This window comes from Thalassophryne amazonica, chromosome 9 (genome assembly GCF_902500255.1).
Source record: "Thalassophryne amazonica chromosome 9, fThaAma1.1, whole genome shotgun sequence".
Taxonomy (NCBI): Eukaryota; Metazoa; Chordata; class Actinopteri; order Batrachoidiformes; family Batrachoididae; genus Thalassophryne; species Thalassophryne amazonica.
The window spans coordinates 84140572-84212660 of record NC_047111.1 but is presented as its reverse complement, the minus strand read 5'-3'; the positions used below and the strand labels follow the sequence as shown (position 1 = coordinate 84212660).

The window sequence follows — 72089 nt, the reverse complement described above, 5'->3', positions numbered from 1 at the left end:
TAGCAGGGCATGTTCATTTAAATTTGCAATTCATGGATGTTTAACAGTTATATTGTAGCCTGAGGTCTTTTGATGTCACTTTCAATTGCAATTTCATGGGTACTTCTAAAATATCCATAATAATAAAATAATAAAAAATGGCTGTTTGTCCCAAAAATGGGGTGGGCGCTCGGAAGGGGGGGTCTCGCCCGGGGAGTAATTCAGTGTAGAACTGCCGCTGATCTGTGTGCAAACCTATCTAGTCCATTCTATCATCTTTATGCAGATGACACTGTAATGTATTGTTGTTCAAACTCAATTACACAGGCATTTGAATTCTTGCAGTCCGCCTTTGATGTAGTGCAGAGTGTCTCGAAAAAGTCAAACTGGTCTTAAATGCTGAAAAATCCAAAATAATGTTTTTCTCAAAGTCACCTGTTTCCTCGGCGAATATACCGTTAATTAAAACTGCTCGAGGTAAAACTCTTGAGCTAGTCACCAGCTACAAGTAACCGGGACTAATTATTGATACAGAGCTTTCTTTTAAAGTTCATCTTAAACACTTGATCTCCAAATTATGGGTGAAGCTTGGGTTCGTTTATCAAAACAAGTCATTTTTCTCCCTTGGACCTTGGAAGCTCCTGATAACTATTACTTTTTTGCCTGTACTTGATTATGGTGATGTTGAATGACATGTGCTTTCGTGTACCTCGTATTCAGACTGAAACGGGAAAGAAGGCTTTTAGAATTTCCTCTCCATCTGCTTGGAATGTCCTCCAAACTGAATTGCAACTGTCAGCGTTGATTGCGCTGAACGCTTTCCGATCTATTTTAAGAAACCGAGATTGGAAATCTTTGGAACAGTGCCTTTGTTTTTAAAATTTTATACCATTTTTTAACTTACATATTGATACTGTGGCAGAAATGATTGTTTTTTTTATTGATTGCTTGTATCTTATATATTTTAAATCATTACATTGATATTGCTTATTTTGTCTGACGTGTGCTACTGCCTTTCTTGGCCAGGTCACCCTTGTAAATGAGGTCTCCATCTCAAGTTTTTATTTTATCTGGTTAAATAAAAGTTTAATAATAATACAATTCAGTGTTTTTTATTTATTTATATATTGTGGAGCAGAAAGATTGTACATGTGAATGCAAAAGAAAAAGAATGTCCATGAATTATTGACATCTTGAGGTTTTAATTTGTTTTAGATATCTGAAATCATTAGGGTCAAAAGTAAGCATACAGGGTCAAAAATATACCCGCTGTTGTGGTTATGTTCTGTGTGTGGGTTTTAGTTGGTTTCATCTCCTGTCTCCTTATTCTTAGCTGCTGTTTCACATTTGTTTTCATCTCTTTATGTTCTCACAGTATTTTCCCAGCTTCTTATCTTGTCTTTTCACCTGTCATCTTGTCTATTATTCTCAGCATTTCCCAGATTCTTATCTAGTATCACATCTTGGCATTTTTACTCTTCTCTGGTTTTTTCATTATTTTCTGCATGTGCATAATCATCTTCTATTCCAAGTATTATCTTCAGTTCATGTTGTGTCTGTATGTTTGCTGCCCTCTGGCATTTTCTTACATCCATTACATCTCCTTAGCTTCTGATTGATTCCACCTGTTTGGGTCAACACCTGCAACTGATGAGGGTGCCAATATATAGTGACTCCTGTCCACCTTTAGCTGCTGGTTCATTGTAGGTATGTTTGTTTGTACATTGTTGGTATATGGCTTCATGTCCTTGGTGTTTCCTGTGGCCACTTTGGGTTGTGAGTATATAATTTTTTATTTATTTATTTGCATTCTGGAATTGTCCTTTTCTGTAAGAAGGGAAGACTTTTTGAGTTAACTCCTGTTTCTGGTTTTTGAACCCTTTTGGGTAAGAAGAAAAGACTTATTTTGCGTGAATCCTGTCTTTGGGTTGAAATTCCACTTTTAAGAAGACATTCCTTATGGTCCCTTCACACATAACATGATGTTGGGTGAATGAAGCAGAAACCAGAAGAAAATCCACAAACAAAAAACCAAAATGGAGAACAGCGAAACATTCCACCTGCTGTCAGGAGGGACACACCATCAGACAGGTGTGCACGATACAGCAGCGAAGGTTTCATGCATGCTTGTGCACATGCAAAAACAGTGAGCAAATGGAGCATGTGGTGCCGCACTGCTACTGTGGAGAAAAAAAAAAAAACCACACACTATAAAAAAACACCACAATTTCTAATATTTCCATGTGAGGACAGCAAGCACATGCCACACAGCGTAGAGTTGTCAAGTCCTTCCGAACACAGTATGTGTGCTAGCTGTGACAAGTGGGTCCAGAGATATTATCAGCTCCTGCTGTTTGCGGCCATACCAACCTGTCCGTTCAGCCCACAGAACAAAGTGTCACTCTGTTTGTGTTCTGAGATTTTATTTATGTACAACCCCAATTCCAATGAAGTTGGGACATGGTGTAAAATGTAAAAAAAAAAAAAAAAAAACCCACAATACAATAACTTGCCAATCCTCTTCAACCAATATTCAATTGAATGCACCACAAAGACAAGATATTTAATGCTCAAACTGGTAATCTTGTTTTTTGAGCCAATATTTGCTAATTTTGAAATGGATGCTTGCAACACATTTCAAAAAGCTGGGAAGCTTTGTAGGTGGAAGTTTTTCCCATTCTTGCTTGATGTACGACTTCAATTATTCAACAGTCTGGGGTCTCCGTTGCTGTATTTTGCGATTCATAATGCGCCACGCATTTTCAACGTGCGACAGGTCTGGACTGCAGGCAGACCAGTCTAGTACCCGTACGCTTTTACTACGAAGCCACGCTGTTGTAACACATGCAGAATGTGGCTTGGCATTGTCTTGCTGAAACAGGGAGGTCCCTGAAAATGACATTGCTTGCATGGCAGCATGTTTCTCCAAAACCTGGATGTACCTTTCAGCATTGATGGAACTTTGCATTGGTAACAGTCTGGATGGTCTTTTTCCTCTTGTCTGAAGGATATCCATGATTTACCAAAAACTTGAAATGTGGACTCATCAGACCACAGCACACTTTCAGACTTTGTGTCTGTCCACTTCAAATGTGCTCGGTCCCAGAGAAGGTGGCGGCATTTCTGGATGTTGTTGATGTATGGTTTTCACTTTGCATGGTAGAGTTTTAACTTGCACTTGTAGATGTAATGACAAACTGTTAACTGACAATGGTTTTCTGAAGTGTTCCCAAGCCCCCGCAGTAAGATCCTTTACACAATGTCAGTTTTTAACGTAGCGTCGCCTGAGGGATTGAAAGTCACAGGCATTCAATGTTGGTTTTCAGCCTTGCTGCTGACGTGTAGAAAGTTCTCCAGATTTTCTGAATCTTCTGATTATATTATGGACTGTAGATGATGGAATTGCTAAATTCCTTGCAATTGAACATTGAAAAACATTGTTCTTAAACTGTTGGACTATGTCTTTGCGCAGTTCACAAAGTTGTGATCCTCGCCCCATCTTTGCTTGTGAACGGCCGAGCCTTTTGCGGATGCTCCATTTATACCCAATCATGACACTCCTGATTCCAGTTAACCTGTTCACCTGTGGAATGTTTCAAACAGGTGTTCTTTTTTAGCATTCATCAACTTTCCCAGTCTTTTGTTGCTCCTGTCCCAGCTTTTTTGAAATGTGTTGCAGGCATCCATTTCAAAATGAGAAGATATTTGCACAAACAAAATTCTATGAGTTTGAACATTAAATATCTTGTCTTTGTGGTGTATTCAATTGAATATTTGTTGAAGATTTGCAAATCATTGTATTCTGTTTTTATTCACATTTCACACAGCATCCCAATTTAATTGAAATTGGGGTTGTAATTGTGTATGCAATTGTAGTATTTATATACTTGTCCTGGCTGTGTTCTCTGTGGTTTTTAATGTAACACATCATGTGCACTGAGCTGTCATTTCCAGCTGTCAGTCAATGGCTGACCAGCAACCAGCTGAGAGGCTCCTTGCTGTGCTGTGTGCACTCTCACATGGGTGGCTGGTCCCCTTGTGATCTTGTCTGCACATAAATATCAGCATGTCATGCAAGTGTGCTCCCCCGCACGCCACATGTGTTGAGGGGGAGCCAACACACTGGCACGCCACGTGTTTGGGGGGGATTTTGGCACAGCCACACCCATGTGTTGCTTGGTAATGCCACACTCGTGTAGCACTTGGACAATTTTCAGACAGCTCAAATGTGGTCAGCTGCTCTCTACTATCGTGCCAGGAGTGTGAACAGACCCGCCTTTTCTAAGTGTCCAGCAAACCATGTTGGATGTTCATGTGTGGCACCTGGAATTTGGCCGACACCTGCCCAAAGAGGGGTTGAATGGGCACTCGCTGTCTTTCGGCTGCTGGTGTGCACGAATGGATGTAGTGACAGCTGTATCAGGCATTTGAGGCAGCTCTGATTTTTCACAAGTGGCATTTGACTCCTCCTTGCACCGTTCTGCCTCAATCGTGTTATGTGTGAAGAGGCCCTTAGTTGTATAACTCCAAGAAGGGAGTTTTCTCAGTTTGTACTCTTTTTATGAAGATAATCCTCAGTTTTTTCCTGCCACTGAGTTTGTGTGCACCTTAAGGTGATTCTGCAGTTTATTCTCCTTTAAGACAAAGGGGTGTTCAGTTAATTCTTTTCTGCACTTTAACGCTGGGTTTGTGTGAAACTCACCTGTATCAAACTGTTTCCTTCCTCTGTGTCTGGTTTGCCCTGCATCCTGGGGTTCTACTCGGCTTAAGTCCTGGTTCCAGTTTAGCCGTCATAACTCCCAACTGTGACACTCTGACTAATTTAGATTATTAAGCCAGTGTGGTGCTTAAAGTTGCAAAATGTTTAACTTCTGTTGGCGAACATGCTTGGCTATAGCTGGTACGTGTTTCTGTGTAAACATAAAAAGTGTTTGACAGATCTCACTGGATTGTCCAACACACTGAGAAAGTCCAAAGAGGTCTGTGCAGGTCTGAGAATTGTAGACTAAAGCAAATTTTATACTTGCTTGAGCTTGGCGCTGAGTTTTCTTGAACAGCGTCTAGGGATGGCTCTTGTTTCCCGCTGGGAAGTTGGCATGCTGCTTGGCACACATCCTCACAAGCTGGAAAAGGTCAGTTAAATCTGTGCTGAGTTTGAATATCTTAGTCTCCATAACATTCTTTACTTAATCCTTACTAATGTGTTGTGCTGATGCCATCTTTCCACATCACTAAATTTTAATTTCCTCAAAATACTCCTGCCACCTTCTCAACATGCTGTCTTAATCACCCTTACCTGTTTCAGAGCCTTTCCAACTTAGTCTGTCTGGCAAATCACTTTCCACAGCATCTGTGTACTCCTGTATGCATGCTTCATTTCTCACTATTCCACTTTTTCACTTTCCTCTCATTATGCATTCATGTACTTCCTCATTTTGCGACCAACTCTCCTCGTCTTCCTTCCTCTGTCCAGATGTGACACTAAGTGGAACAGTACACAAGGATGAACGACGTTATTACAGGAATTCATATTAAACCTCGATCCTACGCACGGGCGGTGTCAGAAGACAGCGGAGGGGAGGCCAGTGAGCAGGAGGCCAGCTCAGTGGAACAACAGGTGGCTGACTTCCTGCAATCTAAAGGTATTCAAATGGACTGTAATAACATTGAAGCGTGCAACCCCCTGCCCAGGAGAGAGGATGGAGACAAGCGAGCAGTTATGAGGTTTGTCAACAGAAAACATAAAATGGCATTGTTAAAACAGGGACGGAAACTCAAAGGAACAAACGTATTTATCAATGAACATCTGACCAAAAGAAACGCAGACATCGCCAGGAAAGCTCGTTTCTTAAAAAAGCAGGGAAAAATTCAACAGACATGGACATCCAACTGCAAAACATTTATCAAATTGAATGGAACACCAGAACAAGCAAAGGTTATGGTAATCAGGAACATCGAGGATCTGGACAAATATGACCAATACGGTATGACGACACAAACACATCACAACACCATGACACAGACCAGAGGAACCTATTCATCTACATCTGGAGACAAGGATATAACTCAAAGGATTGCTGATCATGGAAAAGTAGAACTGAGAACATTTAAATACACAGACCACAATGTACTGGACTTGGAGCACGATATAGACCCGGACAATAATTTCTTCTCAAATATCAATGACAGTTGTTGCTATTATACAGATGAACAGTTTAATCGGATCATTAGAACGGATAACAAATGAACAGTTTAATCGGATCATTAGAACGGATAACAAATTATCAATAATCCATTTCAACAGCAGAAGTCTATATGCAAACTTTAACAACATTAAAGAATATTTAAGTCAGTTTAAAAAAAAATATTTAACATAATTGCTATATCAGAAACATGGATCAATGAAGATAAAGGAATGGATTTTGAACTGGATGGATATGAATTTAATTGTGTAAACAGAAAGAATAAGAGTGGAGGAGGAGTGGCTGTGTATGTGGATAAGAACATGGATTATAAAATAGTAGACAATATGACAACTGTGACTGATAACTTATTAGAATGTATAACTATTGAAATATGTGAAGAAAAAAGCAAAAATGTATTAGTCAGCTGTATATATAGAGCACCAGGATCTAGTATTGAAACATTCACTGACTGTATGGGAAAAATGTTCTCAAACTAATCAAAAAACTGTGTTCATTTGTGGTGACTTAAATATTGATCTGCTCAATCCAAATAAGCATAAAATAACTGAATTTATCAGTATAATGTACAGTATGAGTTTATATCCAAAAATCACCAGGCCAAGCAGAATTACATCCCATAGTGCTACCTTAATTGATAATATATTCAGCAATGATATTGAGAATAACAGTGGATTATTAATCAATGACATTAGTGATCATCTACCAGTTTTCATTGTTTATAATAGAAACCATCGGCGGAATCAGCCAGAGGAGAAAATAAAATACAGGCGAGTGCGGACAGAGGAAAACATGAACACACTAAAGAAGGATTTACAGGAGCAAAACTGGGAAAAGGTATACAGTGAAAGTGATGTTGATAGTGCATATGAAACTTTTTACAATATTTACATCATTATATGATAAAAATTGTCCAATAAACAAGACTACAGAAAACAAAAAATCCAAGCTCGACCATGGATGACGAAAGGGTTACGAAATGCATGTAATAAGAAAAATACACTGTATAGAGAATTCATAAAACTAAAGACTAAAGAGGCAGAAAATAGATATAAGAAATACAAAAATAGATTAACTAATATTATACGGGTATGTAGGAAGGAATATTATAGTAACATATTATATAATAACAAACAATATTAAAGGAATATGGGATATATTAAATAGCATTATCAAAAATGGTAATAAAAGAGTTACCCTCAGTATTTCATTGATAATAATGTCAAGAAGGAAAATAAGGATGAGGTAGTCAACGGTTTTAATAATTGTTTTGTAAATATTGGACCAAGCTTGGCAGAAAAAATTCCCGATTCCCAACCTGAGGATTGGGATAATAATCTCATAGAAAGAAATCCCTGTTCAATGTTCCTCACAGCAGTGGATGGAAATGAAATTATAGACATTGTGAATAATTGTAAATATAAAACATCTACCGATTTAAATGAAATTGATATGGTGGTGGTAAAACAGGTCATTGAATGGATTGTAGAACCATTAACATACATCTGTAACTTATCATTTCAAACCGGTAAATTTCCCAATCAAATGAAAATAGTTAAGGTTGTGCCGCTGTATAAGACTGGGGATAGACACCACTTCACAAAAAAAAGACCTGTTTCTTTGCTTCCACAATTTTCCAAATTATTAGAAAAGTTATTCAATAATAGATTAGACAAATTCATAAATAAACATAAATTACTTACTGATAGTCAATATGGATTCAGAGCACATAGTTCAACATCACTTGCATTAATAGAATCAGTTGAGGAGATTACAAACGCCATAGATCACAAATTACATTCAGTTGGAATATTTATAGACCTTAAAAAGGCTTTTGATATAATCAATCATGACATATTAATCAATAAACTTGAACAGTATGGGATTAGGGGGTTGGTGTTGCACTGGTTGAGAAGCTACTTAAGTAACAGAAAACAGTTTGTGAAGTTGGGGGAATATACATCATGCTTGGACAATGCTTGTGGCGTCCCACAGGGGTCAGTATTGGGTCCAAAACTGTTTCTAATTTATATAAATTGTCAATGTTTCCAAAATATTAAAATTAGTATTTGCAGATGACACAAGCATTTTTTGTTCAGGGGGGGATTTGCAGGAGTTACTGAGGAGGATCAGTATAGAAATGGGAAAATTGAAAATATGGTTTGACAAACAAATTATCATTAAACTTAAGTAAAACAAAATACATGTTATTTGGCTATTGTAATACAGACATACAGGTTCAGTTACAAGTCGAGGGGGTAGATATTGAAAGGGTACATGAAAATAAGTTTCTGGGGGTGATAATAGATGAGATAAACTGGAAGACTCATATAAAACATATACAAAGTAAACTGTCAAGAAGCATTTCAGTTCTAAACAAAGCGAAACATATTCTGGACCACAACTCACGCCGCATTCTTTACTGCTCACTGGTTTTACCATATTTACAGTACTGTGCAGAGGTATGGGGTAATACTTATAAAGGTACAACACAATCACTATCAGTAATGCAGAAAAGAGCTATAAGAATTATTCATAATACTGGCTATAGAGATCATACAAATCCACTATTTTTACAATCCAAATTCTTAAAATTCACAGACTTGGTTCATTTTCAAACAGTACAAATTGTGTATAAAGCAAACAATTTACTTCCAGCAAATATTAAAAATATGTTTAACAGATCAGGGGATTACAGTCTGAGGGGGAAATTTAATTTAAAGCATCAGTGGGCACGAACAACATTAAAAGGTTTCTGTATTTCTGTCTGTGGGGTGAGGATGTGGAACAGATTGGGAGTGGGGCTCAAGCAATGTCCAAGCATGAACCAGTTCAAACAGCGGTACAAAAAATGTTTTTTTTCTAGGTATAGGGAGGAGGAAGGGTAATGAGGGTTAGGGTGTTTTTGTTTTTTGCTTCAGCTTGTAAATATATAGTATTTTGTGTATATATATATATATATATATATATATATATATATATATATATATATATATGAGAGAGATTTAGGTGTGTAGGAATCTGTGTATATGTGGCAAAGGGTATTACTGGTTGTGGGGAAGAAGGGGTAGGGATAAATAAGCTGATGCTTCACCCTACCCCTTTTCGGACATGTTGGGTACACAGTAGGAACTTTTTTGTTGTTGTCTTTACTGATCTATCTTGTAATTGTTGTTGTATCAAATGTTTGAAATAAACAGTTTTCATTCATTCAAGTTCCTTCATTTTCTGCAGCATCTGCCCAATTGTTCGTTCATTTCCTGCCACTTATGCGGGTCCAGGTCAAGGTGGCAGCAGACCAAGCAGCTCATCCCACACTACCCTATCCTTGGCCAAGTCCTGTAACTCTTTCTGGGGGATCCCAAGGCATTTCCAAGGGAGGTGGAAAACATAATCCAACTAGCATGTGACTAAACAATAGCTCTAATTAGCACCTATTGTGCTCTAGTTAGCACCCTCCTAATGACAGGGCAGCTGTCCCTCCTAATGATGGGACAGAAGCCTTACCTGATGGCTCCCTTGACGACTCTCCTGATGACATGAATGACTCATTACCATGAACAAGACTGAAACTGCTTAGACCTGAGTACCCCATTGTAAACAGGGGACAAAGCGTGTCTGAGACCCCATCCCCGGTTAAGGCTGGGTTTCAACTCTTTTACAAAGAATGCCTCCTTGACACCTCTCAAACCATTTCTTCTCTCTGGCTAAGATTTTAACTTCCTTGTCCTCAAACGTGTGGTTCGTGTCTTTCAGGTGGAGATGAACTGCAGACTGAGGTCCACTGGCGCCCTCTGCAGTGCTGGTATAGCCTTTTGTGTAAAAGTTGCTGAGTCTCACCTATGTAGTGTTCATTACAGTTATCCTGACATCTGATAGAATACACTACATTGTTCTGTTTGTAACTAGGGATCCTGTCCTTAGGGTGAACTAATTTCTGTCTCAAGGTGTTAACCGGTTTAAAGTAAACTGGGATGTTGTGCTGTCTGAAGATCCTCAGTTTTGTTTCCCCTACTCCTGCTAAATAAGGGAGACATTCCTCTCCTTCTTGTCTATCTGGTCTTTGTTTTCTGGGACTTCTGCACTTTGTACAGGGACCATCGTGGGTACCCACATACTGTGAGGGCTTTCCGGACAAGCTGTTCTTTAGCCCTTCCCTCTGCAGTTGTGGGCACCTGTAGGGCTCTGTGTTGAAGAGTCCTGATCACCCCGAGCTTGTGTTCAAGGGGGTGGTTTCAGCCAAAGAGCAGATATTGGTCAGTGTGAGTGGGTTTTCTGTAAACCCTTGTCTGGAGCTGCCCGTTCTCTCCAATCATAACATCACAGTCCAAGAAGGCTAAATGGTTGTTTCTGGCATCTTCACGTGTGAACTTGATATTGGAGTCCACTGAGTTGATGTGTTCTGTAAAGTCCTCGACCTCCTGTTGCTTGATTTTAACCCATGTGTCATGGACATATCTGAACCAGTGACTGGGAGAGATGCCCGTGAAAGACATCAAGGCTGTCTTCTCCACTCGCTCCATGTACAGATTGGCCACAATGGGGGATACCGGAGACCCCATCGCACAACCATGGCTCTGCCTATAGCAATTCCCCCTAAACAGGAAATGCGTGGTGTTAAGACAGCTCTCCAAGAGTTGGCAGATGTGGTCTCGTGTGAGTTTGGTCCTTTCAAGTAGAGACACATCCTCCAGCAGTCTCTGCCTCACAGCTGAGATGGCCTCAGTGGTGGGGATGCAGGTGAACAACGATGTCACATCAAATGACACCATAGTTTCATCTGCCTCCAGCTGCAGGTCCATGATCTTGTTCTCCACATGGTGGTCTGAGTTATCCACTTGAGGTGCTTGGCCAAATTGTATGTGATGGAATCTGTGCTACATACAATATGCCTGAGTGGCATGTCCTGTTTGTGGATTTTGGGCAGTCCATAGATGCATGGAGTGGCATCCCCCAGGTACAGTCTGTAGTATGTCTACCTGTCTGAGTCCTTTCTCCAGGTTTTTAGAGGTAGCTAATGATTTTCTTCTTATAGCCGCTTGTGGGGTCTCTTCAGATGTTTGTATGTACTGGAGTCACTGAGCAAGTTGTTGATCTTGGCCTCGTAGTCCGATGTGTTCAGGACCACCGTGCATCTGCCTTTATCCTCTGGCAGGATAAGGATGCTTTGGTCCTTCTGCGGTGCTGACAAAGCTTTCTGTTCTCCTGTGATGTTGGACGGAGGAGGCTTAGCACTGTTAAGCACTGCTCTGACTCTTAGTCAGAGGTCCCCAGCTTCTGACAAACTGTTATGTTTAATGGCTGACTCTACTGCAGTGATGTAATCTACTGTCTGTATATGTTTAGGGGTCACTGAGAAATTTAGTCCTTTAGCAAGCACATCCTTTTCTGTCTGTGTAAGAACCCGGTCAGACAGATTCTTTACCCAATTTTCCCTGTTGTCACTAATTTATCTGGGTGTATCTTTAAAACTACTCCCACTGAAAATACGCCTTTTCTGCACTAAAAGGTTGTGAAACTTCCTGATTTGCTGCTCCTTACTTTTTAAATGCTCAGCCATTTGAATTTTAACTATGAACTTACTGATCTTAATATGGGTCTCTTCCCCACTAAGGTTTCTAACCTTTTGTGAAGACTATCAAGATTAATTTGGAGGTCTAATATTTTAAAATGAAGCCTTCTAATTCTAAGGTAACTGTGCTGGCTCTTTTCTGCTGTCTGGCCTGCTTCTAGTGCCTTTTGCTTCATGCATTTGGGAATAACATTGTTTTGTTTGCATCTCAGGTTAAATCTTAAGTGGCTTCTAAAGTTAGCTATCTTTTTAGCAGTCCTTTCAAGCAACCCAGTCGAAGATTCAAGCTTCTCTACTATGGAAACCACCTGGACAACTGAGAGCCTTAACCGAAACAGTTTGTATTATTTTACAGATCACAGCTCAATTGTAACCTTCAGAAAAAAAGTATTACTCATGATTATATAAGACAAGCAGCTGTACATCTGATACTTTTGATTTAAGAAATACTGAGTAAGTGTGGAACCAAAACTATAACTGGAAAGCAGGTAAGTAGAAAGAACAGTGAAGAATAGCTGAGGTCTGGATGGATTTCGAATGCCTCCACAGAGGAAACATTACCTGTAACTACTAATCAGGGAGCTAATGGTGGTGCTAATGTTGGAAAGAAGTGAGAACACTGTCTATACTGAACTTGGAATGTCAGTTTTCTTCTCAGTGGGCATCATGTCTTCTGACCCCTTACTGAAAGCGCACCAGTCTTGTATCAGAACTTTAAGTTTAATGGTGCATTTTGAAGCAGATCCATGCATTTTCATAGTTCTCTCATTCAGAGAGCTGGATCAATCTCTGATGGCCAGAGAGGCAATCCATACAATGGAAATACACCAACTCACCCCCTCCATAGGAAGCTAAGAATGTTTTGTCTGGTTACTGTATAACTGTGTACAATATCTTAAAGTATGTAGAGATGCTGCATTTATCAAACTTTGGCCATTTGTATTGCCATTTCATTCCAATATTTAAATTTTGATAAATCAAATGACTGTTCTCATTGTTCATGATCTGCTAAAAGGAAGGTTACATATGTAACCAAGGTTCTATGAATCCCAACTGAGCACTACAGGGCTGAAAGCACTGAATAATCCCTTCACGCATGCGCTGTTCAAGTAATACCAAAATAGTCACACCTGTGACACCACGGATGAGCAATGACAGTGAATACAAGCATACGTCATCCAAGGCTCTGTCCCTAGAGAACCTTCTCGTGCAACACAGATTCCGAGACAGAGAATCTCTGGCGGTCAGTCAGGATTCATATAACTGTGGTTAAATACATAACCTTCGTTCCATTTCATCCCTGACTGCCAGAGGGCGGTGCTGAAAGCACTGACTAATTCCAACAATGTCATGAGGAATCCCGTGCACCTACGTGACAGAGGAGACCCAGAGGACCCTGACAGGAGCACACAACCCAAAGGATGAGGGTCGGCCACATTGACATTGTAGAAACGAGTGAAGGTACTCGGGAAGCCCATGATGCCGCAGCGCAGATAGTATCCAGCGGAACCCCTCTCATAGCCACCCAGGAAGCAGAGACACTCCTGGTAGAATGACCTTCACGCCAACTGGCCGGGAACAGCCCCCTGCACAATAGGCATGGCAGATGACATCAACGATCCAATGAGACCTTTTTTAGATAAAGGAAAGCCCAACTTAGGACCCCCATGACACAAACAGCTGGTCAGTGTCTCAGACTCTCAGAAGCTGCAATATAAGCCTCCAGTGCTCTCATTCGACACAAGTCAGACCCATCCCCGGCCACCGATGACTGGGGTCAAAACTGCGGCAATCGCAACGGCTGGTTACTATGAGCATGGGACAACACCTTAGGCAAAAATGCCGTGTTCGGCTACAGGGTAACATCAGCCCGATCGGGACCCCATCTGAGACATGAGGGGCTGAGAGGGCATATAACTCACCCGCTCTTCTAGCAGAGATGATGGCCAACAAAAACAGTCTTACCTGAGAGCCACTTGAGGTCCACCTCTGCCAAAGGCTCAAATGGAGGACGATAAAGCGCTGCGAGAACCAGGGTCAGATCCCAGGCAGGTTCACATGGGGCAGCCAGTGGATGCAACCTACGAGCACCACGCAGAAAAAGAGAAACGAGATGATGGCTCCCAACTGAACAACCATCCACTCTCGTATGGTAACATGAAATAGCTGCAACATATACCTTCAGTGCCAAGGGAGAGCGGCCCTCATCAAGGACAGATAAGGAGAAAATCCAGAACAGTGGAAATGGAACAGGTGCCCGGATCCTCACTTCAGGCAGAACACAATGACAAAACAGTTGCCACCTGTTGTCATACTGCCGTTGGGTAGAAGGTGCCCTGGTAGACAAAATGGTATGCTTGACAGGATCAGTGAGCCCAGTCAGGCTTGACCCCCAGTGGCCACACCCACTGGTTCAGGCATTGAGGATCGGGCTGCATACTCAACCCCCCAACTGAGAAGATCCCTCTGGGTGGAAGACACCAGGGGTTGCCCTCAACATAAACTCCAAAGCAACAGGAACCATGGACGCGCAGGCCAGAATGGAGCCACCAGCAACAGTCTGTAGCCCTCCCTGAGAACCCTCTGTAGAGTGGGCCAAAGCAACAGAAGAGGAAAAGCATACAGGAGCACCCTGGGCCACAGATAAGCAAACGCGTCCCGATCCACCGTGCCCTACACCCCTGTAAGGAAAAACCACCGAGGGCAATGAGTCAACAGTTCCATTGAGAACAGATCCACTTCCACACGACCATAGAGGTCCCACATCATGCTCACCACATCGGCATGAAGACGCCACTCCCCTGGAGCAGGCGCCTGGCGAGAGTGCATCCGCAGCTTGGTTCCGCTCTCCCTGCAGATATTCTGCCCGCAAAGTGGACAGAAGAGGAAAGGCCCATTCCATCAGATCCCTGGAGACTCTTAAAAGACGAGCCAACCTGGTGCCCCCCTGATGGTTGATGTGGTAGACAATTGAGGTGTTGTCCGATCGCACCAGAACGTCTCCCCTGCAGGTGGGGAAGAAAGTGCCTCAGAGCTAGATGCACTGCCCGTAGCTCCAGCACATTGATATGATCCCTTCAGCTCCAGAGCCCCTGAACGGCTTTGTGCTGCCAGACAGCACTCCATCCCGTGGAACTGGCATCCGTGGCAACCACCTCTCTGTGATACACCACTAGCCCCATTGTGATGCCCCTGGACAAATAAGCCCTGTTCCTCCAGGTAGCTAGGGCCTGGAAGCACAACCTTGTCACTGTGAGCCTGTGATCTCTGTGCAGTCGGGGGTCCACATGAAAGCTGTTGAGCCACCTCTGCATAGGGCATATTGAAAGCAAGCCCAATGGCATGACACAAGTGACTGTCAGTTTGCCGAGAAGTCACAGGAAGGCGATGTACGGAAACCGCCTGCCTAGTCGGAACCGACTGACCAACCGGAGGACATCGTTTATCCTGTGGGCAGATGGACAAGCCTCCATGGAAGTTGAATCCAAGCCCACCCCAAGAAAAACAGTGGTCTGAAAAGGAGCAAGGCAACTCTTCTCCAGGTTGACCCTGAGACCCAACTGGGATGCGTATCCCAAGATGCATGCGCTTGAGACAGGGGGCACAGAAGCCAATCAGAGATGGCAGAATCTGCATTCCACATGTTTGCAACATGGCGAGAGCTGCCTTTACACACACCAAGTAAACACCCTCGGCGAAAGGGAGAGGCCAAACGGGAGTACCCGAAACTGCCAATGAAGACCCTGATAGGCAAACCTCAGAAAGCGGTAGTGGTCTGCCGCAATAGGCACATGAAAATAGGCATGGCTCAAATCTATTGACGTAAACCATGCCCCCTGTGCCACGGTTCAAATGACCTCCGCCGTGGTCAACATGTGAAACAGCAGCACCTTCAAGTAACAATTGAGTCCCCGCAGATGTAAAATAGGACAAAACCCACCAGTCTTTCAGAATGAGGAAATATGTGGAATAGTAGCCTCTGGGTTCCTGCAGAGGATCCACCTCCTCGATAGCACCCTTGGCCAAGAGGGCGGAGAGCTCCTAGTCCAGTGCTCGAGCTTTCACTGGGTCGGAAATCAAAGTCACCTTGACCCAGACCAAGAGGTGTGGCTGGTGTTGGAATTGAAACCTGTAGCCATGGGCCAAAGTAGCAACCACCCACGTATCCAGTGTGAGCAGCCCAGTAGTTGAGCTGCAGATGGGAAAACCATCCGACTGCCAGCCTGGTGGCCTCCCCTCCACACGACCCCAAGGGGCCCTGGGGGTTGGCGGTGACCATCCAAAACTTGAGTCTGCCTGGTGGGGTGGTGGACTGGCTCACAAAAACCACCCACCGCTGTGAGCCCTGCTGATAACCCTCAGAGCGGTATCGAGGCGGGGGTGGCTGCACATCATGGCCAACAGACGAATGCCTCAAATGCTGCAGGGGCACAGGTGTGAGGCCAGAGAGACGCTGCCTAGTCTGCTGCGCCTGGATGGACTGCTTCAGTGTCTCCAGGGAAACGGGGCCAAATAGCACACCTGGCTCCACGGGAACACCACGGATGGTCCTCCGACATGCCTCAGTCAGGGTAGACTGCGCCAGCCAAACCTGCTGATGAGCCTGAACAAGGAAAGGCATAACCTGGCCAAGCTCCCTTGATGTCGGGGGCAAAAGCCTGCAATGCAGTATCACTAAATCCCCCACCTTTGCCACAACACCAGTATCCTGCAGAGATGCAGAAACTGCAAACAGGAGGTGCACCGGGGAATTACCCAACCGGCCAGCACGTGCTCCTGCATTATAAGCCCTGCAAAGGAGGTTGTCGTCACACGGCACTGAGTCAGTGGCCACTGAGCCTCGCTGCGTAGAGCCTCCTTCGGAGACACAACCAGCAAGGCCACCGCAGGGTCAACCACTGGCATGCGGTCCAAACTGGCCATGGTGGACTCATGCATAGAGGCCAACGCCCGACCGTCTGCTGAGAGCCATGAGAAGGCACGAGGATCCCGCCAACAGGCGTGCAATTCCCTCAAATAGTCCACCGAAGGGGGAACAGAAAAGGCAGTGGGCGCACGCCCATGTCTGAAAAAGCATTCCCAGAGGCAGGCCCCTTTCCCACGGGAACATCTAACTGCAGCAGAGTTGAGGCCCTACACATAACATCCTGCACAGCGGCATCGCTCGACTCACTGACCACACTGAGAGGAGCCGAACAAACCCATATCAGAAGCAAGAGGGGGCTAAGACTACGCCTCAAAATGAGAGGCCGAGGCAGCGACAGACGATGCATCCACCTCCAATTCAGGCACAGGTGGAGAAGCCCCTGTCCCAGGCAAGGGAGGGTCCATCTTCTGGGCATGAAACGACTGCATCTCAGCCAATTCAGCAGACAGCTGCTGCTCTACCCTTGTGCCAAGGCCTTGATCGGCTGCGACCCGCTTCCTAGGAGCCACGGTAGCAGTGACCTCACTCCAATGCTTTGAAGGCCTGGGCGCAGTCACCCACACCAGAGGCGGGAGCTGGTCGGTCTCTTGAGGGCGCACCTGTGCCAGTCGAGCCACTCTCACAGCACGAGGCATGTAACTGCAGTTCATACAGGGATGGTCTGACAGTGCCTCCGTCAGGTGGTCAACCCCTAGACAAGCTGGGCACAGGTCATGACTGTCATCTGCTCAGAGTGCGAGCCCACAAGCAGCACAGCAGTGGGAGCCATCCATAAGCCCAACCAACAGGCTAGCACACGACTAGCAGTCGTCAGAACAAACGCCAGCATCGGGAGAGGAGGCACAAATGCTGCCTTCACCAGTAATAGCGAAACCGGAGACCAACTCCGTTAGCTCGGACAAAACGTCGGCCAAAAAAAAGGCTAACACAGTTAGCTGTCAACGTAGACAGGCCCAAAATAGGGAGAGAGGGCGATCACGCTGCTGTCACCGATAGTAGAAGAAAAACAAAACAAAAGGAGGCCAACACCGTCAGCTATAAACACAAATAGGCCCAAAACCCGGAGAAGGGGCGCTCACGATGCCATCACTGGTAATAGTAAAAACAAAACAATATATGTATGTCCGTATACCTGCGCAATACCGGGAGAGGGGGCAAACTCGCTGCTGTCACCGGTAATGGTGAAGAAAAGACGCTTACGTAACAAGAACCGTCGCAGCCCCAGGAGGGTGAAAAACGCTGCTCCTGCCAAAAGGAAAGATGAAAGGGTGTCCAACCAAAATGGCAAAACCACACGAAACATCCAGCACAAATGTCGGCCGCAACAGTAGCAACCGTGTGCGAGAAGAAAAAGGACAGAGCCTCGGATGACGTATGCTTATACACTGTGATTGGTCATCCGTGGTGTCACAGGTGACTATTTTGGTATTATTACTCAAACTGCGCATGCACGAAGGGATTATTCAGTGCTTCCAGCACCGCCCTCTGGCGGTCAGGAGGGATGAAATGGAACAACATACAGTAGTGTTCAGAATAAATACTAGTACTGTGACTAAAGATTAATCCAGGTTTTGAGTATTCTTGTTACATGGGAAACAAGGTACCAGTAGATTCTCACAAATCCAACAAGACCAAGCATTCATGAGATGCACACTCTTAAGGCTATGAAATTGGGCTATTAGTAAAAAAAAAAAAGTAGAAAAGGGGTGTTCACAATAATAGTAGCATCTGCTGTTGATGCTACAAACTCAAAACTATTGTTCAAACTGCTTTTTTAGCAATCCTATGAATCACTAAACTAGTATTTAGTTGAATAACCAGTTTTTCATTTCTTCACATCTGCAAGGCATTAATTTTGTTGGTTTGCAACCAAGATTTTGCTAGTGTGCTTGGGGTCATTGTCTTGTTGAAACACCCATTTCAAGGGCATGTCCTCTTCAGCATAAGGCAACATGACCTCTTCAAGTATTTTGACATGTCCAAACTGATCCATGATACCTGGTATGCGATATATAGGCCAAACACCACAGTAGGAGAAACATGGCCATATCATGATGCTTGCACCACCATGCTTCACTGTGAACTGTGGTTTGAATTCAGAGTTTGGGGGTCGTCTTACAAACTGTCTGCGGCCCTTGGACCCAAAAAACAATTTTACTCTAATCAGTCCACAAAATATTCCTCCATTTCTCTTTAGGCCAGTTGATGTGTTCTTTGGCAAATTGTAATCTCTTCTGCACATGTCTTTTATTTAACAGAGGGACTTTGCGGGGGATTCTTGCAAATAAATTAGCTTCACACAGGTGTCTTCTAACTGTCACAGCACTTACAGGTAACTCCAGACTGTCGTTGATCATCCTGGAGCTGATCAATGGTTGAGCCTTTGCCATTCTGGTTATTCTTCTATCCATTTTGATGGTTGTTTTCCGTTTTCTTCCACATGTCTCTTTTTTTTTTGTGTCCATTTTAAAGCATTGGAGATCATTGTAGATCAACAGCCTATAATTTTTTGCACCTGCATATAAGTTTTCCCTTCTCCAATCAACTTTTTAATCAAACGACGCTGTTCTTCTGAACAATGTCTTGAACGTCCCATTTTCCTCAGGCTTTCAAAGAGAAAAACATGTTCAACAGGTGCTGCCTTCATCCTTAAATAGGGGACACCTGATTAACACCTGTTTGTTCCACAAAACTGAAACTCACTGACTGAATGCCACACTATTATTGTGAACACCCCCTTTTCTGCTTTTTTTTTTTTTTTTTTTCTAATAGCCCAATTTCATAGCCTTAAGAGTGCGTGCATATCATGAATGCTTGGTCTTGTTGGGTGTGTGAGAATCTACTGGTACCTTGTTTCCCATGTAACAATAAGAAATGTACTCAAAACCTGGATTAATCTTTTTAGTCACATAACACTACTGTAAATCCCTTTGATCAGGATGTAAGCTCCACTTTTGAAACTGGTGTTAATGTGCCTGAACCCAAAGTTAACAGCTGACCTCAGTGACCTGACGCAGATTGAACACAGCACACATTAGGTGTCTGACACTGGGAACCGAACGCGGGTCTAGGGCTTCAATACAACCTCATTCACTGCTGAGCTACCTCACTGGGCACGTGTTATAGACATACATTTTTGTATTTATCTATGCGAATCATGAGGGTACACACCTCCGACAGCACTGTTCCACTGAAAACATGTTGAAGTGTCAAACCATTCATATATATCTATCATTTAAAACCTGGTGTCACAGATGGAACAGTCTGCCCCTAAAAATCGGTCCACCTTTTGCATCTGCGCATGCGTCATTTTCGACCACAGCACATCTGAGACGGAGTCTCTTCACCCAAAGCAATCAACTGGATTAATGAGATTATTAAACATCAGATGATAAAGTTAAAACCTCTTAACTCGTTCTAAAGTCAGTTTTAAGCAAAAACTCGACAAAATTCCGTGATGCTTTGAAATGACTGACACGCTGTGAACACATTAGCTAGTAGCTCATTTAGCCGCAACACTCTGATCACTTTGTCTGTCTTTTATGATGAAATAATGCTGAATTTATGTGGAAATGACTGTTGTACAAAAGCTTCAGATATCTGTCGCTGAGATAGGTGATGATGATGACTGGAGTGCAATTTGAACTGCATCACTGGGGGGCTGTTAAGTCGGAGACACTGGTAATGCAAATCCATGTGAATAGTGTAAAATGTCTAATGGTTGAAAAGTAAACCTGAAATGTTGCTGCTGCAATAGACGGGACAGATGTCCATATAGGGACATCTGTCTTGCTGACCCACATTTTGCTATAAGCAGTGAATAAAATATCCCACAAAGCGTCAACACAGGTCTCACAAAATGTAAGTCTCAAAACGTGAGTATCATTCATGATATTTTCTTTCAGTTTAAGTGGTTTATGGATCAATTACTTCAGGAAATGTTGATTGCAGACCCTATCTCTGCAAAAATATTTTTTGGGTGGTGGGGTCACTACACCCAGTGAGGTGGGGAGGAGAGCCCCAAACAGCTTCTGGAAATATTTTTTCAGTATTCACACTACTTAGAGGTAATGTGTCTATTCCGTTAGGCCCTATTTCAACCAAGCATTGGCGTCTGTGTTTGGATCACTATGTCGAGACACAAGCTTTCGTAGTCTTTCGATATGTTATCCCTGTTACAAAGTGACAGTGAAATGCCAAATATTAGGTCTATAAGTTGAAAAATTTGAAAGTTACAGCCCTAAGAAATGTTAGTTTTTTTTTGTTGTTTTTAAACAGTTTGTACCAACTTTAGACATTAATAACTCACTTGCTATTAGATTCAGACTTGAAACTGCTCACCCTGGGCTTACTTTTTGTGTAGAGTAGGAATACTGAGTCAGTTTTGTTCAATCTAGTGTGATCCATCTTTCACAAAGGCCTGAAAAAGGTAGCAAGCCCAAAAGTTGACATGTCGTTCATACGAGGTCTGTTAGAAAAGTATCAGGCCTTTTTGATTTTTTGCAATAACGTTATGGATTTGAATCACGTGTGAATCAGCCAAGCTTGACCCTTTGTGCGCATGAGTGAGTTTTTTTCACGCCTGTCGGTTGCGTCATTCGCCTGTGAGCACGCTTTGTGGGAGGAGTGGTCCAGCCCCCTCGGCGTATTTTCATTGTCAGGAAAATGGCCAAGCGACTGCTGCTTTGCTGCATCAAAATTTTTTCAGAAGCTGTGAGACAGCCAGGTGGAAACCATTCGGAAACTTCAGATGGCTTTCGGTGAAGATCTTATAGGCATCACACAGATTAAGGAACATTACAACCGGATTAAAGACGGCCCACAGCGGCTGAGGGCGCGCTGCGCTTGGAGCGGCCATCGACAGGCTGAAACGACTAGATCATTTCCAAAGTGAAGGCTGTATTGATCCGGGACGTCGTCTGACTACCAGAGAAATGGCAAGAGAGGTGGACATAGCACTTTTTCGGCACATTACACTGTTACAGGAGATTTTGTAATGAAAGACGTGCGGCGGAATTCACGCGTCAGGACAGAGCCACTAATGGTGCAGAACAAAAAGCACGTTGGATGTCTCACGGGACATGCCCAGCTCTTCCACCATTCGGAAGATTCAGATGGCTTTGGGTGGCTTTTCAGTCGAGTTAGTATCCAAGAAATTGTTGAATAGCTGAGCATGTCACATGTCTTGTGAGACCATCATGGAGGTCCTTTCATTAGCGGCTCCGTGGCGAATTCCTCCGCTCCTGTTTTCATGACAATCTACTTTAACAGTGGAATTTGCCGGGAAAGTGCTGATGTCCACCTTTTCTGCCATTTCTCTGGTAGTCAAACGACATCCCGGATCCACACAGCATTCAGTTTGAAAATGATCTGGTCAGCCTGTTGATCAGCGTGCCGTCCGCCATTGTGCGCCATCTTTAAACTGGCTGTACCACTCCTTAATCTGTGTGATGCCCATAAAATCGTCCCTGAAAGCCATCTGAATTTTCCGAATGGTGTCCATCTGGCTGTCTCTCAGTTTATGGAAAAATTTGATGCAGCGCTGCTCCAGCAGTTCAGACATTTCCTCACAATGAAAATCAGACGAGGGGGGAGGACCAGTGCTCACAGGCAAATGACGCAACTGACAGGCGTGAAAAAACTCACGCATGCGCACAAAGGTTCAAGCTTGGCTGATGCAATCAGACGCGATTCAAATCCATGAGGTTATTGCAGAAATAAAAAGGTCGGATACTTTTCTAACAAACCTCATATTTCTGATTGCTCAAAAATCAAAGAAATACACTAGCTATGGCAGTCTAATTTTTTGCACCATGATTAATGTGTTGGTGCATATCTAGAGTCAATTCATAACTCTAGTTCGTAGGAGCAAAATCTATTGTCATTAGATATCTGCTAATTTTGAACAAGCTTCAAAATATGCCTATTTGTTTTGCACCTTCTTCCTTGCTCTCCTCAGGGCCCTGGAGGTGTACAGGTCCTGTAGGGATGGCAGATTGCAGTAGATTACCTTTTCTGCTGTGTGGATGATACACTGCAGTCTGATCCTGTCCTTTACAGTGGCAGCACCACACCAGGTGGTAATGGAGGAGATGATGGACTCAATCAGGGGTGGGCAACTTGTTACAGAAAGGGCCAAGAGGGTGCAGGTTTTATTTGCTGCTACTGACTCCACCAGGTGATTAACTGATCAGTTTGAGCAAATGGAATCAGTTAATAAGATTTCTGAGAAGTCCAAGACAAATTTCCCCATGGGGACATTAAAAGTATCTATGTATCTATCCCTCAAGCAACTCTGTTTGTGGTGTGTGAACAAACAGGACTTCCTCTGCATTACATTTTTTGTGGGTACCCAAACTTTTTGAAAGAAGGTTCTACTGAGCTATTGTGCAAAATTTCTTGCTTGCATCATTAACTGAAGTGTTCCTTTGCTTATCTGCTGCACTATTTGATGTGCAGAAATGACTATCTTGTAAAAAGGAGAAAAAGAGACAATATTCCACCTACAAGTTCAGCAAAGTGAAACGCTTCAGCTGTGCCTTCTTTTCTGTTCTGTCTTGGAGTTGTTGGGCAGAGAGGGAGGGGAGCTGCTGCAGGCAGGAGGTGGAGTAAATTTAGGAGTCCCACACAAGGATCCCACTGGCGAGGATCCGTGTCATGTTGTGCTCCTCAGACCTGGTCTGTCTGTGGCTCTCTGTTTTTATTCACTGGGAGTCAGCGTGCACCTGTGTTCCAACACCCACAGGTCACTGTCACTGCTGACATGCCCAGCAGCTCGTGTGGCACTCAGCCTGACAGAGGCAGAAATGGACCTTGTAGACTTAAACCAACAAAGTGTTTCTACCTCCATCTTGAGGCGAAACACGACCGAGTAACAAACTTGTCTAGCTGGATTGAAGGGCTGACGGCAAGTAGACGTCTGTGGAAAAGGGTGAGTTCCTCACAAACAGCTATTGTAAAGTTTTACCAAAGATCAATGCAGATTTTTTTTTTTCTAAAGTCACACTCACTCCATTACGTTTGTCTCTTTGTTGCATTTAAACTCTGGCTTGTGTTGTTGTTTTTCATATTGCATTAACTGCTCGGTGGTTCACCTAGGATTGGATTGATTTACTTGAGTCCTGTTTTGTGTTTCGATTGTTCAGACATTTCACATGTCCAGAAATAAACAGAGGAAGGAACAGATCATTGTGTTGTCTCTTTGCAGACAGGATTCACTCCTGCTGGTTCAGAGAACACCAGCTTGCAACAAGCAACCTCTAATGATGCGGCTTCATTTGAATGTTGTTGTGTCGAGCTTGATATAGAGCGTTGGTGTTAAGAGGGTGTCTGTTCACACAGTTTAGTTGCCAGGATGTACAGCTCAGTTAAAAACAGTAAGCTTTTGTATTGTGGAGACTTTAACATAGATTTTCTAAATCATGGCCATATACATATAACAGAATTCCTAGATTCTGTATGGGATTAAATCCAGCAATAACACACCCAACCAGGATCACTACGAACACATCAACACTTATTGATAATATAGTAACAAATGTCACTGTTAGGAATTTAACGAGTAGATTACTTATTAGCAACATCAGTGATCACCTGCCGGTTTTTGTTGTTTACAATTCTTTAGTTGATAAAGTTGATCATATTGATACTCTGAATTTCTAAAGAAAAATAACAAGGAATCTATGGCCAATTTTACAATGGATTTATCGCACCAAGACTGGCGTGGCATCTATACTGAAGACATAGACCAATCATATGAATCATTTATCTCAAAGTCTATGATAAACATTGCCCATTGATAGCAAATGTTGCACACAAGCGAAATACTGACAAACCTTGGATCACTAAGGGACTGCTGAATGCATGCAAAAAGAGAAATTTTCGTATAAGCAATTTTTTAAAGCACAGAACAATTAAGGCCGAGAGTAAAAACAAGTTGACCAATATTATGCAATCTTGCACAAGGCAGTATTACAGTGACTTGGAAGCGCTTAAATGAAATAATCAAAAATAAACAAGTTATACAAGACTTTCCACCATATTTTTACTCAAGTACTGATACAGTGGTTGAAGAAAAGAATGTTATAAGATTATTTTGCCAATGTGGGGAAAAATTTAGCTAATGCAATTATACCTTCTAATATGAGCTCTTGGGATAACAGGACAATGAGGACTAACCTCTCAAATTCAATATTTATCAGGGAAACTGAATATGAACTTGATAAAAAAAACATAACTGTCATTAAACCTTGAACTTATATCTGTAACTTGTCATTATTGACAGGCAGATTTCCTTCCAAAATGAAAATAGCTAAAGTGGTACTGCAGTTCAAATCTGGCGACAAACACGTTTTTCAAACAGGCCAATCTTTGTGCTACCTCAATTGTCAAAAATTTGGGAAAAAGTATTCATCAAGAGGGTGGATGATTTTATATCCAAACATCACATACTAAATGAGCAGCAATATGGATTTAGGAAAAATCAAACCACTTCACTGGCGGTAAATGATTTTGTGGAACATATCACAAATGCAGTTGAAAACAAACAGTATACTGTAGGAGATTTTTTTACTTGCAGAAAGCTTTTGATACCATTGATCATATCATATTATGGAAGTATGGCATCAGAGGATTAGCACATGATTGGATAGCCAACTACTTGCACAATAGGTATCAGTTTGTTCACTTAGGTGGGATAAATTCAGTTTTATTTTTTATTTATTTTTTTTTTAGGTGCACTTGTGGGGTGCCCCAAGGCTCAGTCCTTGGGCTCTTGCTGTTTTTTATATATTAGACATATGCTTGGTTTCCAAGTCTGTGGGTTGTATTTTATTTGCCGATAACATGAGTGTTTTGTAGTGGGGGTCATTTGGGACAGGTTCTGGACAAGATGGGGAGGGAGCTACAAAAGTATAAAGGAATGGTTTGATTCCAACAAATTGTCACTTTACTTTGGGTAAAAAAAACTATCATTTGGTAATAAGCCCAGGAATGCGTGTAGAAATTTACGAATATGCGATGTTGAAATTGAACTCATTAATTAAACTAAATTTCTTGGTCTTTATTGACAATTTAAGTTGGAAAAAACATAAATTATATTAAATGTAAAATGTCAAAGATCATTGCCATTTTGTATAAAGCACAAGACTTCCTCCCCTAACACTCATTAGTTACTTTACATCATTCATTACTTGTTCCATACATGACCTACTGTATTGAAGTTTGGAGAACCACGTATCAATCTAACAAATCCCATATTTTTACTTCAAAAGAAAGCTATAAGAATTATTGGTAAGAAACCTTATTGTGAGTCAACAAATCCTTTGTCCGTTTGCATATTTTTAAATTTTGGGACTTGATTGATTACATTATAATCCAAATTATGTACAAAGTGAAAAATAGACTTCTGCCACAACATGTCCAGGACCTGTTTGAAATTTGGGACTCTAGGTACAATTTATGAGGAACATTATTTCAGAAACCAAAGGTTCGAACTACTGTAAAAAGTCATTGTATTTCTGTTAATGGTGTAAATATCTGGATTGCCGGATAATATAAAATCACTCGTTAGTTTGGTTGGTTTTAAAAGGTTCGATAAAAATGATTACTTGCTATGGTATGTTAAATTAGGTTTATTGATTCTGTTGTGCACTGCTGCTTGCATGTTTGCTTTCTTGTAATTCAAATTCATGGATCGGTGTATACCTTGTAGTAATTATAATGGGTATATGTATAATTTTATATACATATGCATAAATCTGAATTTTGGTTAAAGGGGTAGGCGATTATAAGCTTTTGCTTCTGCGTACACTCTTTCAGGCACATGGGTGCATTGTTGGACTATTTTGTGTCTCTTTCATGGCAGATTTTTGTTGTTCTGGAACTCATTAATTCAGGATTGCTCACAAATGTCTATTTTTGATCTCCAGCTGTCAATCTCTTATCTCTTGCTTTATATTTCTATCAATCTCAATATGCTTCTCTACCAATCACTGTTTCTTTATTGCTATCTATCTCTGTCTATATTGATCTTTATCTATTGGTGTGTGTGTGTGTGTATATATATATGTATATGTGTGTATATATATATATATATATATATATATATACTCAACAAAAATAAATGCAACGCTTTTGGTTTTGCTCCCATTTTGTATGAGATGAACTCAAAGATCTAAAACTTTTTCCACATGCACAATATCACCATTTCCCTCAAATATTGTTCACAAACCAGTCAATCTGTGATAGTGAGCACTTCTCCTTTGCTGAGATAATCCATCCCACCTCACAGGTGTGCCATATCAAGATGCTGATTAGACACGATGATTAGTGCACAGGTGTGCCTTAGACTGCCCACAATAAAAGGCCACTCTGAAAGGTGCAGTTTTGTTTTATTGGGGGGGATACCAGTCAGTATCTGGTGTGACCACCATTTGCCTCATGCAGTGCAACACATCTCCTTCGCATCATCCATGAAGAGAACACCTCTCCAACGTGCCAAACGCCAGCGAATGTGAGCATTTGCCCACTCAAGTCGGTTACGACGACGAACTGGAGTCAGGTCGAGACCCCGATGAGGACGACGAGCATGCAGATGAGCTTGTCTGAGACGGTTTCTGACAGTTTGTGCAGAAATTCTTTGGTTATGCAAACCGATTGTTTCAGCAGCTGTCCGAGTGGCTGGTCTCAGAAGATCTTGGAGGTGAACATGCTGGATGTGGAGGTCCTGGGCTGGTGTGGTTACACGTGGTCTGCGGTTGTGAGGCTGGTTGGATGTACTGCCAAATTCTCTGAAATGACTTTGGAGACAGCTTATGGTAGAGACATGAACATTCAATACACGAGCAACAGCTCTGGTTGACATTCCTGCTGTCAGCATGTCAATTGCACGCTCCCTCAAATCTTGCGACATCTGTGGCATTGTGCTGTGTGATAAAACTGCACCTTTCAGAGTGGCCTTTTATTGTGGGCAGTCTAAGGCACACCTGTGCACTAATCATCGTGTCTAATCAGCATCTTGATATGGCACACCTGTGAGGTGGGATGGATTATCTCAGCAAAGGAGAAGTGCTCACTATCACAGATTTAGACTGGTTTGTGAACAATATTTGAGGGAAATGGTGATATTGTGTATATGGAAAAAGTTTTAGATCTTTGAGTTCATCTCATACAAAATGGGAGCAAAACCAAAAGTGTTGCGTTTATATTTTTTTTTGTGTATATATATCACATGTGTATTGATCTTTTTCATTATCAATCTGTTGTCACATCTACTTGTATCTCTATCACTGTCCATCTCTCAAGCTCTCTCTCATATATGCACACTGAGTTTCATGGACTGTGGTATAACCCATGAGGTTTGGAATGGATGTGAATCTGGGAGTTATTGTCAGTTTTTCCTTAAATAAGGCACAGACCTCGGTATTGCTGGTGGAAAAAATAGTTGTTGAAAGGTTAGATTCTGGGTCAGGCGTAATGGGGGTTGAATGCCTGGCTGGAGGAATGTACTTCATTCCTGCTTCTTTGCTCGGCAGCGAAGCAGTTAAATTCCTGCTCGGCTTAACAAGCAATTGAACAGGTGTACCTAATAAAGTGGCAGTGGTGCGTCTGCTTGTAGTGTTACAGCTATGATGATCATAATATTTCACATACATTATCTAACCCATGTGTGGGAATGGCAGTGTATCTGTAATGTAAGGTTTATTGTAGATATAACACCCCGTTCAAGGCCCCTTCACACACAGTGTGACGTTTGATCAAATACGGTGCAAACAGTGCAAAGCAGTTCGAATTAGCACACCATGAACCATCGTGCTGACGGCAGGCGTGCACGACTGGTACGAGGGTTCATGCACACGACGGTGTCTTTCGAACTGCACCACATCCCCCTGCTCATGTGGAGGAAAATAAAATAAAAACCAGCTGTATAATTAGTGAATATCACTGGGTTGATATAAATACATAAAGTGGGACACAATACAGAACCCCATGGTAAAATAACCCTGTTAAAATAAAAAAATGCCACTCATGAGATTTGAACCCACACACTCTGATTACCAGACAGAAACTTTACCAATACAACACAGTCACTGTCTCATAATAGGAGCGTAACATGGTTAAAATCAACAAGCAGATAAACGTATTTTCTAAAAAATAGAACCCCCCCCCGCAGTGATAACTGACCAAATGGTGTTTGGTATAGCGTATTTCTGCTGATGTGACTGAAAGTGGCATATTTGTTGTACTGTTGGCCTGTCATATGGTCCTGCATGCCGCTCACTGTCCTGTCAGACAGACGTGACATTCAGATCACCTGCTGCATGTCCACATGAACTGGCGGTCCGGTCCATCTGTAACAGCCTGTCAATGTGCGCTCTCTCCAGCCTGTCACAGAAGTGATATGTTTTATGTATTTTGATGTGAGTACAGCAAGCATTCACACACACGTGTCTGTCAAAACATGGTGCGTGTTCTGCAGCTCTGATGTCTAGGACCAGAGTTGTCAACAGCTACCACGCTCCCATCCGTTCAGCGCACAGACCAAGGTGTCACTCTGTGATCAGGTGAGAGGGGCAAACCAGCACACGTGTTGTGCGGGAAGCTGACACTCTGGCACGTCACGTGTACTTGGTAACTCCAGTCGTGGGCACTTAGACAAATTTCACATCCAGCTTGACAGTGGTCGTCTGCAGACTGTTTTTGTGATGATAGTACAAATGGCCACACGAGTGGTGTTGGATGTTCGTGTGTCAGCCGACACCTACCACGAGAGGGTTCGATGGGCTCACACAGCGCACACTCTGTCTTTCAGCTGCTGGTGTGCGCAAATATTTGTAGCAACAAGTGTACATGGTATTCAGGGCAGCTACAAATTTACATGATTTGCATACGATTCCTGCTTCATGCATACTTCGTGTACACTTGGACCAAATTCACACTATGTGGGAAGGGGCCCTCAGATGTGCACACTGCTCCGTGGCTCTGAGACGCATTGACTCGCAGTGACACGTGGTGCTTTTGGTTTGATTGCAGAATGTTCACGTCTAGTTCACAACATGAATGTCTGCCACAGACATTGCCCATAACAATATTTCCTTTGCACACCCCGAGCGGGATACAGTGGAGGTGCACGTACGGCTCATCTGTGGCACAATCAGGACATGCCGGCAGGATTTGATGTGCCTGACCATGGCGAATGTCTCAAGTGCAATCAGACTGTTCCAAATGCTGTTTTGACACAGTGAGCATATTTAGAAAGTAGTCAAACTGCGGTCAGCCTGCACTTCCACTGCTGTTCAAGCTGTTTCCACCTCAACTGCACCTCAAATGTTTTGAACATGTGCTAAACATTCGGGCTGGCCACACAAATTTGCCCGACTGTTTGTTTGGAGTGCACGCAGAATGCTGTCAAAGGTTTTCAATTACACTTTGACTTTGTGCTTGCTCACAGGGGGTCGTTTTGACCGTTGGGGTTTTTACGTAATTATTGTATGGCCTTGCCTTACAATATAAAGCGCCTTGGGGCAACTGGTTGTTGTGATTTGGCGCTATATAAATAAAATTGATTGATTGATTGACTTTGTCGGTGATTTTATTACACCCTTGGCGGACGTGATAAATTCATTGCAAATAAGGCTGTTGAAGAAGAAATTTATTTTTACAACCCCAATTTCAGTGAAGTTGGGACGTTGTGTGAAATGTAAATAAAAACAGAATACAATGATTTGCAAATCCTCAACCTATATTCATTTGAATACACCACAAAGACAAGATATTTAATGTTCAGACTGATAGCCATTTTTGTTTTTGTGCAAATTTGCTCATTTTGAAATTGATTCCTGCAACACATTTCAAAAAAGTTGGGTCGGGGCAACAAAAGACTGGGAAAGTTGAATGCTCAAAGAACACCTAATTGGAAACAGGTGAGTGTTATGATTGGGTATAAAAGGAGCATCCGCAAAATGTTCAGCTGTTCACAAGCCAAGATGGGGTGAGGATCACCACTTTGTGAACAATTGCATGCAAAAATAGTCCAACAGTTTAAGAACAATGTTTCTCAACATTCAGTTGCAAGGAATTTAGGGATTCCATCATCTACAGTCCATAATATAATCAGAAGATTCAGAGAATCTAGAGAACTTTCTACAGGCAAGCGGCAAGGCCGAAAACCAACACTGAATGCCTGTGACCTTCAATTTCTCTGGCGCATTGCATTAAAAACCGACATCATTATGTAAAGGATCGTACTGCGTGGGCTCAGGAACACTTCAGAAAACCATTGTCAGTTAACAGTTCATCACTACATCTACAAGTGCAAGTTAAAACTCTACCATGCAAAGCAAAAGCCATACATCAACAACATCCAGAAATGCTGTCGCCTTCTCTGGGCATGAGATCATTTGGAATTTGAAATGGACAGACACAAAGTGTAAATGTGTAATGTGGTCTGAGTCCACATTTCAAATTGCTTTTGGAAATCATGGACGTCGTATCCTCCGGACAAAAGAGGGAAAAGACCATACAGATTGTTACCAGTGCAAAGTTCAAAAGCCAGCATCTGTGATGGTATGAGGGTGTGTTAGTGCCCATGACATGGGCAACTTAAACATCTTTGGCACCATCAATGCTGAAAGGTACATCCAGGTTTTGGAGCAACACATGCTGCCATCCAAGCAACATCTTTTTCAGGGACGTCCCTGCTTATTTCAGCAAGACGATGCCAAGACACATTCTGCATGTGTTACAACAGCGTGGCTTTGTAGTAAGAGTGCGGGTACTAGACTGGCCTGCCTGCAGTCCAGACCTGTTGCCCATTGAAAATGTGTGGCGCATTATGAAAAATATGACAACGGAGACCCCGGACTGTTGAACAACTGAAGTCGTACATCAAGCAAGAATAGGAAAGAATTCCACCTACAAAGCTTCAACAATTAGTGTCCTCAGTTCCCAAACGCTTATTGATTGTTGTTGTAACACAGTGGTAAACATACCACTGTCCCAGCTTTTTTGAAACGTGTTGGAGGCATCCATTTCAAAATGAGCAAATATTTGCATGAAACAATGAAGTTGATCAGTTTTGAACATTAAATATCTTGTCTTTGTGGTGTCTTCAATTGAATATAGGTTGAAGAGGATTTGCAAATCATTGCATTGTTTTTATTTACATTTTACACAATACCCCAACTTCATTGGAATTGGGGTTGTAAATTAAAAGGAATATCATGAACAAAGATGTATATAAATTGAGAATAGTGATTGAAAGTCTCTGCAGGATGCCACACACCTGCTTTAATATGAGAACATTTCTGTGATTAATTGTGGTGCGATGTGGAACAAGCAACATATGTGCTCATTTCCTTTACTTCAGTGGAAAGTTTTGAAGCCTTTGTTTTGAATTTGTCAGTGACATATTGAGGCCCCATTAAGCACAGATTCCTTCTGATGTCTTCCTTTTGATATGGACTCCAGAACAATGTTCAAGAACATTTTTTTGATTTAGTGTCACTAAGGTGTAGAAGTGCCAAAAAGTTTGCCCAGCTGCATGTTCTGTCTGTTGCTTAATTCCAATTTAAATTTCCTGTTCTGTTGTTTCATCTCATATTTGCTCATCACGTTTAGCACTCGAGTCCACCTATGCCCAGTTCCTGTCTGGGGTTTGCATATTCTTCCCGCGTCTGCTTGGGTTGCATTCAGGCACTTCGGTTTCCTCCTTCAATCAAAACATGCTCCTTTCTCTGCTCCAGGCAGCGCCTCAAGACCTGGAGGTGGTTCCTGGGCACTGGACTGTGGCAGCTCACTCCTCTTGGTGCCTGGATTGTGTTTAACTCTAATTCTAATCCAATCACATTTTTTCTGCAAATCTGATTGGTTAATCGTGTGAGATTTCAGACCATAAAACGGTGGCAAAATATTAAAATATTTAATGTGTTACTCTGTGCCCTGTCCGTGTGCATTGCTACGCAGATGTCAATAATGGCGCTGTCAGCTGAGAGCGAGAGGATCCCAACTACCTTAAAACACATTTCCTGTATATTCATTTTGTGAATTGTTTCGTAATTTGTATCTGTTGCATGGCCCAAGCAGATCTGGTCTGCTTGAGGTTTCGTCCTCAAATTATCAGAGGGAGTTTTTCCTTACCACTGTGGAGTTGCGTCAGGAAGGGCATCCGGCGTAAAACTTGTGCCAATTCAACATGCAGATCCACCTTGGATTTGCTGTGGCGACCCCAAGTGCAAACAAGGGAGCAGCCGAAGGGACTTACTTTTACTGTTGCCTGTGTGCTCTAGGGGTTAAGGTTAGACCTTAAGTAAAGTGCCTTGAGGCAACTTTGTAATTTGGCTCTATATAAATAAAATAAATTAAAATTGAAACAAGGAGACGAAGAAAAAAAAAAAAACTGGTGGAGCAACAACACCAAAATGGATTCATTTAAGATGCCATATGAAGTAGTGATGTGGATTCTGCTCAGAGAATTTCCAGTTTGGCCTGAAGGCGCTGTTGCCACGGTAAGCTTTGACGAGCCGACCACACCCTTTGTCTGTGTAGCATTTTTACCGAACTATATTTTTGCGAATTAAGATATAACCTTTTAATGGCGGGCAACAGATCCGTGCAAACATTGGAATTGGATTAGAATGGGAATAACCCCCTTGTCTGATTTGCGGACGTTAATGCTGGATTTTACGGTCGTAAATAGCGACTGTAAAATCCAGCATTAACGTCCGCAAATCAGAAACAACAGGGTTATTCCCTAATTAAGATGAGTTAAATGCAGATGACATTAAACGTTCTTCTTCTTCTCTTCTGCCTGTGGTTGGTATCTTGTTCGCTGTGTAAAGTACAGCGATGAACGCACAGCATGTTGAGTGCTCAGGCAGCAGACAAGCTAAATGTGAGTTTTAACAGCTGTTTGTAATTTTCAACACTTTCTCCGGCACCAGCTAAGTATTCATAACCTGTTAACTGACACTGCTGAAGTCGGGCATCTCCATGAAACATCTGGCAGCTGACAGTATGTCTGTGGGCTAGTACCTCAAATTTGCTCTTTTGATTGATCTGGTGCACTGAAGATGCAATAGGAATTGTTCTATTATTTTCTCTTAATTTGGTGAGTAAAAGACATCTTTTGTTGTGCTGAGTTATTGTCGCCACTCGCTCACTGAGATAAGCATACTCACTCAAACGCTTGTCTACGTTTTTCAATTCAAGCCCTATTTTGTTACCAGTGCAGGGTTTAATTTTTAGAGTCCAGGGATTTTGACTGAGACTGATTTTGGGTTGTGTGAGTGGTACATTTCTGAAGTACCATCCAACTGATATAACAGCAACATATTTCAGCAATGATCTGGTTGATTTTTTTTTTTTTTCAACACTGATATTGACAACATTGATTTTTGTTTCCGTACAATCAGAACACTTTTCATATACTGTAGACTGAGTCAGGTCAACATGTCACTCTTCTTTCAGAAAAGCTACCATGGCCTGGATGGATGACTGAGAATCTCCACAGACACTTCTGTGATTGAAACCATTTCTTAGTAGAGTATTGGAGGAGACTAGAGGAAGTATCCTTTTTCAAAATAGGGATCATCCATCATCACCCCCACCCCTTCCAAGGGTGGACTGGATGCTTACATGGACTCTCATCAATTGTTGTGTTGTGTATTGTCAAGCTTTTTGGTAGAATGGTCTAAGCAGAGGATCACCCCTTTGAGTCTGGTCTGCTTGTTTTTTCTTCCTCAATATCGTCAGAGGGAGTTTTTCCTTACTGCTGTCGCCTGTGTGCTTGCTCTTGAGTTGGTAAGGTTAGACCTTACTTGTGTGAAGGGCCTTGAGGCAGCTTTGTTATTTGGTGCTTTGTAAACTAAATAAATTGAAATAAATCAAAGTGAAACCAGTGTGGCCATCACAACACAATCTCATGACATTTTGTGATGGCATTACAAAATGTAAATTTATGGTTCGTGCTTCATGATGGGAGCACAAATTCATTTCCTCATGGGAGCACAAAATGCAGGGTGATGCGAGGGTGTCTGGGAGGGGTTATGGTTGGGGCAGGGGTAGGGTTTGAAATGGTAAAATTAAAAAAAGTGTCATGAAAATGTCTCATTTCATGATGGGAGCACAAAAAAGTGTGAGCCAGGGCCACCAATGTTGCCATCTTGATATTTGTTTCTGTGCCAAAGAAAGACTGCATCTGATTGAAACCATTTCTTGGTGATGTACTGAAGCAGGCTACAGGAATGTTCCTTTTGAAAATGGCCGTCTTCTGTTATTTGATGAGGCTTCCATACATATCACCTTGATTTTACTTTTTGTGTCATAATTTCACAATACCAACTTATGTTTCAGGCAATTTCTTGGTAGTGTATTGGAGAAACAGACCATATACCATCTTTAAAGCATTCTTAAATAATTTCCAGTCTTCATTATCACCTGTACTATAAAACCATATATCATTTTAACACATAAGTGGAGACATATGCTATGTTTATACAACCCCTGGCAAAAATTATGGAATCACCGGCCTCAGAGGATGTTCATTCAGTTGTTTAATTTTGTAGAAAAAAAGCAGATCACAGACATGACACAAAACTAAAGTCATTTCAAATGGCAACTTTCTGGCTTTAAGAAACACTATAAGAAATCAGGAAAACAAAATTGTGGCAGTCAGTAACTGTTACTTTTTTAGACCAAGCAGATGGAAAAAAATATGGAATCATTCAATTCTGAGGAATAAATTATGGAATCATGAAAAACAAAAAACGCTCCAACACATCACTAGTATTTTGTTGCACCACCTCTGGCTTTTATAACAGCTTGCAGTCTCTGAGGCATGGACTTAATGAGTGACAAACAGTACTCTTCAATCTGGCTCCAACTTTCTCTGATTGCTGTTGCCAGATCAGCTTTGCAGGTTGGAGCCTTGTCATGGACCATTTTCTTCAACTTCCACCAAAGATTTTCAATTGGATTAAGATCCGGACTATTTGCAGGCCATGACATTGACCCTGTGTCTTTTCGCAAGGAATGTTTTCAGTTTTTGCTTTATAGCAAGATGCATTAACATCTTGAAAAATGATTTCATCATCCCCAAACATCCTTTCAATTGATGGGATAAGAAAAGTGTCCAAAATATCAACGTAAACTTGTGCATTTATTGATGATGTAATGACAGCCATCTCCCCAGTGCCTTTACCTGACATGCATCCCCATATCATCAATGACTGTGGAAATTTACATGTTCTCTTCAGGCAGTCATCTTTATAAATCTCATTGGAATGGCATCAAACAAAAGTTCCAGCATCATCACCTTGCCCAATGCAGATTTGAGATTCATCACTGAATATGACTTTCATCCAGTCATCCACAGTCCATGATTGCTTTTCCTTAGCTCAGTCACAGATGTTGACTCCAGTTTCCTCCCATTCGTTCCTCATTTGTTTTGTTGTGCATTTTCGATTTTTGAGACATTGCTTTAAGTTTTCTGTCTTGACGCTTTGATGTTTTCCATGGTCTACCAGTATGTTTGCCTTTAACAACCTTCCCATGTTGTTTGTATTTGGTCCAGAGTTTAGACACAGCTGACTGTGAACAACCAACATCTTTTGCAACATTGCGTGATGATTTACCCTCTTTTAAGAGTTTGATAATCCTCTCCTTTGTTTCAATTGACATCTCTCGTGTTGGAGCCATGATTCATGTCAGTCCACTTGGTGCAACAGCTCTCCAAGGTGTGATCACTCCTTTTTAGATGCAGACTAAAGAGCAGATCTGATTTGATGCAGGTGTTAGTTTTGGGGACGAAAATTTACAGGGTGATTCCATAATTTATTCCTCAGAATTGAGTGAGTCCATATTTTTTTCCCTCTGCTTGGTCTAAAGTAACCGTTACTGACTGCCACAATTTTTTCCTGATTTCTTATAGTGTTTCTTAAAGCCAGAAAGTTGCCATTTGAAATGACTTTAGTTTTGTGTCATGTCTGTGATCTGCTTTTTTTCTACAAAATTAAACAACTGAATGAACATCCTCTGAGGCCGGTGATTCCATAATTTTTGCCAGGGGTTATATATTCTATGCAGTGGAATCATGTGAGAGGTTTTCTGGGGTGCCGGTTTTACAGTGCTGTGAAAAAGTGTTTGCCCCCCTGACCCTTTAAATGTTAGGTTTTTTTATTAGGACATCAAAAACAAAACAAAAATTCAGGCCTTGTATATTTGAATTCCTAAAATCATGCAGTTTAAACTCACAGTGAAAGGTAATTGCTACATCATGAATTAAAAGAAACAAAAATCTAAAAGCCAAAATGATGGTGTGAATAAGTAAGTGCCCCCTTTAGTATAGCACATGTAAACCATCACTTTTATATACAGTTTTCTTCGGAAAAGTCGGGATGGATACATGAACATTCCCAAGACACTGACTGTCTTGGACATTATTTACATGAATTATGAAGAAATACAATATACAACAAAATATAACAGTATAGCACTCTATGGTAAATCTGTGTGGTGTAGATAGTTCTCAAAAACTGAGTGACTGTATAAGAAGGTGAAGAGTGAGGAAAGACACCAGGACAACCCTGAAGACGTCTGTGGGTTGACTGACTGTTCTCACCATCCTTCGCTTCAGCTTATCTGAGATTTTTCTTGGCCTGCCACTTCGGGCCTTAGCTAGTACTGTGCCTGTGGTCTTCCATTTCCTCACTATGTTCCTCACAGTGGAAACTGACAGCTGAAATCTCTAATAGCTTTTTGTATCCTTCCACTAAACCATGATGTTGAACAATCTGTGTTTTCAGGTCATTTAAGAGTTGTTTAGAGGCTCCCATGTTGCCACTCATTAGAAGAGATGCAAAGAGGGGCAACATTTGCAAATGGCCACCTTAAATACCCTTTCTCATGATTGGATTCACCTGTGTATGGAGGTCAAGGGTCAATGAGCTTACCAAACCAATTTTGTGTTCCAATAATTAATGCTAAATGTATTCAAATAAATAAAATGACAAGGGTGCCCATATGCACCTGCCTAATTTTAAGTAATTGTTGCACACTTTCTGTAAATCCTATAAACTTCATTTCACTTCTCACATATCACTGTTTGTCTGCTATATGACATATTTAACTGAAATGTCTGCTTCAGACAACCGATTTATAAAGGAAAATCATGAAAATTATCAGGGGTGCCCAAACCTTTGCCTACAACTGTATTCAATAACAGCAACAGTGGCCTTATGGCCATCAGGACCCTGTGATTAGCAACAAGTAGGGACGGATCCAGCATCACATCCTAGCGAGCTCAGCCCATAACAAGGAGGAGACACACATGCATTTCCTCCAAAATATTTCTTCAAATGAATGTACACACTCCATTTAACTGGATAAAACTGAATACAGAAATATTTTTTACATATTTTACAAGTAAGCACAAATTAAACAAATTCCACTGTGCTGCACATAACTGCAAATTATGCTAAAAGATGTAATCATTGACAAAAGTAGGAGGTTCACTGATCCTCATCTGTACTGATCACAATGTAAAATTTCAAATATTAATATATAGTAGTTTTTACAAACTTTGCAAACCCACTCACTCATTGACCCCATTATGCATGTGGCCCTTCAAATTGCATGAATAGTCAAACAGTTTGTAAGCACTATACCATCTTTCTGGTATACATGAAACCGTACAGAACATCTTTTTTTTTTTTTTTTTTTTTTAAATCGGCATGCTTAGGTTGCTACATGAAGCATGAATAACCTGCCTTGAGAAATAGGCTGTTTTTTGGAATCCTATTTAGAGGACAGTGACACTCGCTGTATTTTTGTGTGCTTGCATAAATGGTGTCTCTCTTTAAGGTTTTGCCTCGGGGAGGGGGAACACATTGTCAATCCCAGTAACCTGGTGGCTGCTTCTCAGAAACCTGGCTATTGACCAGAGACCAGGACCAAAATAAACAGCATACTGTGAGGGGATAAAGAGTCTTGCAGAGCTTCTAAAATTACAGTCCTCAGAACATTTCCAGATGTTGCCGTGTTGATCCTCCTTCAGGTGGTACACGTGACGGAGCTGTACTGTGCAGATGAGCTGAGAGAGAATGGCATTTAGAGAACAATTCTACATGTTGACCACAGTTCATTTGGTGTCATGCAGTTCAGTCGGTGAGCTCAATCTACTGGAAGGACCGAGGGGACGTTAACATAACTCTTAACCCACTCACTCACACTTTCATCAGTATTAATTTCTTAATGTCATAAGTGTTTACTTTCAGTATAGTGCACAGATTGAGAGAAAGTCAATAAATAATGTGTACGTGAAGCCAAGGAAAAATATACAACTCTGTTGGGGTTCAAACCCAGAACTGTGTTGCTGTGAGACTTTCTCTCATGAATACATTATGGAAGAACTTGTAATGGTTCATAAAGAATGAGCGTCTGTGTACTTGGAAAGCAAGGCTCTGGGTATTTCTGCATTTCCTCTCTATATCATCCCCCGAAGACGGCTGTAGTCAGCCACTAACAAACCAAGACAATCACTCTTTTCTTATGTGTGAACGTCCCTCAGACACACACACAGATAAGACAGTCAAATACTTCTGTCTGTCCATAAAACTAATATGCCTAAAACCTCAACAAATAAGGAAAAACTGGTTGACATTAGGGCAGCATGGTGGGTTAGTGGTTAGCACTGTTGCGTCACAGCAAGAAGGTCATGGGGTCGAATCCCACCTGTGGAGTTTGCATGTTCTCCCGGTGTTTGTGTGCGTTCCCTCCTGGTGCTCCGGCTTCCTCCCACATCCAAAGACATGCAGGTTAGATTGAGTGGAAACTTTAAATTGTCTGTGGGTGTTAATGTGTTTGTCTGTCTATATGTGGCCCTGTGACAGACTGGCATCCTGCCCAGGGTGTACCCCACCTCACACCCTATGACTGCTGGGATAGGCTCCAGCCCCCTTGTGACCCTTAATTGGAGTAAATGGGTGTAGAAAATGGATGGATGGTTGACATTGGGTCTTTTCTGAGGATCCTTGACTACCACTAGAATATTATGTCAAACAAATGATTACTTAGAGAGGCTAGACAAGCAGTATCACTTGTATGATGAAGGAGCCAGCCGTATCATTTTGGTCATGTGGTGCATTTCTCTGGGTATGATCCAGTGGTGAAAGGCTTTCAAGAAATGGGGATGGGGCTGTTGTCAGCCTGGGTGGTTGTCATCCAGGAACCAATGCAGTTCCGTATTGTGATGTACAGTACCAGCACGCGATCCCCGGCCTGAGACCTTATATACGAGGTCTGTTAGAAAAGTATCTGACCTTTTTATTTTTTTCAAAAACCTGATGGATTTGAATCACGTGTGCTTGCATGACCCAACCTCGAACCTTCGTGCGCATGCGTGAGTTTTTTCACTGCTTACAAGCAAATAACGCAATCGACACGCGTGAAAAAACTCACGCATGCGCACGAAGGTTCGAGGTTGGGTCATGCAAGCACACGTGATTCAAATCAATCAGGTTTTTGAAAAAAATAAAAAGGTCGGATACTTTTCTGACAGACCTCGTATACAAGTGTAATGTTTAAAAATCCTTTTTTTTCATGATTTGTGCTGAACATCTAAATTCACAGTGCACCAAAATTATTTGGGAAATTATACTATCAATGGGTTTTACACGAAGTAAATCCATATACAGCAGATCCTGAGGCCCACTGGTGTTCATGCTTATCTCCAGATTCTGTAGAGTGAAGCTGATTAAAGTTCAAGACCAATGGATGGGATGCCAATTCATCATAGCTTACTTCCCCATCCAAAATCCATACCCACTCACAGCTGGTTGGACTGGCACAATCCAGATGAAGTGTCTTTTCCATGGACACAGGGTATCATTACCAGGAATCAAACCCAGGTAGTAGTTAGTCCAGTGAGACATCAGCATCAATTTGACCAGTTAACGCCTAGCCTAGGCTCGTGTGTCATACATCACACTGACAAAGTGAACAACCTTGGGGTAATTTTTCATCCTACGTTGTCCTTTGACCTCCATATTAGAGATATTACGAGCACTGCTTTCTTCCACCTATGAAATATAATGAAGATTCATCCCATTCTGTTTATGGCTGATGCTGAGACCCTGATCCATGTGTTTATCTCTTCTAGATTGGGCTACTGCAATGTTCTATTTTCTGGTTTATCATAGTCCAGCTTTAGGAGTCTCCAACTGGTGCAAAATGCTGCTGCCAGACTTTTGACACAAAGCAGAAAGTTTGACCACATTACACCCATTTTGGCATCCCTTCACTGGCTTCCTGTGAGATCAGATTTTAAGGTTCTGCTACTAACCTATAAAAATAGCACCTCCCTACTTAGCTGACCTAATTAAACCCTACGTACCGGCTCAGGCTCTGCGTTCTCAGGGTGCAGGACTACTTTGTGTCCATAGGGTGAATAAGAAGTCTGCGGGTCATAAAGCTTTCTCTTATCGTGCCCCTGTTCTGTGGAATGATCTCCCTGCATCAATAAAACATTCTGTGGAGACTTTCAAGTCAAGACTTAAGACGCACTCCCTTTCGTATGGCTAGCACACTGGCATAGAATATTTCTATGCCTTCTACCCTTTTAAATTCATTTTATTATTAAACAGAGCAGCTGCTGCCTCAACTTTATCTAAAGTCTGGGTCTTTTAGTGAAGCTTAGGTCTAGTGGCTGATGATCACCTTAGTATTTCTTATTTGTCTTGTTGCTTAATGCCAAATTATATTGTATTTATTGTCTTTCTGATGCCTGATTCTGTTTTTTCTCTCTGAGGTGCGGCTCCATCTAGAGATGGGAGTGGGTGTCTCCTTCAGGTGGCCTCCCGTCCTTTGCACCAGCATCGACTCCCAAAATTTCCTGTATATTTGTATTGTCAATTGTGTCTGTAGCATGCCCCAAGCAGAGGGTCACCCCTTTGAGTTTGGTCTACTTCCTCAAATCATCAAAGGGAGTTTATCCTTACCACTGTCACCTGTGTGCTTGCTCTAGGGGTTGGTAAGGTTAAACCTTACTTGTGTGAAGCACCTTGAGGCAACTTTGTTGTGATTTGGCGCTATATAAATGACAGTAAATTGAAATTGAATACTTACATTGGTATCCCAACTTTTTATCCCACTCCGCTGCCTGCTCTACAATGTATTGACGAAAAGAAGTCAAAATGTCTAAAATATCAAGGTGGAAGGTGACCTAAATTAAATAAGAAAATATAGAATAAACTAGAATTCCAGGTTGTATGCTTTGACACTAGTAGCTGGCATAACAAGACTATATCCCAGAAAAGCAATTGACAACCATCTTCATACTTGGGTAATAACAGATTTTGACTCAAGAATGAGACTCACAAAAACAACACGTCATTTGGGTCAGTCGTTGGTGAAAACCAGCACACATTCACACATCCAGGATGTTCTCAGCGTGTCAGTGACCCCATACATTTGAACAATGGGCTAAAAAAAGTCATGTGACCTGCAAAGGCCAAACTATTTTCACATGATGGATGTGTATTCTGGAAGGTCACAGTCTATAACTGTTTGCTATTTACTAACATAGTAACAGGTGATATAAGTTTTTTTTTTTCTGTTTAATTACAGTAATGATCAAGGGTGGATTGGCCATTAGGAGTACCGGGATTTTCCCGGTGGCCTGATCAATAATGGGCCGATGGCTGCCCCCCCCTTTTTTTTTTTTTTGCTGTGCCTTGCCATGGTAACTTTCCCGGCCTAGGGAGAGAAACATGCACCGGCCCACAGGGCTCAGCTGTAGCCTGCAGACACAACATAAGCCCAGTGGCTTGTCTGTCAAAATAATACCTGATCCAATTGTGGCCCTATGATAGGCTCCAGAGGCCTAGGAGTCCCACCAACGCATGTTCTAGACCCGTCTCATCCAATCACCTTTAATGATGCAGAGAGAGAGAGAGAGAGAGAGAACACGAGTCACAAAGTGGAGAAAAAACTGGAAAGGTGGTGTAGGAAAAACAGGAAAAAGAAAAAAGCTCTCACAACTGATGCTGCTAATAGCAGTAAAATTTCAGAGATGTTTGCCTGGAAGGGGCGCCTGCGGGTTCTTCTCAACAGCAGCAGGTGTTTTTGGAGTCAGACAATTGACTCCTGAGGTCTCCTGCTCCCATGGAGGTGGTACAGGAGCAGGAAGCGATTAATGATTTAGATTGGTGGTAGCATGGTTTGGATAAACACTCATTCATGTAAATGTTTAGCCTTTCATATTTTCCAGTTACACCTACGATTCGTAGTGAGCAACATACTGTGTCGTCTTCATTTATTTTATTCAAGGCTCCAGAATATTAAAGGATTATTAACTGAGCATGAGGTTATAATTTATTTATGTCTATATAAACAAGCAAACTTATGGTATTGCCCAAAAATGAAAGCTGCTGATGGTTTTGGTCTTGTAATCAGACCTGTTCACTTCAACTCCATGAAGAACTTGCCACAGATGGTCCGGTCGTTAGCTGGTAAACTTTATCTCCGTGTGTTTTTTCGATGCCGTTTAGATATTTATGGAGTATGATAATGTCCGACTTGGTTTTTCTAAACATGTTTTTAGCTTTCTGGTTTGTAACAAATGTGATACGCATTCTGAAACGATTGTCATGGTAACCAGTCTGATATGGGAAAATATCAGACCAGAAAGCAGCCAATCAGAGTGCACGTAGCATCGCAGCCAAATAATAAAAAGTGATATTGTTCAGTTTAATAGTGCTATTAAGGGCTTGCGTGTTTATGGGGGATGAGCTGGCATAGTATCAGATTGTCGTGGTGTGCCAGTCTGGACCAAAAAGTCCAGGGCCGAACTTTTGTCCTAGTCCAGCTCTGGTAATGACACACATTTGTCTGAATGTTTGTGGGAGGAATACGTGATTACTGCATCCATACATTTACATTTTGTGAACAAGTAGATTTCACGAACGCTTTAGGGTTTTTATGCATAACTAGGGATGTCCTGATCCAATCATTGATTGGTATACGGACCAATCAAGGCATTTTTTGATTGGTATCAGATTTATTCAAAACAAGTTACGCAGATCAGTACACATTCTGTCTCACACCGCATTATAGGTGATATGCTGATGGTGCTGATGTGTACTGAGGCTGACCAGTTTATTAATTCAGGTATTTAATCACAAAAGACAATCGACCACCGGTATTTATCATGGTATAATTCTGATCCCAGATCTCTTGTTGTGTCTGTTTTTCTTGCAGTTTACTGTTGCTTTGGAATGATTTTCTGAGTTTACCATTAAAATCAGAATTTCACTTCGGTGATGGAAATTCCAAACAGTCTCACACAGAAGGTTGTAAGTTTTTCATATGTGGAACCACAGGGCGGTACACAGTGAACCCATCTTGAAGCGATGCAGACCAAAGTGCTGTTGTGCAGAATGTCTCACATGCCTTCTACAGTTTCTGCCCCTGGGCCGTGTAAAAACTATATCTGCAAGAAGGAAGCTGTATGTCCCAGTTTCTGATGAGCAGATTTTCCACATTATTCCAGTTTTACTGCACTGCACTTTTATAAATCACATAACCAATAAAATCATCACCTTTGTTTATTTATTTGTCTGTCTGTTAGCAGGATTACGTCAAAACTACTGCATGGATTTTGACGAAACTTTCACCATAGATATTAGGCCATGGAGGATGCCACAGAATTTTAGGAGGTGATCCAGATTGGTGGACATCAGAAATCTGATTGCTCTTGTTACTCAATGAGATATGTTTTAAAGACAGCTTTCTTAATATGCTGACAAATTAATGAATAATAATATCATAATAAAATTTAAATAAACAATCATACCATGTTTAAAAAATTGTTAATTTTGAACATAAGAAAACCTATTTTTTCACTTTTTAGTGAGCTTCCTGTCAGTCACTTAACTAATAATAATGATGATGATGATAATAATTGTAGTCCAAGATTATTGGAGTCACTCAGAGACTTGTGTTCACTCTGAGAGAACGAGGTCAAAGAGAAAGCAGAGAATGTTATCAGCCAGTCTGATCACATTTTGTCTTCTGAGCTCATGGTGATGCCTTTAGGCTGCTGCTGTTATGCACCCTTGAGTAGAACTAATAGACAAACCACATATTTTATTCCTTATGATATCAGGTTATTAGACTTTAACAGTAGTTTTTTTTTTTTTTTTTTTTAGAGTAGCTTGTTCTTGGCCATTTCAGAAGTTCTCATTTTGTTGACTTAAGCTGCTTTCACACTGGACACCATGCGACGCCACAAATTTGCGTCTCTCGCCTGGCAATGGATGCACCACCATCGCCCGGTGTGTCGCTCTGCTTGAGCTGCGTTCACACTGGGCACCATGCGATGCCACAAGTTCATCATTTGCTGCAGGAGCTGCGTCTGGATGACGGCCGCTTTCAGCAGTACTTCCGCCTTTCCAGGACCCAGTTTGCGGACCTCCTGTCCCGTTCGGCGCACACATGTGAACAAAGAAAAAAAACAAAAACAAAAAACAACTGGCTGCTGCTGCAGTTCCTCACTCTCCCCTCAAACTCTGTCATAATTGTGTTAAATAAAGGACAAAAGGAACATAAGTCCTGCTCACAGGCTGATTGCCAGAGACAGGACATGTCCACATCAAGTATAAACTCCAGACACCTTCACGTCACTACATATCCAATCCCTGATTGTGGCGATATCGCACCACAAACGCGCCAATTGCTTTATTCACATCCATAGCGTGGCATTGCGTGGCTTGGACTTTTGTGGCGCCACAACACATCCTTCCATAGGGATTACATGGCAACCTCTCGCTGCCATCGCTCGTGTGGCGTCTGGTGTGAACGCGGCATTAAATCTATTTTGTTTCAAAACTGAAGACTTCTGATCTCAAAATGCCATAGAAGTTCTGTTGCATTTTTCTGACACTATTTTTGCCCCATGTGGCAGTGTTCTACATCGTGCCTATTAATTTCTTGCACTGTTTGTGTTTACAGCTGTTTCACTCTTTGTATGATTAGATGCAACTTTTTTTCACAGATTATCAGCAGTTCCACCGTTTTCTTTGCTTGGGACAGAACAACAAAAAAAAATCTAAGACTTTAGTCCAACTTAAATATTTTATACAGCTAATTACTTCAAACCAATTAAGTAAAGTTAATGATAAAAGTAAAGTAAACTTTGGAGATTCATATTGATTCTACTCAGTTTTAAAAATGCATTTCTCTCTTTCAAAATGGTTCATCAATTAATTACCTCCGCCAACAAAGTTTGTTTGTTTGTCTGTTTGTGAACATCCGGTAACCCACAGTTTTTTTTTATATATTATTACAAAAGTTTTACAGAGGATTCATTTCCTGATAGGTAGGAACTGACTCAATTTTCAAGGTCACAGGTCAAAGTCAGGAAAAATCTTGTAAAAATCCCTATTTTTAACATTGAACAAATTTTCAAAAATGTATAACTCTATGAAAAAGTTTATTTCTTTCATATTTGAGCGTGTTATGGAGGACGGTATCCTTTATTGACTGACAAAGTTTGATCCAGATCTGATCCAGATTACAGAGTTTGTGGCCATTTAAATTTAACATTGAAAACCCAATTTAATGTGTATTTTACATTATATCTTAATCAAAAGTACCCCAATTACTCTCATATTTGAAAGTGAGGTGCAGACTGTCACTCACTATTACCTGACAAAGTCTGATCCGGATTGTGGATTTGAAACCAAGTGCCAAAAACAATGACAAATTGTGCATAGCAGAAATAACTAATGTTCTGTGAAAATGATGTGCAAAAGAATTCAGAAACTGAACAAGTTGGGAAACAAAAACCTGACAACACCACAAAAAAGAAACACTTTGATTCAAGTGCATGAACTAAATACATACTCCTGACATTTGATCACATCTAATTTAACTTATGAAAAGCCTTTTCTAACAGGACTTTGACCTTGAATTTTTTTTTCCAAAGTAAAATGTTGTGGAATTGGAAAGTAGTGTTGGTGGAGGTTTGTGCTCTAGATTTAATATTAAACATGAAAAGATTTGTTCATGGTCCGAGCAGCAAGACACTGTTCATTTTTGTGACTGGCCCACATTGTTGTATGTGGGATGGAAATACATTTTCACTGGTGTTCAGTTTACTCACCGTGCATCTCTGCCCTCCTCCTGAGGTGCTTTGGCCCATCAGAACACTTGTACTTTTGTGATTGAGCACCATCCAAACTGCAATCCAGTTACCAAAATACATTTTTATGCCAAGCATAAATGGGGTCAAAGAGTTAGTTTTGTCTGACATTTTGACTTATTAGGAAGATAAGACAGTAAGTTGCTCCTATGTATGCCATGATGCCCACTGGGTCAGGTGTTTATCCCCAGATTCTGTATTGGGAAGTGAATGAGAGCCCATGACTCCGCCTGGATGGGAAGCAAGTCCATCGTCTGTTACCTCCTCAGCCAGGCCCAAGAGCCATTTAAAGCTGGGTGGACGGAAACAATGCGATACCTTGTCCAAGGACAGACATGGGCAGGTAGCATGAGCTGGAATGGAACCCAACTCTACATATTGGTAGCCCAGCTCCTTATCATGAGATAAGGATGACTATAAGACAGTTGAAATATAATTTAGGACAGGATTATTGGTGACTGTGGCTCAGCAGATCACTCTCTCTCAGTACTGCTTCTAATATTTCCTGTGCTGGCAACCATGTGGGTCTTGAACAGCAAAAATTTAGATGAGTGAACTGGCTTCTGTACAATAACTCAAAAACAATAAATGGTATTGTCTTGTAACTCAGCAAATTAAAAAAGAAAAAAGCATAACGAGGATGAACTGATTGGCACTGGGTAAACTTTGATACACTAGATTATGTTGTGTGGGCCGCTGAAGAGGAGGTACTGCTGGCCCACCACCAGCAGTCGGCGCCCTGCTTGGAGTGCGGGCTTCAAGCATGACAGGGCGCCGAGATAGAGAGTGACAGCTGTCACTCATTTACACCAGCTGTCACCAATCACCAGCGTCCCTACAAAAGCCGGATTATTACTCCACCTCCTCGCCGAGAAATCAGCTACCGTCTAAGGTAACCTTCTCTGCTGAATTATCGTTGTATCTAACATTGTTCTGTGTGCAGCCATGTTCCTGCGGGCTCTGTCAGAAGCTGGATTGGTGGATAGTGGGAGGGCGACGTTCTTCGCCTCTCACTCCATCCAGGGAAGAGACTAACAGGAGCTGCACGGGTGAAATTGTTTCTGGAGGTGGAGGTTTTCCCTCCTTGAAGATCTGTATTGAAGGATTACTGGGTGTGTGGATACACACTCACCATTGACTGTTTTTCATCTTCTGCCAGCAGTACCAGGGTCTGCAACAGAAGACGGTGACCACCTGGGGACTTAGGACTTGGCGGCTCCAGTGTTCTTCAGGCCATTGGTGGTGGAAGCTGTGTGGGTCCCGGCTCTTTGATCGCCAGAGGTCTCCTATCTTCGAGCCTGCCCGCACGTCACCTTGTGTTTAATTGGCATTGTATCTTTGTCTGTATCCAGTTGTGCGTTTCACAACATTAAATTGTTACTCTTTGTCTTATCCATTGTCCGTTCATTTGCGCCCCCTGTTGTGAGTCCGTGTTACGACACCTTCCCAACAGATTAATTCCAAAAGTAACTTTGTTTTGCCTATGTAATATTCCATAGACATGTCTGCTCTGCCCTTCACATCAGCTAATGACTACAGTTAAACTAGTAGCCATGGGGAGAAACATGATGCACCATACTTACAGCCAGATACAGGCTAAATTATACAACCTAATGAAAATGTAAAACTGGATTAAAAGAATATATAAAATGTGGCTGGGCACGGTGACAAAACTATTTTTCCATACTGAAAATTCGTGATGGGTAACTTGAAGCACTGCTTCAAAATATTTTTTAACTTTGAAACACCTCTGTTTCGAACATTGTGCCGGAGTATGGATTAAAAGCAAGACATCACAATATGGACCAAAATATATGATTAAAGAATAGATGGAATGTGTGTCTGGGTGTGGTGCAAAAGTATTTGGTTATGACTGCAAATTAGTGATGGCTCCTTTGCAACACCTGCTTCGAACAAGGGTACAGTCAGCATAAGGGCTCAGAATCAAATTTTTTGCCAAGTATGTTCTCATGGCAGCACAGAGGCATAATGGTTAGCGCTGGTGCCTCACCGCAAAAAGGTTGTGGGATTGCTTCCCGCTCTTTCTGTGTGGAGTTTGCATGTTATCCCTGTGTCTGTGTGGGTTTCCTCCGGGCACTCTGGTTTCCTCCCACAATCAAAAACATGCTTATTTAGGGTCTGCTCCTTTCTCTGCCCCTGACCAAGGCAGCATCTCTACAGCCGGAGTTGGTCCCTGGGCGCCGGACTGTGGGTGCCCACTGATCCTAGTGGTTGGATTGTGTCTAACTGTAATTACGATGGAATAAAGGCAGAGGATAAATTTCACTGTGTATATGTACAATGACAATGAAGACTCTACGAGGTCTGTCAATAAAGTAACGGTCCTTTTTATTTTTTTCAAAAACTATATGGATTTCATTCATATGTTTTTACGTCAGACATGCTTGAACCCTTGTGCGCATGTGTTTTTCCACGCCTGTCGGTGACGTCATTCGCCTGTGAGCACGCCTTGGGAAGGAGTGGTCCCACCCCCTCGTCGGATTTTCATTGTCTGGAAATGGCGGAATGAAAAGGACTTTTTTTCCATCAGAATTTTTTCAGAAGCTGTTAGAGACTGGCACCTGGAAACCATTCGAAAAATTTATCTGGCTTTCGGTGAAAATTTTACGGGCTTCACAGAGAATAAGGACTAAGGACGCTCGGCGTGCTGCGCTCCGAACTGCGACGACGCGGCACAAGCCACCGGACCATTTCTAAACGGATGCCTCTGTGGATACAAGACCGTTGTGTGTTCTTTCTCTGGTTATCACAAGAGCTGGACATCAGCCATTTTCCGGCAGATTTCACTTTTAACAAGATTTTGTCATGGAAAGCCGCGCGGAGGCTTCGCACATAAAGAGTGATTCGCTTTGGAAGAGAATGCCTATCTCGGCTTTCAATGCTTACCGGTCCAGTAAGTATCAGAGAAATTGTGGAGAGCTGGTCCAAACTTGTCCTCTGACACGCCGAAATGGAGGTGTTCCTTTGTCTCGCTTCCAAAGCGAATTGGTCTTTACGCGCGAAGCCTCCGCGCGTCCTTAAAGCTGTACTAACAGTCCTTATTCTCAGTGAAGCCTGTAAAATTTTCACCAAAAGCCAGATACATTTTTCGAATGGTTTCCAGGTGCCAGTTTCTAACAGCTTCTGAAAAAATTCTGATGGAAAAGTCCTTTTCATTCCGCCATTTCCAGACAATGAAAATCCGACGAGGGGGCGGGACCACTCCTTCCCAAGCCGTGCTCACAGGCGAATGATGTCATCGACAGGCGTGGAAAAACTCACGCATGCGCACGAGGGTTCAAGCATGTCTGGCGTAAAAATATATGAATGAAATCCATATAGTTTTTGAAAAAAATAAAAAGGACCGATACTTTATTGACAGACCTCGTATTCTATTCTACATACAAGGAATTTGATCTGGTGTCATTGGTGCATAAACAATAACAAGAAAAGGAAAAATGCTTCTGTAAGCAGTAATTGGTGCATAAACAACAATAAAAAAAACTTAAAAAGAGCAATCAAAGATTTCTGACATCCGCCAATCCAGATCCGGATCACCTCCAAAATTCAGTGGAATCTGCCCTAATATCTATGTGTGGTGCAAATTTAGTGAGAATCCATGAAGTAGTTTTGACGAAATCCTTCAAAGCATATATAAAGGGAAATCTTGATCCAGAATATGGATCTGGATCACCTCCAAAATTCAGTGGAGTCTTCCATTCCCTATCTATCTGTGGTGCAAATTTGGTGAGGATCTGTGTAATCGTTGAAAGCCTATACAAAGTGAATCTTGATCCAAAATCTGGATCCAGAGTACCTCTAAAATTAGGTGAAGTCTTCCATGCCCTAATACAGTATGCATCTCTGGTGGAAATTTTGGTGAGAATCTGTGTAGTTTTGATGTAATCCTTCAAAACCTATATAAAGTGAAACTTGATCCGGATCCAGATCACCTCCAAAATTTAATGGATTCTTCCATGGCCTAATATCTGTCTGTGGTGAAAATTTGGTGAGAATCCATGAAGCAGTTTTGAAGTATACTTCAAAGCCTTTATAAAGTGAATCTTGATCCAGAATCTGGATCCAGATCACCTCCAATATTTAATGGAGTCTTCCATGGCTTAAAATGGAGTCATATAGACAAAATGGGAAAAACTATGTTCACTGTCAAATAACAGTGGAATGGGGCTGTACAAGGCATGCAGATGTACAGTATGTTTCAGTGCAGGAATGATCAATCTGTACTTTCTGGGCGTGGGCGGAGGCAGGGTAAGTGGGGGTCTCTGGCATTATTTATGAGCCTAGCTGCGGATGGAAAGAAGCTGTTTTTGTGTCTTGAGGTTTTACTCCTGATGGATCTCAGCCATCTGCCAGAGGGGAGGGTGACAAAAAGTTTGTGTCCTGGATGAGAGGGATCAGCCGCTATCTTCCTTGCTTGCCTCAGGAGGTGTACAGGTCCTGTGGGGATGGCAGATTGCAGTCGATCACCTTCACTGGTGCGTGGATATGCTGCAGTCAGCTCCTGTCCTTAGCAGTGGCAGCAGCATACTAAACAGTGATGGAGGAGGAGATGATAGACTCAACAATGACGGTGTAGAAGTTCACCATCATTATTTTTGGCAGGTTGCACTTCCTTAGTTGCTGCAAAAATGCTCTGTTGTGATTTTGATGAGAGCTGACGTTCAGCTCCCACTTGAGGTCCTGGGTGATGGTGTTCCCCAGGTGGCAGGACTCCACAATGGCGACTGGGGAGTCACACAGGGTGATGGGGTTGGCCCGGACTGGGTTCTTCCTGACGTCAACAACCATCTCCACTGTCTTGAGGGCATTGAGCTCCATATTGTTGTGTTTGCACTAGGACACCAGTTCATGCCGCAGTGCCAGTTCTGCTTACCAAGACTGGCTTGTATTCCACGCTCGGCTCCAAGCCAGCGAGCCGGTCTTCTTACCCATTGAAAGTTTAAGAATAGGTTGCGATCGTTTTGGCCCCAAGGCCTTTAGTCATTTGCTTTACCAGATAAAACTGCAAGCGGGGAGTGCCAGCTATCCTGAAGGAAACTTCAGAGAGAATCAGCTACTAGATGGTTCGATTAGTCTTTCACCCCTATACCCAGGTCGGATGACCAGTTTGCACATCAGGACCGCTGCGGGCCTCCATCAGAGTTTCCTCTGGCTTTGCCCTGCCCAGCATCTCTTGGTAGATCCACATGAGGATATTAATTTTATATCCTTATTTATGTTAACACAAATTGGTCATGTTAATTTCTGTTCAATGAAATAAATTTTCACAGTTGAATCATTTGGTCCAAGTCAATCATTTTGAGGCAACTGCCAGGCTTAAAATGCTTAATTAACTCAGTTTGTAAGGTTTTTATAGCGTATACATGAACACAAACACTGAAACACATGCACAAGTAGCTATCTAAAGGAGCAGAGAAAGCCACCTGGTTCCTGTGTGTTTCAGAGAGCTTTACCTTCCTTTACTTTCAGGGCGAGCCTTCCTACTTAGTTAAACAAAAGGGCCTCCATGTTGGTCCTCTAGATAAACACATTTTCCTGAGAAAACACGGACACGGTTAGACTTTAACCTGTGCTGGGAGACCACAGCTACATCCTCCTGGACAACTCGGTCCCACAGTGAGGATCATGCACTGCACGTGGATCCATGCTGGTCTGTCAGACAATGGGCCCTTTGACAACTATCCCCCCACCCCCTTCCCACACACAGTATAGTCAGACCACTGTCTGTCCTGAGTTTGGGTGTCACTCACCATCTCTGTCGTGCTCTCATGGAGCTGACCAGCTGCCTTCTAGGCTCCGGGATGTGAAAGTAGGACCAGAGAGGAGCTACGGCAGTCAAAGTTCAGCCCAAATTATCCATTCAGAGAAACCCAACAATGTCATGTCCATGTTTCTTCAAGAACCTGATACACTTCTCCGCCGCTGAGAGGTTGAACAGTTTCTGTTCCAAAACCAGTGAAGTTCTTCTCACATCTGGTATGGCCCTTGGCTCTACCAAGAGATGCTGCTTTTAAATTAGGTCACTTTTATTTTTATTGCTGCCTTTTGCAGTTGATTACAAGATCAATTTTATATAGACACAATTTGCCTAGTAGAGCTATGATCTGTCTATAATTATGATTACAATTATATCGTTTCAACATTGGCTCCATTTGGGATTTGATAATAATAAAGTTTCTTGTGCTCTAGTTTCTTCCACCCCAGTAATCACAAAGCATATTTTTATAAGGATTTTCTGGGTTTTATTGGGCCTTCTTTGAGTCAATAAAAATCAGAAAAAAGAACATACATATGTAAGTAAGTCCCTTCGGCTGCTCCCTTGTTTGCACTCGGGTTGCCACAGCAAATCCAAGGTGGAGCTGCATGTTGAATTGGCACAGATTTTATGCCGGATGCCCTTTCTGACGCAACTCCACATTACATGGAGAAATGTGGCTGGGGTGGGATTTGAACCCAGAACCTTCTGAACTGAAACCACATTAACCACTTGGCCACCACCCCTGTTGGAAAAAAGAACATACATATATTTGGGCATTTTCAGCCTTTAGTATAGCAATAGAGAACATAGACAGGAAACAGGGAAGGACGTGCAGAAAAGACTTGCCCCAAACCTAAATGTTACTCTAAACGTATCCATTAATTTCCTGGTCACCGTAACCCTAAACCAATCCAAGTGCCTCTGGTATATCTGGTGGTCAGAGGTTTTTTTAATGTCTGTACAAGTAGTATACTTCCTTCTTTCTTGATGCGTTTTAACTAAGATCACTGGTTCCAGAACCCGGAATGGCCATACTTACAAATTTGAAGTATGGGTGGAACAGTGTCTTAGTAGTTAGCACTGGTGCCAGACAGCAAGCAGGTAGTGGGATCACTTCCTGTTCTTTCTGTGTGGAGTTTGCATGTTCACCCCGTGTCTGTGTGGGTTTCCTCCGGGCACTCTGGTTTCCTCCCACAGTCAAAAGGGGAGGTGATGGTCTAGTAGTTAATGCGTTGGGCTTGAGACCATAGGTTCAAATCCCAGCCTGACTGGAAAATCACTAAGGCACCTTGGGCAAGGTCCTTAATCCCGTTGTTGCTCCCGGTGTGTACCTTGTATGGCAGCACCCTCACATTGGGGTGCATGTGAGGCATTATTTGTAAAGCGCTTTGATGATGATGATGCAGATGGAAAAGTACTACTGTATATAAATGCAGTACTGCTCCTAGTGGTTGGACTGTGTCGAACTGTAATTGGGATGGAATAAATGCAGAGGACAAATTTTGTTGTATGTATATACAATGACAAGGCTCAATGAAGGCTCTTATTCTTTTTGAACAAAACATGACACAGATGCAAAGACAGAAATGTTGCAGCCATCTACAGTCCAGCGTTAACAATGATGGATGGTTGAAGAAGATTAGAGCTCCAGTAAAGTAGACTGCAATTAGTGAGTCAGTGACTGTGTTGTATTATGTTACACTCCAGAACAAACGTGTCAGAGGAGGAAATGTCAGGCAGAAATGCTCATGTATTCTGTATGGTCACCCATCCATATGACCGACAGGAAACAAAAAATTCCCTTTGCAAGTTCCCAGAGTCTAAGGTGTCATCTTGAAATGTCCTGTTTTGTCCCACCAACAGCCCAAATCCAAAAGATCAACTTAATATGTCAGTGATTTGTATAAAGACAAGCAGCAGCAGTCTTCACATATGAAGCTGGAGCTATAATTTGACATTTTCTTGAGAAATAAAACAGTTGCCAATTAATTTGAGTAGTCTGGTATTTCCAGCTACTGTTTATGTGGTACATAAATATCATCTCTACAGATGATTATAAATGTTAATTTATTTTTCAATTTATTACATTTATATAGCACCAAATCACAACAAAGTTGCTTTAAGGTGCTTCACACAAGTAAGGTTTCACCTTATCAACCCCTAGAGCAAGCACACAGGAGACAGTGGTAAGGAAAAACTCCCTCTGATTTGAGGAAGAAACCTCAAGCAGACCAGACTCAAAGGGGTGACCTTCTGTTTGGGCCATGCTACAGACACTATTGACAATACTGGAAATTTTGGGAGCTTTTGGGAGTCCATGCTGGTGCACAAGACAGGAGGCCTGCACAAGAAAACACCCACTCCGATCTCTGGATGGAGCTGCACCTTAAACAGAGGGGGGCAGAATCAGGCAGCAGAAAGACAACAAATACAGTATAATTTGTCAGCATTAAGCAACAAGAAAAACAGAAGAAATAATAAGGCGATCGCCGGACAGTAGCCCTAAGCTTCACTAAAAAAAAACCCCTCTGTTAAATTCTTACTCATCCAGGTAGAAGATATCAGACAAAAAGACTCATCAAAAGCTGCTCCTAGTTGTTGGATTGTGTCTGACTGTTTGTCGCTAACGTTTAATACAGATACAGATGGAACATTGTTCATATATGAAAGCTTAGAGATACGGACCTGATCATGCAAACGGAGGAGTACGAACAGAGCCTAGATACTAACATGGAACAGTCATCATTGCCTCATATGAATGAATTGGAGCAGTACCACTTGGTGGTGGTGGTGGGGGGGGGGGGGGATATGTGCATATGTGCATGCATATGTGTATGTGTATTATCTTGTCATGAAGGATTCAATGGCAGCACAGAGCACTGTTGCCTACACTTGCTTTATTTATTTATTTGTATGATAGAACCATCATTGCAACTTCTTTGGTTGTCACCATATATTATGTCATGAGAAACTTGAAATTGTCTGCAGTGCACGCTCTGCAATGTTTTAACACCTGTGCCGATGTAAAGGACCTATGAAAGTATGTGTGTCGTGACTGCTGCATTGTTTGAAACACACAGATAATTTTACATACGTGCATGGAGAAATAAATCAGAGTTTATTCCTCCATGGTATTGCTAGTTTTACAAAGATGGCTTATTTTACCATATTAGAAAGACATCTACCCTCCCTCTCAAAAGTGAGCACATTATTGTCCCTAAATGTTTTTATTTTTTTTTCTGCTTATGATAAACCGTTGAGTCTTGACTCATGGTCTTACTTTCTGTGCTGGAACATTTGCTTATGTAGTGGGTCTCTGTGGATTGGCTGCATTTTTTTGTTGGGACTAATTTGATTTGTGATTTACAAATGAACAGTAACAAAGAAATTACAAAGAAGAAATTAACCCTTAAAAGATATCCAAAATTTCTAAATCTAAGGGTTTTTAAAAAATCTGGGTAAGAACCAAATAATTTGCAGTGTGTAAAGATAAAAAAAAAAACTTTAGAGCTAGAAGTGTCAAATAATATATCTTTTAAAGGTTAATTTCTTAATTTAAGTGGTCGACATGCTTATTTCTAGATTTAACAATCTTAATTCAAGACATCTTGTGAAGTGAAATTATCTGTCCATTAAGCAGGGTAATGTCCCCCAGATTTAGATTTTTATCTTGTTTTCAGACACCCCTTTATTGCATTGTTGCAAAAGGGAGGGGCTAACCCACTATTGTCCACTGATTACCTCATAGCAACATGTGAATGCGTCGTCACTCTTTGACAGCTTATGCGCTATACAGAATCCTGTCAAATATATACAGCATTTTAAATATCCACACAATGAAGAATGTCAGCAAAAAGCAGACAAGCGAGGAGGTGCAGACTTTCCTGGTGATCTCTGCAGAGGAACAACAAAACACACTGCCCAACTCAGTGACATGCATGACTATGTCTACCGCGCTCCACCTACCAAGCAAAGGGTACTGCTGGCAGTGGAAGCCCAAGCGAAGCCATGCTTAATTGTTCAGAACTGTACAATACTGTGCCATAGCGACCCGAGCCGCTAGGTTGAAACAAGCCTTAAGAGCCTTTGAACAAGGTCCTATATCTCCATGTTGCTCCAGGAGTGCAGTTGAGCACTTTGCATGGCAGCACAGTGACATTAGTGTGTGTGTGTGTGTGTGAATGAGTGAATTTGAGGCATCATTGTAAAGCACTTTGACCATGTCCTTCATATGGAAAAGCACTGTAAAAATGCAGTCCTTTATTTATTTATTTGCTTAGTTATACCTAATTCACACAAGCTGTACAAAGACTGAATTTTTTTTTCTTCTGTTGATTTAGATAAATTTGCTTTGAAGCTCATTTCTCTTGAAGGATTTGTGAGGCGTACAAGGTTGGGGGGGGGGGGGCAGTAAGGGGCTAAACACCTAAAAAAAAAAAAAAAAAAAATCAGCTTTTAAAACAATGAATAATAGGTTCTTATTTCCCTCCTAGATGATTAACATGCATGCAAGCTATAGCTGCTATCTGATGTTGTAGTTAAGCAGAGCTGCCGCCTCCCCCCGGCTCCGTGGCAGTCGTGTAAACACACAGCGAAGTGGAGGAATGCTGGACTCTGCGACCTCCCGCCCCAAGTGCTGTTACAGTGCACTGAGTTCAACTGCAACAGCAACGCCCCGTGTTGCGCCTTTCCAAAGCTCCACCTCACCCTACCCTAGTGTGAGGCCCCTCAGGGTGGAAAAAATACACACCTTTTTCACCAAATGCCACAGCCTTCTCATATGCACACATGTACGCCAACGTGAACAGACAGACATGTTGTTGATGTGCGTCATTTCTTTCCTGCTCCAGCTGTCAGAGCTTCAAAGTTTGCATTTTGTCAGATACTAATTAGGTGCATCGCCAACATGCTGATGTCACATGCTTAGTTCTGGCCTTCTTTATTCCTCTCAGCTTGTTTAATAAAGCATGTTGTAGGCTGATGGTACATATCGTCATATTGCACACATGAAACTCCAAAACTTATATTAAGGGTATCTGTTGAAATTTGCCTTCTTTGGATACTTGTAGTACATTTTAAAATTTATAATCGAATGGCTTGAAGAGGAGTTTATGAGGATTGTTTGATATCTGCAAAACACAACATTTAGTGCATCAGATAACTGAAACAGTTTTTCAAATGGTGATACAAGCACCAAATTCGGCACATGTGCTCCTTCGACACTACTCTTTTGAAAAAAGCAGACTATCCAGTTGATTTCTCAATAGGCAGCCTAGGGTTCAATGAAGAATTACCCAGGGGTCAAAATTAAAATATGCACCTATCATATTGAAAATTATACCACATTATTCATCTAATTATAAAGATTCCAAAAAGGTATAGTTTGGACTATCGTTGACTGGATGCTACGAAGTTATGGGGTTAAAAACAGCAAAAACTGACAAAGGTCAATTTTTACAGGGGGCTAAAGTTATAGTTGCTCCAATTTTGGTAAAAAGTGAAGCAAATTAGTGGTTGAGTGAATGTGGTTTTAAAAAGGAATAGTTTGCACCATGTGTCGTACTTAGTTATCATGTTACAGGGTAACATATGTCATATGTCATAGAATCCAATGGACGTTGACATTGTTTGACCTCTACTCTGTTGAACATCCAGTAAACGTTCAACACAGTTAAAACTATTCCATTTATTAATCCTATTAGCTCAACACCAATAATCTGCATCACTTTTTAACAAAATTAGAGCAACTTTAACTTTAGCCTCCTGCACAAACTGAAATTGACCTTTGTCACAGTTTTTGCTGTTTTTACCCCATAACTTCATAACATCCAGTCACAGACAGTCCAAACTGTACCTTTTTGGAATCTTTATGATTAGATGAATAATGTGGTATAGTTTTCAATATGATTGGACCATCTTTTAATTTTGACCCCTGTGTAATTCTTCATTGACCCCTACCTGGCTGCCTATTGAGAAATCAAGTGGATAGTCTGCTTTTTCAAAAGGGTAATGTCTAAGGAGTATTTGTACCCAGTTTGGTGCTTGTATCACCATTTGAAAGATTCCTCTGTAAGTATTCTCTAATCTCCTGCACTAATTCAACTGATGACTTTTTACATTTTGAACATGATGAAACAAAGCTTTTTAATAGCTAACAGTCACTGCCCTCTGCTGGAGCAAAACAAAACTGAGAATTGACAGATCAACAAGAAAGGCTGGCCGAGGCTGTGACGTTTAAAATACGTGCAGCCACACAGTTGTACAGGTTTTTTTTTTTCTTTCCTTTTGTCTTTCTCAGACAAGAAATATAAATGCACTCTACCACTTCAACAGGTGAATACTACAACCCCTGGCAAAAATTATGGATTCACCGGCCTTGGAGGATGTTCATTCAGTTGTTTTTCGTAGAAAAAAAGCAGATCACAGACATGACACAAAACTAAAGTCATTTCAAATGGCAACTTTCTGGCTTTAAGAAACACTATAAGAAATCAAGAAAAAAAAAATTGTGGCAGTCAGTAACGGTTACTTTTTTAGACCAAGCAGAGGGAAACAAAATATGGAATCACTCAATTCTGAGGAATAAATTATGGAATCATGAAAAACAAAAAACGCTCCAACACATCACTAGTATTTTGTTGCACCACCTCTGGCTTTTATAACAGCTTGCAGTCTCTGAGGCATGGACTTAATGAGTGACAAACAGTACTCTTCATCAATCTGGCTCCAACGTTCTCTGATTGCTGTTGCCAGATCAGCTTTGCAGGTTGGAGCCTTGTCATGGACCATTTTCTTCAACTTCCACCAAAGATTTTCAATTGGATTAAGATCCGGACTATTTGCAGGCCATGACATTGACCCTATGTTTCTCTTTGCAAGGAATGTTTTCACAGTTTTTGCTCTATGGCAAGATGCATTATCATCTTGAAAAATGATTTCATCATCCCCAAACATCCTTTCAATTGATGGGATAAGAAAAGTGTCCAAAATATCAACGTAAACTTGTGCATTTATTGATGATGTAATGACAGCCATCTCCCCAGTGCCTTTACCTGACATGCAGCCCCATATCATCAATGACTGTGGAAATTTACATGTTCTCTAAAGGCAGTCATCTTTATGAATCTCATTGAAACGGCACCAAACAAAAGTTCCAGCATCATCACCTTGCCCAATGCAGATTCGAGATTCATCACTGAATATGACTTTCATCCAGTCATCCACAGTCCACAATTGCTTTTCCTTAGCCCATTGTAACCTTGTTTTTCTGTTTAGGTGTTAATGATGGCTTTTATTTAGCTTTTCTGTATGTAAATCCCATTTCCTTTAGGCGGTTTCTTACAGTTCGGTCACAGACGTTGACTCCAGTTTCCTCCCATTCGTTCCTCATTTGTTTTGTTGTGCATTTTCGATTTTTGAGACATATTGCTTTAAGTTTTCTGTCTTGACGCTTTGATGTCTTCCTTGGTCTACCAGTATGTTTGCCTTTAACAGCCTTCCCATGTTGTTTGTATTTGGTCCAGAGTTTAGACACAGCTGACTGTGAACAACCAACATCTTTTGCAACATTGCGTGATGATTTACCCTCTTTTAAGAGTTTGATAATCCTCTCCTTTGTTTCAATTGACATCTCTCATGTTGGAGCCATGATTCATGTCAGTCCACTTGGTGCAACAGCTCTCCAAGGTGTGATCACTCCTTTTTAGATGAAGACTAACGAGCAGATCTGATTTGATGCAGGTGTTAGTTTGGGGGATGAAAATTTACAGGGTGATTCCATAATTTATTCCTCAGAATTGAGTGAGTCCATATTTTTTTCCCTCTGCTTGGTCTAAAAAAGTAACTGTTACTAACTGCCACAATTTTTTTTTCTTGATTTCTTATAGTGTTTCTTAAAGCCAGAAAGTTGCCATTTGAAATGACTTTAGTTTTGTGTCATGTCTGTGATCTGCTTTTTTTCTACAAAATTAAACAACTGAATGAACATCCTCCTAGGCCAGTGATTCCATAATTTTTGCCAGGGGTTGTAGCTGCAACTTAAATCACAAATTACTACAAGCAAATATTGTAATCTTCTTTTTCAAAGCACAGTCATCGTTGAGCTGCACCTGCTTTCCACCCATGAATTATATACATCCAAAGTGTACTCAAGGCATCATCAATCTAATGCCGACGATCACTCCTTTGCTAAGAAAGAAATGATCACATTTTACATGGGGCGGTGGGGGTGTTAACGACACAAATTTGACACATTTGCATGCACACGTGTGTAAAGACACACATGCACATGGAGGCACACAGAGTTAGCCCTGTCTGAAGAACGAGGAGCTGTCTGGTGCCATAGCAACCAATGCGGATATCCCACCCTTTTAGAGCAAGAGAGGAAGGGGGGGAAAAAAAGCAGAAGTGGCAATGACAGATTGACAAGAAACTAATAAGATTCTGGGAAGGAAGAACAGATTGTCCTTCTGTCTGTCCCTGTGGGTCAGTATCAGTGTGGACGGGGCAGCATTTAAGGCGGTATTGATGTATCAGGGAGAAAACAGAATATAAGAAACATGTTTAATAAACAGGAGAACACAAAGTAATTGGATGGGAAAGAAAAGAAATGCGAAAAGATCACTTGTCTTCGGAGGTGTCAATGTTCTGAGCACCCCGTCATAACCCGAGGACACTGATGCTGCTGCAGTCTGCATCAGCGTCGCCTTCGCTGCTCTGACTCCTGTTTGAACTATCTTATATCTAATACTGATATTCTGGCCCATATACCAGGTTACGTAACACTCCCAGTCACATCCCGACCTCAATCTGCAAAACAGCCACTTGCTGTGAATCCAAATTTACACTGTTTCAGCCTTGAAGTATGTTTCTGTGATGTGAAGCGGCAGAATGATGAGAGTGGAAATGATGCGTATCACAGTGCATATGTTTGCAAATGTGATGAGTTCTGCAGAAACATACAGCGTAAACTGTTCTTCAGTTTGCCTTTCTTACCTTTTGCCCTTTAGGTGGCTGCAGGAGCGCTGGCAGTGGATTTCGAGGAATAACCCTATTAACACCAGTAAGTTCACTCTTCACCACCTGTAGCACCAGCAACTGCTGTGGGCTGATGATGGGGGGCTAGTGTTGGCGTGGGCATTTCTACTTCCCCTTCACCATTATCTGCTGGGGTTTGTGTGATACTACAAGACATGGGTAAACACCCAAAGATGTCATGGCTCTTTCACCTTATGCAGTGTCTTTGTGATTGTCTGTGGGCTTAAATTTTTACCCCGCGTATTGGTGAAGCAAACATCTAGAGGTGATTAGATTTTGGAGTAGTTTGGCCAAAGGTCAAAACACCTGAAAAACATCTTTTTTTTTTTTTGATACCTCAATAACCAAGAAGCATAGATAAGGGGTCTAAAGCATTCCAATGAAGTTGGGACGTTGCATAAAATGTAAATAAAAACAGAATACAATGATTTGCAAATCCTCTTCAACCTATATTCAACTGAATACACCACAAAGACAAGATATTTAATGTTCAAACTGAAACTTTATTGTTTTTGTGCAAATATTTGCTCATTTTGAAATGGATACCTGTAACACATTTCAAAAAAGCTGGGACAGTGGTATGTTTACCACTGTGTTACATCACCTTTCCTTCTAACAACAATCAATAAGTTTTTGGGAACTGAGGACAGTAATTGTTGAAGCTTTGTAGGTGGAATTCTTTCTCATTCTTGCTTGATGTACGTCTTCAGTTGTTCAACAGTCCGGGGTCCTCCGTTGCCATATTTATAATGTGCCACACATTTTCAATGGGCGACAGGTCTGGAATGCAGGCAGACCAATCTAGTACCCGCACTCTTTTACTACGAAGCCACGCTGTTGTAACACATGCAGAATGTGGCTTGGCATTGTCTTGCTGAAATAAGCAGGGACGTCCCTGAAAAAGATGTTGCTTGGATGGCAGCATGTGTTGCTCCAAAACCTGGATGTACCTTTCAGCATTGATGGTGCCATCACAGATGTGTAAGTTGCCCATGTGATGGGCACTAACACACCCCCATACCATCACAGATGCTGGCTTTTGAATTTTGCACTGGTAACAATCTGGATGGTCTTTTTCCTCTTTTGTCCGGAGGACATGATGTCCATGATTTCCAAAAACAATTTGAAATGTGGACTCATCAGACCACAGCACACTTTTCCACTTTGCGTCTGTCCATTTCAAATGAGCTCGGGCCCAGAGAAGGTGACAGCGTTTCTGGATATTGTTAATGTATGGCTTTCGCTTTGCATGGCAGAGTTTTAACTTGCACTTGTAGATGTAGCGACGAACTGTGTTAACTGACAATGGTTTTATGAAGTGTTCTTGAGCCCAAGCGGTAAGATTCTTTACACAATGATGTTGGTTTTTAAAGCAGTGCCACCTGATTGATCGAAGGTCACGGGCATTCAATGTTGGTTTTCAGCCTTGCTGCTTATGTGTAGAAAGTTTTCCAGATACTCTGAATATTCTGATTATATTATGGACTTTAGATGATGGAATCCCTAAATTCCTTGCAATTGAATGTTGAGAAACATTGTTCTTAAACTGTTGGACTATGTTTTCATGCAGTTGTTCACAAATTGGTGATCCTTGCCCCATATTTGCTTGTGAATGGCTGAGCCTTTTGGGGATGCTCTTTTTTATTCCCAATCATAACACTCACCTGTTTCCAATTAGGTTTTCTTTGAACATTCATCAACTTCCCCAGTCTTTTGTTGCCCTTTCCCAACTTTTTTGAAACATGTTGCAGGCATCCATTTCAAAATAAGCAAATATTTACACAAAACAATAAAGCTTATCAGTTTAAACATTAAATATCTTGTCTTTGTGGTGTATTCAGTTGAATATAGGTTGAAGAGGATTTGCAAATCATTGTATTCTGTTTTTATTTACATTGTATAAAATGTCCCAACTTCACTGGAATTGAGGTTGTATATTATCATATCATGGTGTGTAGAATATGTAGGTTATGTATCAGCAGCTCTCTGATGCCTTTCATTTTTGTAATAAAACATACTGAATTGCTGATCAGTTAATGTTTTTCAGTGTTTTTAGTTTCGTAGATGAGTCTTGTGCAGCACAGTGGCTTAGTGGTTAGCTCTGGTGCCTCACAGCAAGAAGGTCATGGAAACGATTCCATCTGAGGAGTTTACATGTTCTCTCCATGCTTGCATGGGTTCCCTCTGGGTGCTCTGGCTTCCTCCTACATTCAAAGACATGCAGGTTAGGTGGATTGGAAACTTTAGGTGGTTAGGGGGATTGGAAACTGTGAATGTGTTTGTTTGTCTTTATGTGACAGACCGGCGCCCTGTCCAGGGTGTACACCGCCTCACGCTGTATGACTGCTGGAATAGACTCCAGTCCCCCTTGACCCTTAACTGGAGTAAGCAGTTGAAGATAAGTGAGTGAGTGAGATGAGTCGATGCATGATGCTCTGCCGTGTTCCTCCCCTTGCTTGTCTTCCACCCATACTTTGGGTGGCGACCGACCTGCACCGCACGCCGTTCGAGCACATTCTTGTTATTCTGTCAGCATTCTGGGTATTCGTACTGTGTTCCAGCTGCATTTGAACTGCATTCATAAGCATACACATGGGATGTGCACAAATCAGGTGGGGTCCGCCCACATTCTAAGTAGTCAACCGGCATTCATACATGGCTGTTCGATTATCTGTCCATTCTGACTGCACCTGGAATTTTGGCTGTTTTTCCCCCATTCTGGCTGATTTGACTTGTTTCCTGCTCATTCATGCTAAGTGTGACGGGGCCTTTACTTTGTAGTGAACCAAGGAACACCAGTGAAAACCTGAATCTGCTTAATCAGGAGAGATATCAGCTAAAAATTGGCCAAAGTCTGTAATTTAACAAAATTAAAGGAAAATATCTTTTCCCTTCACCATTCTGACACTTGCAAAAACCACTGCTACACTTTACAATTTGGGTCACCGCATTGCCATCTTTGCACTATCATGGTATTACTGTCTGCTCAGTGGGGTACTTCCACATGTTGGTAGAAGTTGGGTTCCTGCTGTACGAGCTTGCAAGAGTTGTTATGATGTTGGTATGGGTGTTCACAATGGAAAACACAACTGCTGTAGACATCCACATGTTTGCTGCGAGAAGTCACGATCAGTAACAATGAGCTCCTCAAGCGTTCTCCACGAATGTCTGCTAAATCAGGAGTTATCACTGTGACTGAAGAAACAGTTCGGCTTTGACATATTGGATGAGAGAAATGGCAGGAAAATCCACCAATAAAAGGATTATCCTAGCAGCTGAAGAACGTTATTTTATGTGTTGCATCATGACTGACAAATACTGTACATTCACACATTACTAGACTAGGAGAGGCTACGGAGAATGCTGTTGGGGTACATCTAGTAGTGAAAAGGGGGGAAAGCAGATACAGGGCAGTACACGGGCAGGACAGTTTGGATTATACCATGGCTATTGAGAAGAAAAGAGTATGATTAGTATGAAAGAATTGGCACTTGAGGACAGGAGGCCACTTCACAAACTTGTGGAACGGAACCATGACCCAGGGTCCAGGGTCTTGTGGAGGGAGTGGGTCCAACCATATATCAGCAGGACACCTTCATGAAAAAGGCACTGCAGCCAGGACAATTCTTGGCCATCACTCTGTGGTACGTAAATCCTGTATATGAGCCTGGAGTATGGAGTCCATGTGACTCACAATACCATCAGAAAACTCATCCCAGAAACATACGAGGCCATCATTGAAGTGTTGCAGGATGATGTGCTAAAATGCCACAAGCTGTTGCAAGTTTTTACTGTGAGGTGGTACAAGTTAATGGAGATGGAGACCGATGAGGAACATCCACGACAGCTGACGAGATGCCAACTTGTCACGAATGTCCTGACTTACGTTCGGCATCATGTTTTACTACTGATTATATCAACACTTGTGGCCCAAATCCAGTGGTGGGCACAGCTAACCAAAAAGTTAGCTTCAATAACCATTAATTAGATAACTGAAAAGTTATCTTTTATGACGATAAACCGATAAACTGCTAAAAAATTTATCTTTATTACAGATAACCGATAACTATTAGTATTGATTTGGACGCGGCCACATCAGATTACACTGTCGACTTCTGATAACCAGTTTCACTTTAAGCGCCGCAGGGCTGCTGGGTAAATTCAAGGATCACAAACACAAAGAACACACGACAAATGAATAAATAAAAAAATAAAACCCCAAACACTTATCATCTTTCAAAAGCAGTAAAACACAGTATTAGAAGTCACCGTTTATCTCGGTATTAGATACACCGTCATTTACAAGCTAAAAGCTGCAGCTTTTTTCAAACACTTTCAACCTTTTGGCTTAAACAACTGAAATACATCCATTAATGCAGTGATCGGCAGAGTAAAATACATGCAGTATAAATATAAATTCTTACCTGTTAGTTTCAGTGGGATTCATCTGAATAAATAATCCACATAAAGCGTCCTTTTTAAAATCCAAAACAGTGTCAAATCGTGAAGAAAAGTCCCTCCCTCTGTACAGCTGTGCCGTGAGAGCTCCTCTCCCCCACTGAGTCTTGGTGATTAAATTACAGCCACAAAGAATAAATAATGTTAAATTAGTCTTTTGTTTTGTGTCGAGTGGATGAGTCACTGTAATGTGCAAATTGAACAGGAACTACACTACCCACAATGCTCCCTGCGTCGACCGGCCAATAACGTTTTGCGCTTAATGATGATGTCATCAGCAGGGACAGGTAGCCAGTCTGCTCAGTGGCTTCAAACCATTGAACTATACACTACGTGGAATGGGTCTGATCGATCACTGTACCTTGATAAGTGAAGTGCGCATTGCATCTGCGCATGCATGGATCAAACGGGGGCAGAAATCACCGCTACCACACTCACACTACTCCCATTGAATTTCGTATACAGAAGCCTTAGCGGACTGCAAAAGTTAAGGCTTACAGGGATTGTTTCAAAGGCTTTAAGCCTTAAGCGACATACAATAATGACAGACGCGCATTGTGCTGTTTTCAAATGCTCAAACAGAATTTATAGGCTTGAAAGTTGGCTGAAAACACACGATTGCAAAGCTCCGCCGAGTCCACACAAAGATGGAAAGAAGAAGAAATGTGGTTGTAAACCTCCGTTCATATACACATTTCGCCACAGAAAAGAAAGATCCAGACGGACGTAAAGATGGACTAAAATTGTATGTTTCTTGCACACATTTATTTTGTCAATATCCTGAAACCGTGCCGCCGTTTTCGTGCATCGGCTTATGACTGTAATGTTGCGCCATGAATGACGTGGTGCGTAATATTGTAAAATTGACATGTTCTATAAACAAACTGCATGCATGCACATATTACTGTATGTCTGTCAACTTATCAAAACAAATGTGACACTAAAGAGGTTATATGTGAGACCCACCTTCATTGTCGTCATTATGAAGCCGGCGGAGTCGCGATTTCTCATCCCTGCTTAGCAAATATTCTGCAATATCCACAGTTTCAGACTCTGGACTTCATCTAACCATCCGTCAGTTGCCTTCAAGGGGTCAGAAATTAGTTTGTCTCCAACTATCAACAAGGACTGGTCATTTTCGACAGCGGCTCTCTCTTTGGCGCTAACGGTAGTTTCTGTAACAATGCAGCACAAGCAAGCACAGCCAGCTCTTCTTTCTGCTTCTGTCCACTGCCGTACGTAGTCCTGGTTGTAACAGGCAATCCGTGGAGCTTACAAAAACACTTTAAATCATCAACTTTCCGGCAGTTGAAATGATCCAAATCACAACACTCCTCGCTGCTTTCTGCCGCCATAGCTTCTGGATTGGTAGCTGAAAAATTTACCTACCCATAATGCACCACGCGGCCTGAGATGCGCACTTCGCTTATTGGCCGCTGAGGCGTGAAGCCGGCGGAAGTACAGAAAATGCCATCTTGTGTCCCCCAGAACTTCGAACTTTGTCCCACACGCACAATTTAGATTAATAATCGCCGATTTACCTTTGTTTGATTTGATTTAGCTTTGTTTGCACCGCAAAATGCCATCTTGTGCTGCAATTAATTGCACGAATTGTGATACTCGTGAAAATCGTGGGAGAGGACTTTCAGGATTTTCAGTTTTGCTTTATTATGAGTTTTCCATGAAGTTGACAGGCCAGATTCAGTAATATATATTATTCAGTAATATACATATATTATTCAGTAATATACATATATTATACAGTAAAACATATTATACTATAATAATACATATATAATACATAATTATACATGTAATATACATTTTGAAATTTTCAGCCTCTAACTTGGTCTGGCTTCTATAGAGCATTATCAAATAATACAACCCATGGCAAAAATTATGGAATCACCGGCCTCAGAGGATGTTCATTCAGTTGTTTAATTTTGTAGAAAAAAAGCAGTTCACAGACATGACACAAAACTAAAGTCATTTCAAATGGCAACTTTCTGGCTTTAAGAAACACTATAAGAAATCAAGAAAAAAGATTGTGGCAGTCAGTAACGGTTACTTTTTTAGACCAAGCAGAGGAAAAAAATATGGAATCACTCAATTCTGAGGAATAAATTATGGAATCACCCTGTAAATTTTCATCCCCAATACTAACACCTGCATCAAATCAGATCTCCTCGTTAGTCTGCATCTAAAAAGGAGTGAACACACCTTGGAGAGCTGTTGCACCAAGTGGACTGACATGAATCATGGCTTCAACACGAGAGATGTCAATTGAAACAAAGGAGAGGATTATCAAACTCTTAAAAGAGAGTAAATCATCACGCAATGTTGCAAAAGATGTTGGTTGTTCAGTCAGCTGTGTCTAAACTCTGGACCAAATACAAACAACATGGGAAGGCTGTTAAAGGCAAACATACTGGTAGACCAAGGAAGACATCAAAGCGTCAAGACAGAAAACTTAAAGCAATATGTCTCAAAAATTGAAAATGCACAACAAAACAAATGAGGAACGAATGGGAGGAAACTGGAGTCAACGTCTGTCACCGAACTGTAAGAAACCGCCTAAAGGAAATGGGATTTACATACAGAAAAGCTAACGAAGCCATCATTAACACCTAAACAGAAAAAAAACAAGGTTACAATGGGCTAAGGAAAAGCAATCATGGACTGTGGATGACTGGATGAAAGTCATATTCAGTGATGAATCTCGAATCTGCATTGGGCAAGGTGATGATGCTGGAACTTTTGTTTGGTGCTGTTCCAATGAGATTTATAAAGATGACTGCCTGAAGAGAACATGTAAATTTCCACAGTCATTGATGATATGGGGCTGCATGTCAGGTAAGGCACTGGGGAGGATGGCTGTCATTACATCATCAATAAATGCACAAGTTTACGTTTATTTTGGACAATTGAAATGATGTTTGGGGATGATGAAATCATTTTTCAAGATGATATGCATCTTGCCATAGAGCAAAAACTGTGAAAACATTCCTTGCAAAAAGACACATAGGGTCAATGTCATGGGATAGGGTCAATATCAACGAGCAGATGTGATTTGATGCAGGTGTTAGTTTTGGGGATGAAAATTTACAGGGTGATTCCATAATTTTTTCCTCAGAATTGAGTGATTCCATATTTTTTTCCCTCTGCTTGGTCTAAAAAAGTACTGTTACTGACTGCCACAATCTTTTTTCTTGATTTCTTATAGTGTTTCTTAAAGCCAGAAAGTTGCCATTTGAAATGACTTTAGTTTTGTGTCATGTCTGTGATCTGCTTTTTTCTACAAAATTAAACAACTGAATAAACATCCTCCGAGGCCGGTGATTCCATAATTTTTGCCAGGGGTTGTATTACTATACTTTTTTTATTTTTTTATTTTGGATCCAAATAAGATGCTGCCCCATCGATGATGAAAGTGAGTACACGGTCTGTACATACATAAAAAGGTATTTTTCAAAATGTGTTAATCAGATGCTGTAAAGTTTTAAAATGTAAACAACTGTAAACAACTCATTTAAAATTGGGCCATTGCTCTAGTTGTATTTTGTTGTATTGTGTTGTTTCCGACACTAAAGCTGTCACATAGTTAATTTTCAATTTGATAGTGTACATTGACATGTGTGAATGGATTGACTGCTTTACATCAACTGTGATTGTGATTTGTTGCAATGTTCCTACTTCTGCAAAACTAAAATACATTCTAATATTTATTTTAACTGATTGACCAATTACTTGTGTGCCTTGCTGTGTGTGTGCACGACATTAAAAAGTACTTGTGCATTTGATTGTGGTTGATGTGCACCGTTTGGGGGGTGTTTTGAGTGTCTGTGTTGTGTCAAATGAACATTGTGTGTGTGGGGGGGGGGGGGGCTTTGTGCATGTTCACAAGCATATAATATGATAGAAAGTATTCAAATAGTGTTGCATTGCAAGAGCTTATAATGTCCATAGATTAACAAGTTTTTGTTTCTATTTACTTTAGTAATCTATCAAAAACTACACTGTGTGTACAAGTCTTATAAATGGCCTTAACAGAGCTTAATAATATTACATAACTCGATGAAGAGCTTCATTCTGCAGAAATTGGTGAGTTTGACCCTATACTATCGACCTGATTCCACTGTGCGGCGTTTGCGCCTTTTGGGGGACGCAAGATGGCCGACAATGCAGCGGCTTGGCTTCACTCACTCAGCCGTGACGGCTATTCCACATAGTGTATAGTTCAGTGCTTCAGACACACAACAAATGGACTAAAATATGTGATTTTAGGGTTTACAAACCTTTTTGACAGTTAAACTTACCAGCAAAGAAAATGTTATCGGAACTAAATTTATTGGAAGATAATTGGTCCGATGATGGTTTTAAAACTTACCTGAAAAGCTAATCCGATAGCAAAAACATTAGCTTCAATAATTATCTGTTATCAGATTAGCTGAACTGTGCCCACCACTGCCCAAATCATAAAAATGTGACAGCGATTTACAAAGACCACGATGGGGTTATTTTCCAATCCATGGAAATACAGACCTGGAATGGACGTGCACGCCTCAATCTGTTAGCGTCGCGCAGGACAGGAAGGCGCCATTGCTAAGGGTGGAGATGTGCCAATCATCAATAATAAACTGACCCGCCTTTTTTGCACTAGCATTGCTATTTCTTAACAGATTTTAATAAATGTAGGCTTGTTTAAAGCCCTCTGAAAGCTCTGTCCAATGAACCTATGCATGTGTGGGTGAAAAAAAAAACAAAAAACTTATGTAAAATGCAGAAATTTGGGGAAATTATGACAAACTGTGCTGCTTTTCTTGCTCTATTGGCGCTATTTGTTAACAGATTTTAATAAATGTAGGCTTGTTTAAAGCCCTCTGAAAGCTCTGTCCAATGAACCTATGCATGTGTGGGTGAAAAAAAAAACTTTTATGGAAAATGCAGAAATTTGGGGAAATTATGACAAACTGTGCTGCTTTTCTTGCTCTATTGTCGCTGTTTAACAGATTTTAATAAAAGTAGGCTTGTTTTAAAGCCCTTTAATTGCTCTTTCTAATGAACCCATACATGCCTGGGTAGAAAAAAATGTTTTATGTAAAGCAGGGGTGGCCAAGTTCGGTCCTCGAGAGCCACATTCCTGACATTCAAGCTGATTAAAAGCTCTAATGAACCCATACATGCCTGGATAAAAAAAAAAAATCCTTATGTATTAAAATATAAATCTGAAGTATGCCTTGCCATTGTGCTCATTTACCATTCTGCTTTTTCCACTGTAATATTAGTGTTAGTGTGTGTATATGTGTGTGTGTGTGTGTGTGTGTGTATATATATATATATATATATATAGAATATATATATATATATATATATATATATATATATATATATATATATATATATATATAAATATGATTTTTACTAACATTTTATTACAAGTAGATATAAAGCCTTAGATATAAAGACTTTTGACCCTGAGTTAGGGTAAAAAGTACCTCCTCCATCCCCTCCAACCACACTGTTAAAATTTAAATGCTGCCTGTGACCACCATCTTATTAAACAACTGCAAGTATATATCATGGGCGCAATTTGGTGGGGGATAGGGGGTTCATGTCCCCCCCACCACCTTTTCAACCAGGGGGACAGAATATGGTATGCCCCCCCACCTTCTGACATATACGAGGTCTGTGAGAAAAGTAACGGACCTTATTATTTTTTTCAAAAACTATATGGATTTGAATCACGTGTGATTACATCAGACATGCTTGAACCCTCGTGGGCATGCGAGAGTTTTTTTTCACGCCTGTCGGTTACGTCATTCGCCTGTGGGCAGTCTTTGAGTGAGGAATGGCCCACCCTCTCGTCGTTGTTTTCATAGTTTAGGAATGGCTCAGAGACTGCTGCTTTGTTGATAAAAAATTTTTCAAAGCCTGTAAGG

General features: G+C 41.5%; 1 long non-coding RNA gene across 1 annotated transcript; it reads left to right on the top strand.

Moving 5' to 3' along the window:
* Positions 1 to 43492: 43492 nt before the first annotated feature.
* Positions 43493 to 53952, top strand: LOC117516590. Its single transcript, XR_004562475.1, has 3 exons — positions 43493 to 43574; positions 50773 to 50779; positions 53941 to 53952. It is a non-coding gene; the product is annotated as an uncharacterized LOC117516590 (long non-coding RNA).
* The last annotated feature ends 18137 nt before the right edge of the window (positions 53953 to 72089 follow it).